At 32.9% G+C, this 72,089-nt stretch overlaps 3 protein-coding genes across 10 annotated transcripts in view; 2 read left to right on the top strand and 1 right to left on the bottom strand.

Annotated features, from left to right (window-relative positions):
• The window catches only part of LOC132037866 (protein NUCLEAR FUSION DEFECTIVE 6, mitochondrial-like), a 6,548-nt gene extending 2,960 nt beyond the window's left edge, over positions 1-3,588 (top strand). Inside the window, exons 3-4 of one of the 7 annotated variants that reach the window (XR_009410063.1) lie at positions 180-284; positions 3,269-3,588. Coding sequence is in view for 6 of the 7 variants with exons in the window: in XM_059428502.1 (XP_059284485.1) it covers positions 1,310-1,329 (20 nt within the window). In the remaining variant the exon portion in view is untranslated. The other 6 variants (XM_059428502.1, XM_059428503.1, XM_059428501.1 and 3 more) reach the window with 6 other exon arrangements.
• A 27,369-nt stretch (positions 3,589-30,957) lies between these two features.
• On the top strand, positions 30,958-32,523 carry LOC132037865 (ethylene-responsive transcription factor 8-like). Its single transcript, XM_059428499.1, has 2 exons — positions 30,958-31,240; positions 31,904-32,523. Exons 1-2 carry the CDS (start codon positions 30,958-30,960, stop codon positions 32,302-32,304), a joined length of 684 nt encoding a protein of 227 aa, XP_059284482.1. The 3' UTR covers positions 32,305-32,523.
• A 10,618-nt stretch (positions 32,524-43,141) lies between these two features.
• Positions 43,142-51,477, bottom strand: LOC132037864 (receptor-like protein 4). 2 transcript variants are annotated; one of them, XM_059428496.1, is made up of 9 exons: positions 51,229-51,476; positions 47,813-48,871; positions 46,248-46,395; positions 45,643-45,714; positions 45,231-45,302; positions 44,565-44,636; positions 44,407-44,484; positions 43,561-43,742; positions 43,142-43,360 (listed from the first exon to the last, which is right to left on the bottom strand). In XM_059428496.1, the coding sequence occupies exons 1-9, from the start codon at positions 51,302-51,304 to the stop codon at positions 43,230-43,232; spliced, it is 1,890 nt and encodes a 629-aa protein (XP_059284479.1). In that variant the 5' UTR covers positions 51,305-51,476; the 3' UTR covers positions 43,142-43,229. The 2 variants fall into 2 exon arrangements, with proteins under 2 accessions (XP_059284479.1, XP_059284481.1); XM_059428498.1 differs by lacking the exon at positions 45,643-45,714 and having other exon boundaries at positions 51,229-51,477.
• Positions 51,478-72,089: the final 20,612 nt, after the last annotated feature.

Genomic DNA, 72,089 nt, shown 5'->3' with positions numbered 1-72,089 from the left:
ATACTCTAGGAATCAATTATGTTGCTTTTCCATATTGTGTTATTCAAGAAGGACATTATTCCTTGATGAAAAGTAAGATCCTGTTTTGATTCTAACTTCTGCAATTTTGATACTCCAGTCTATCGGTACTTCCTCTTTCTGCAGTAAAAGTAAAAGACACATATTCTTGAGTATTGTAGGGCAAGAGAGGACTAGATGAACATCATGAAATGGAGTTCAGGATATACAAAAATCTTTACTCTGCCAATTCAAGTAATTGATAAAAGCTCTCCTTCTTAGGTCTGGTGAGGAGCCTTTCTCCCAAGATGTAACTAATAAAAGAATGATTTTTGACAAATTTGTATAGATTTTGGCAAAGGAAAAAACGATTGCATGTGGAAAGGATCATCATAATTTATACCACCTCTCTTTTTCTTTCTTCATTGTCAATATACAACTTAACTGTCGCTTGAGTTTCACATACGTAGCTAAACTTGTTGATGTGATATTTGGTATTAAATTAATGTCCGTTCAACTTCCACATCATATGAGTAATGCTAACACATAATACATTCTTCAGACTCGAGTTAGGCGACAATGTTTCTTGATTCATGATTTTCTTAGGAGTACGTTAGAGTTGGATTTTTTTTTTTTTGGGAGACTGTTGTATTGTATGCTTGTTCCCATTTATTCTTTTTGGCCCTCCAAAGTCCAATCTACAAAGAAAACTTTATATGGTCATGATTCTAGTATATTAACTCCCAAATGGAAACTTTTAATTGCTTGACTTCAATTTCTAAAGGAATTACTCCCTGCGTCTCAATTTATGTGATGGTGTTTGACTTAGCACGGAGTTTAAGAAAGAAAGACTTTTGAAATTTATGGTCTAAAGTAAGCCATAGATATTGGTGTGGCTGTAAATAATCTCTTTATGGGTAAATTGAGCATTTTAAAGTTAAATTGTTACTAAATCTAGAAAGGTGTCATGCTGTTTTGGACTGACTAAAAAGTAAAGAATGTCACATAAAATTGGGACAGAGGGAGTAAATACTACTCTCCTTTGAATGTCATTGTATTATGTCATGATGCTGACATTTGAAATGAGCATTTGATGTTATTTGCTGTGGTCGTCTGTTGCAGATTGAAATTATCAGATTTTGTGAATCATGCTGCTGTATTTGATTGTTGATGATTTAATTCTATTAACAAGCCTCAAGAAAATTGAGTCAGATTGACTGTTGGACCTAAAGTTGTTTAGCATACGTATGTTGTGTTTCTAGTTGTAGTTGTGAAGATGCAAGCTTAATTCTAATATTTGGCATTTAATCAGATTGCAATGATGATGCATGATGAATGTCAGAGAGTACAAGCAAAGTGAAATATCCATGCGATGTAAGAACATGAGAAGTAGATAGTGAATGAGAACATGAGATGCTTTCCTTTTTCTAAACTTTGGCTTCTTTTGTAGTTTATTACCGATGTTGAAACTCTTTTCAAGAAAAGCTTGAATTTGTCTTGAAAGCATTTTTAACACTAGTGCTTAATCTATTGGCTTTGGATGATGTTAGAAAAAAACAAGTTCTTTAGCATCTACCAGATTTTAAGTTACTTGGGACTCTGCTGTTCTTGAAAGTATCTAATGTCTTCCTTGTACTGTTTGTTTATGCCAAGGTGCTTTTGGAAAATTCTGAGTATACCCCCCTAGTGTTTCATGAGCGTCTATGAACAATTAGTAGCATTCATATTTTGAAATATCATAGATTAGTCTTAGGCTAGCCTTACGAACATGATGAAGAAAATATGTTTGCTAGGCTAGATCTTTGATTTGTTAACTACGGTCTGTGAGTTACAGGCTAAAATTTCGGTTTTCTACATTATCACTACTAGGAACAGTACAAAATCTGAATCTAGCTATTGAAAAGGAAAGTGGAATTAGTAGGCTTAACTTGTATTTATACCTAACTATGTAAATACCTGTGTTCTAGTACTCATGAGCTACTGAGTTGTTACACTTTAGTTACTTGTAACCAGATAAAACTCAGTATATTGAACTTGAATACATGATTAAGTGACATTAACTGATTAGATGGTCCCCGGAATCATAAAGTTTTCCTATAACCATTGTAACCTTTTTTAGTGAGGGTGGGAGGGGTTGTGATTTAATTCGGTATTGTCTTGAAATTGTGTTCTTGTTCTCTTATATGACTTCGACCTGTCGAAGTTATAATGAAAAGTTTGAAGTAATAATTGAACTGCTAGTATATCTGATAGCAATGACCATCCAAATAGGGCAAGTAAACTTAAGATTTTTCAACCTGTTGAAATAGGAAGAACTTCACCTTTAATAACTTGCGGTTTCATTTCATTTAACATGAAACGCATTAGTTCTTAACCAAACTATCTTTACATTTTCAAAAAGTGTGGAGTTTTTTGATGATGCGCCTGTGCTGATTTGCAGTAATTGTCTGATAATTAGATTCATTAGCAAGTACTGTTTGTTGCAGGTTTGTGATGCGGCTGTCATTATTTGCCTATCAGATAAAAACTTAAATAGGCCTTGAGATAATTGAATCTGCTTAGCATATAATCTTTTCTTTCTCAATGTAGTTCATCTAATTTAATAATGTTTAGGGTTATTCTAATACTTGGTATTCAATCAGATTGCAATGATGATTTATGATGTCGGAGGGTTCAACCGAAGTATTATGTCCATGCAGTCTAAGAGAATGTCTGTATGAGCTCTGAAGAAGAAATATTTGCTTTCTTCTGTGACTGTCAATTTGATTTCCGTTCTAATCTTCCCATTTGTGAAACTGGGATTTTATCCCCTTTCAGTGAATTTAGCTTATTCTGAAGCATTTATTTAGTAGTATTTACTCGTCGAATTCTTCTGATGTTCATTGTATTTATAGATTATGTGAGAGCAAATATAGGTAAACAACATGGCTCAAATGCATCAACTTTATCAAGAATTATCCTCTAAGAACTTACTTGCGTGATATTTCGGGTTAATTTTGAACATCTTTTTTTAATATAGTAGTTTGACAATGACTTTTCCTTGTTTAGGGCTGTGATTACATGCTCATTGGCTTCCTTTCGGCTTCAAGATTTTGTTAACTATTTCCAGTTTTGGAACTATGAACTTCAATAAGACTTCGTTGAACAAAGCGTTTAGAATCTTGTTGATGCCTTTTGCTTCTCCCTTTTAGCCAACTTCGAATACTTGTTTTTATGAGTAATTTGTGTATTTCTGTTGCCTCCCATAAGAGTTTCTTTTCTTGCATTGTAGATGGATGATTGTTATGCGGTGCATGTCCTCATAGTTCAATGGATATCGATGGACAATGTAACATTAGAACCCCAGACATCATCTTCATTTTTTGAATTTTGGAGCTAAACTTTTTTGTATTCTTTGCCATTATAGAGTAGGATTACATCCTCTTGGAAATTGGAATTAGCTTTATTCGTGCAGAAATCTGTTTCCGAGCTATCTGTAGATGGAAAGTACTAGTTTTCATAATTCCTTACATCTTGAATGAAAGCAATCAAGTTTTAGTCAAACAGTCTAATAAAGCATTTGAGTTGTGGAATTACAAAGTATCCATTTATGGTGATGCAATGAAAATTTTCCAATTCAGATGCTTTATATCACAATTTCATTAGCATATGAAAAGTTATCTCCTGCCCCTATTTGGTTTTAATAGTGTATCTACTAATGAGAATGAGCATTTATCATATCATATAAGTAGCTCTTATGCTCTACAAGCTACTTTCAAAAAGTCTGTCTGTACAATCGATCGATCTAGGCTAGCACTCAGGAGTTTTCTAGAGGTTGGTTTGGCAAAATAGGGCGATCTAGCCTATTGAGTGCTCTACCTCGACTTCTGCTTATGGGGAAAAAGTTTATTTGTACAATTGACCTAGGCCAGTACTTGGAACTTTCTAGAGGTTGGTTTGCGAAATGGGGTGATTTAGCTTATTGAGTGCTCTACCCTGAGTCTCTCTGAAAGTGCCAAAAGAAGTTTGTTTGTACAAACGATCTAGGCCAGTAATCAAGAGTTTTCTAGAGGTTGATTTGCGAAATTGGGTGATCTAGCCTGCTTTTACCTTGAGTTATCTACTCGGAGTTTCCTAGAGGTTGGTAAGGCAAAATAGGGCAATCTAGGTCTATTGAGTGCTCTACTGCGAGTCCTTCAGACAAAGGGGAAAAACCCTAAATTAAGCCAAAGCTAGTGACAAAGACCAACCCCATTTGTTTTTTTTACCAGAACGTAGTCCTAGCTCGTGATAAAATTAGTCATCTTCAAAGTACATTTGAACGCCTTGTGAAAATGGATTAATAGGATGATAAGCTATGCTTCTGGTTGAAACTGTATTTATTAATGCTTTTTCTCAGTGAATAACATTGCCCTTATTATTTTCGGGGAGATTTCACGAATAGGGTTTCACTTGTGGAAATTGAAATTTCAGAACAGTGAATATTTTTCATAGACGGGCGCTATCTCTACTTATTTGTCTATACCTTTGGCCTACCTAACAATACAATGCATATGCAATTTTTTCTTCGATTTGTCTCAACGTGTTCATTTCTAGTCAATGCTTCGTGCATATATCTTTCATGATATCATGCTTCAAATTTTTTTTTCGTGCCGCGAGTCTATCAGAAACAGCCTCCCTACTCCACAAAGGTGGAGGTAAGGTCTGCGTACATCCTACCCTCCCTAGACCCCACTTGTGGAATTACACAGGGTATGTTGTTGTTGTTGTTGCTGCTTCGTGCATATATCTATTAACTTCAGTTCATCCTTCTTAAGTCCCCTCCATAAATACCCCACTGCATCTTTCTCTACTCTCATGTAGCCTGACCCTCAGAATAATAGATTAACATAATTAATAATTGTATCTCAATCCCGAACAAGTTGGGATCGACAATATATCTCTTTGTTAACCATGTTTCTCTATTAGAGTAATTTCTTTTTCCTGAATACATAAATCGAGTGGAAAATATGAATTCAGTTATACTCAAAACATCCATTCCAAATTCGCCTCTATACCCCAAATCAGTGGCTCGTTGTTTGTGCTTTCCTCTCGTTATCACCACTTTCATCAATGAGACGTTTAAAGTTAAATTGTTTTCAAATATAAAAATACGCTCTTTGTTTTTCAGAACAGACTAATAAAGAAATAGTATCACATAAAATGAACGCAAGGATATAACAGTAAAAATTTATTCTGAACACTGTTTGTCTGGTGTTGTAGTACATAGTACTAACCACTAAAGAAGATTGGAGTTCACATGGTTTTACATGGGTCTCCTTGTCGCCCACAATGACAATGCCCTTGGTCTTTGGGCACCAGAATTCATTGGGAAACAAGCACTGAGTAAATAACACCACAAGAATGGGAAATGTTACTAAACCTTAGTTTCCGACCATAAATCGCACTCTTCAGGTACATTTAATATGAAGAAAAATATTTTGGTCAAAATTTTTAGAAAACATGTTCTCTAGAAAAATAAATTTTTTAAAAAATGAGAAAAATGACTTTCGTAGTGAAATTAGGGAAAACAAATTTTACAAGATGCATTCCACACTGACTGTGTCCTCGTGACCCTTTAATACACCTCATCTTCACCTCCACTCCTGTAGCCCCTATCTCTACCACTCCACACTCGTATGCCTCCCCACCCCCGCCTTCTATAGTATTTGTCTAGATTATATACAAATGCTTTTAGAATAATATTTTTGCTTACGTATCAAACACAAGAAAAGAAGTAAGAAACCCACTTATTTTTCTGAAAAATATTTTTTAAGCGAACATTGTTCAAGGAAAATATTTTCAAATACACCCTATGTCTGAACACAACTTTTTAATAACTTAGGCTACCTACCTAACAATCCACTTCATCTTCACCTCCATCCCCATATAGCCATCATCTCCACCATCGCGCACTTGTACCTTCCCACTCTCACCTCACATAGTATTTGTCTAGTTTATATATAAATATTCTTAAAATAATACTTTTTGCTTATGTATCGAACACAAAAATATAAGTAAGAATCCCACTTATTTTCCTTGGAAAACTCATTCATTCATACCATACCCACGCCAAGTCTGAACATAATCTTTTAATAACTTAGGCTACATAACAATCCAGCGTATCTGCAAATATCTCCTGTACTTTTCTAACAAACTGTTATTGCTTCAACGTGTTGATTTTCCAGTAAGCATGATGTTGTTTTCAAATTGACAAAGGAATTTGTCAATTTAAATCTAATAATTCTAGTTCATTCTTCTCAAGTCCCCTCCTTGTTAGTCCCTACAGCTTCTTTCTCTATCTCTCATGTAACTCTGACCCTGAGAATAATAGATTAAAATAATTGACAATTTGACAATAATTATACCTCAATCTCAAACAAGTTGGAGTTGACGATGTGTATATATTTTTTTAAAAAGAAAATCTTGCATATATATATATATATATATATAAATATATATATAGATCCTTGGTGACTCGTTGTTCGTGTTTCCCTCTTATTATCACCGCTCTCCTAAATGGAATTTAAAGTTAAATTATTCTCAAACATATAATCGTGCCTTTTTTCTGGGACCGGATTAATAAGACAGTAGTGTCAAATAAAATAAACCGAAGCGTGATGACTTTGGTAATGATACTCAAATTTTATACTGAACAGTCTCTGTCTAGTGTTGTAGTACATATATTGCTACTGAATATGATTGGAGTTTTTAACATATTTTATATGTGTCTCGTTGCAGCCCACCCATAACAATTCCCTTGGTCTTGGGCACGAGAATGGGAAAACAAGTAAAATTTTGTCAATAAAAATGATACTTTAATCTTGACTTAGTTTCTGAACATACTAAAGTCTGAACACAATTACACAAATTTGTGTTCATTTCTAGGGCACGTCATTTTCAACTTCTTGACATTCTTAGTGTGAAATCTTATAGTATTGAAAATGATAGTAAAAATATATAGTCCATGCACATGATTTTGATTACAAAACAAAAGGCTATGTTCAATCAGTTCTAAATCATGAAAACTGTAAAATACACGGTTTCTTCGGCGTTCGGGAAAGGGCATATCGATTGTAGCATATCTAGTGGGGGAGTTAATGTGCTATCAACATCAACAGATTCAGACTTTTTCTTAAAATGGTGCAGTCTTTAACATTTTTAACACTGCATTGATTGTATATTTGAAAGAAGTTTATATTTATTGTAATATTTTACTAGTAGTTTTTACATATATTATGTTTCTTGCTAAAAATACTGAATTTAGTTTTAACCCATAAAAATATGTGCTACAACCACATGAATATAAACGAATACGTTTAAACTGTTTAAATTACATATATAAACATGTGTGTCAACTTGATATGAGTGTGTTCACACATTCACAGCAGCGTAGCCAAGAGTTTTATTTAAAAAATTCAATATATAGTATTTAACATTGAAAGAACTCGACCTATTCTCCCGAATGGGTATTAATTGACTTCTCTTTAACAAAAGTGGCTCGACCACATGCTTTTTGAATCACTTTAGGCAGTATCTTAAACGTGATCTAGCAATTAATGAAGTAGGTAAAAATTGTAGCAGATTAAAGTTCAAATTGTAGCAGAGGCGAAATAAGATTTTATGTGATTTGTTTTCATTTGCTTAAAATTAAATGGGCAGAGTTATTTGGTACACGTACTGGCCGGTAGAGGCGGAGCCAGAATTCAAAACTTGTGGGTTCGAGATTCTAATTTGTTTAAGTTACTGTGTTCTAAATTAACAGCAGAGTTATTTGGTACACTTGGCGAGAAAAGGGCAAAATTCAAAACTTGTGGGTTCGAGATTCTAATTTGTTTAAGTTACTGTGTTCTAACTTAACAATTTATATATATTCAATGAATTTTTCAAGACAAATATAGGGTTTAGACCAAAGTTGTTAGGTTCGGCCGAACCCCCGAATATTATGCTAGCTCCGCCTCCACTGGCCGGTGAAACGTTACTAGTACACAGTATAGTCATTCGTGTGCAAATTAATCCGAACACTATATATCATTACAAGAAAGGAAAGAAAAATTGTTGTAAAGAGTCATTCGCGCGTCAATTAAATTACAAGTAACTAAATGTCAAAGTTAGTTCGTTTTCGTAAACTTCACTGGGAAACGTGAAAAATATGTTTTGGTCATATTGAACTGGCTAATTACGGAGTACTTTGAAAATTATTCGACTAGACTGATGGGAAAAGTTTATGTACCAAAAAAAAAATATTATTGTCAAAAATATTTTTTGCAACAATAGTCTATCTATAGTAACAAAAATATTTTTGTTAGCAAATGTCTTCTTTCTTGCATTGTCGATTGCAACATATGTAGTGGGGAAATTAATGTGCTATCAACATCAACAGATTCAAACTTTAAATTTAATGTGTGCAGTCTTTAATATTTTTAACAATGAATTGATTGTATATTTGAAAGATGTTTATATTTATTGTAATATTTTACTATTAGTTTTCACATATATTATGTTTCTTGTTAAAAATAGTGAATTTAGTTTAACCCATAAAATCTGAGCTACATCCACATGAATATAAACGAATACGTTTAAACTGTTTAAATTACACATATATACATGTTTCAACTTGATATGAGTGTGTCCACACATTCACATTAGCGTAGCCAGGAGTTTTATATAAAAAATTCAATATTTAACATTGAAAGAACTCGACCTATTCTGAGAAATGGGTATTAATTGACTCCTCTTTGATAAAAGTGGCTCGACCACGTGCTTTTTGAATCACTTCAGGCAATATTTTAAACGTGGTCTAGCAATTAATGAAGTAGATAAAAATTATAGGAGATTAAAGTTCAAATTTTGGCACAGGCGAAATAAGATTTTATGTGATTTGTTTTCATTTGCTTAAACTTCAATGAGCAATGTTATTTGGTACACATACTAGCAGGTAAAATGTTACAAGTACATAATTAAATAGTCGAGATGGTTGCAAATTAATCCAAACACTATATATCATTACAAGAAAGGAAAAAAAAAATTGTTGTAAACAGTCATTCGTCAATTAAATTACAAGTAACTAAATGTCAAAGTTAGTTTGTTTTCGTAAACTTCACTGGGAAACGTGAAAAATATGTTTTGATTATATTGAACTGTCTAGTTACGGAGTACTTTGAAAATTATTCGACTAGACTGAATAGACTGACCGAGTGTAATCTTCCTGTAAGAGACATTTCATTGACGAAAATAGCCACACTGGTCGAATCACGTGAATACTCTATACCAACTAAACGTGTCAACCGGTTCGAATCGGACCGGACCGGTAATCGATTACGGAACCGACGGGTTTCCGGTTAAAAAATTGGAACCGGCCACCGATTCCGGTTTACCGGTTTCAAATCCAAAACCAGAACCGATCCGGTTCAAACAGTCCAAAACCCCTTTTTATTTTTATTTTTTGTATAGTATATATATATTATAGTATTTATGAGTATATTGTAGGTATATTTACATATGTTATATAAGTTTATAAGTAAAGTTTAAATATTCTTGTAACGATTAAAGAAGTCAATACGATATACGTGTATATATATATATATATATATATATATATATTATAAGTATATTCTTAGTATATTTTAGTTATTTTTCAAGTATATATACTTTCTAGTTTTTAATTTAAGTAGATGTATATTATAAGTATATTTTAGGTATATTTCTAACTTAATATAAGTAAAAATATGAACACAAGTAAATAGAAGAAAGCTCAATGAGCCATATATTTTATTCATTCTTGGATAACATTTATTTGCAAGTTGTAATTTTTTTTTAACTTGCAAATAATACATGAGTTGTAAAGAAATAGTAGAATAATAAAATCACCAATTGTGAATCATTTCATTAATTTCCCCCGTATCATATTCGGTCATGGAGATATCTTCAAAGTCTTCCATTTGATCCGGTCCACTTGCTATCAAATCTTCAATTTCTTCCTCTTCGCCTTCCTCCGGTTCTAAGGTTTGGTTGCGTCGCTCCGATCTAATCCAATCGCGAATGCATACTAGTACTTGCAAGCTAAAGCCGGATAATGAGTGTCTATGGTCTCCAATTTCTTTGTCTTCCTTGGCTAAATGCGCTCTCCGAAGCCACGGTTGATACTTGAACCGTAAGGATATCTCGAGCCATTCTTGAGAGTATCGGATGACTTGCCTTATACTTCTTCCACCATGCTAAGACGTCAAATTCATCCAGTTGGTTAATATTCACATTTGGCTGCATCAAATAAAAGTTATATTCATCAAAGTTTGCACTAGAAGAAGAAGTTGGCTGTGAATGTAAAACTTTTAAATGCGATAAACCCGACAAGCCCTTTTTGCTACTTTGAGAAGTAGTAGGGCGTGGAGCAACGGGTGTAGCACGTTCTTCCAAATTAGAATAATGAGTAAAAACTTTTCTAAACTCGTCATCAATAGCGAGTTCGAACTTCAGCTAAAGATGGTCGAACTCCCTCTTCAATTTCTAAAAATGTATAAATTTGACTAACCAATGCTTTAGTATAAGACACTTTTAAACAAGGATTTAATACAGAACCCAATATAAATAAAGTTGGGATGGGAAAAAAATACTTCTTAAATTTGATTATCATTTTAAAAATAGCCGCTTGATAACCGGATTTATATTTATACTCTTGTAAAACTCTAGCTATTTTCGCTAAGTAGGCTAAAATTCCGGTTACCGTGGGATAGAATTGTTTAGAAAAAGCAAGAGTTGCATTATAAAAAATTTCTAAGAGTTCAATACATTCTTTAACATCTTCCCAATGCGTAAAATTTAACCAATCATCACTATTAATATTATATTTGTTGTGAACTTGTTGTATGGGAATCCTATACTCATATGCTTGTTGTAGCATAATGTAAGTGTAGTTCCACCTAGTCTCAATTTCTACTTGAATTTTTCTAAGTCTAAGGTTATTTTTCACACAAGCATTCTTAAAATCTCTAAGTCTTCCCCTATTAGCATTACAAAAAAGAAACGCAACCGCATCTCTAACTTTTTGAATAGAATCGTCAAAACACTCAAGACCATCTTTAACAATTAAATTTAAAATGTGACAACTACATCTCACATGAAAAATATTTTTTAGCGGAGGGTTTAATTCTCTTTTTAAAAGACCAATCGCCTTTGTATTGTTAGAAGCATTATCTAAAGCAATACAAAGTGTTTTTCTATAAATATTAAAAAATCTCATAATAGTAGACATTGAATCCGCTAAAAATTTTCCATCGTGACGACCTTTTCCTTCATCATATAAAAAAGTTATAATTCTTTTTTTGCATAATCAATTGTCATCAACCTAATGACATGTAATAGCAAAAAATCTAACTTGTTAAGATTAAGACCTAAATCGGCGGTAAGAGAAACATTACAATTTAAAGAATTAAATACATGGCGCAAATAAAATCTATATTTTTTATACAAATCTATAACATCCGTTCTACAAGTACTTCTAGAATACCCTCAAATAACGGATTATAACAACGTTGAAACGTAAGTAACAAACCCCAAAACCGAAGGAAAGAAAAATGGTAAACAATCATAGGCTACCATTTTAGCTATTTCTACACGCTCTTTTTTCTTGTCATACTTAAAATTTCTACCGGTTCGTGGGTCTATCGTCATTTGAATACCCCCCACATTTGAACCCGTTTGCTCTCCCCAAATATCCATATGTTTCTTTCTCATATGACCATTTAGTGTATCCGTTCCACCATCCTTACTAGTTTCTTGCCTAAAAGTAAATATTTGTCCACATAGGGTACATTTAGCTGTTTGGTTTTCCCTATCCTTAGTCATAAATTTCCAAATTTTAGCGGTTGGCTTTCGAGTTCTAGGCGGTTTGTCTTGTGTATGTGATTGTGCGGGACATGTATCTTACATGGGATTTTCGGGGCTTGTGTTTCATCATCATCATCGTCATCAATTTCATTAAAAGTGTCGATAAAATGTTGTTGCATTGCCTCATGACCTAAAAGTGGATTATTTCCACCAACATCAATACCTAAATTAGGCGTTTCTTCTACAAATGTTTCCTCATTAAGCCCACCCCTAACAATACCACTACTACTACCGACACCACGTCTAAATCTCGTTGCCATTATTAAATAGAATTAATTTAAATAACACTCAAATAAATCACAAGAAAATAAATTGCAACAAATTAAATTGCGAAAAATAAAGATAGAGTTGGAACGAAGGTACCAAATTGCCGGATTAATTTTCAACAAAGTGAAGGCGGCTAGAATTGCAAATTCACCAAAGGTACTTCGGATTGTTGCAAAATCACTAACTCCACCAACAATATTATAATTGCAAAATTAATAATTGAAACTATAATAAGACTTTATAATATTTATTTGAGAGAAATTTAAAGTGGCTAATTGTTGCAAAGTAACTATAATTGAGAGATTGAGATTTGAGAGAAAGAGAAGAGTGAATTGGTATGGATTAAAATGAAAATGAAGAAGGGTTTATATAGGGGTGAGGGATGGGTTAAAGTGTTAAAAAAAAAGTTTGGGGGGCTAGGGGGGCAAAAAAAGAGTAAATGGCCGTTTGGCAACGGTCATTTTTGCAAATGGACCGTTGCCAACGGTCCAATAACGTCCACTCACGCCCGGCCATCTGCTTATCAAAAAAAAAAAAAAAAAATCAAAATCACCGGTTTTACCGGTTTCGGTTTCAAAAAAATCGAAACCGGACCGGTAAAAAATATACGGTTAACCGGAGCCGGTTAACCTGTTCAACCGGTTCCGGTTCTGGTTCCGATTTTACCGGTCCGGTTACCGGTTTGAACCGGTTAAACCGGACCGGTTGACACGTTTAATACCGACCCAAAGAAATGCTAAGATGACAACATAAAGTTTAAAACAGTAAACTATATACCTTGATAGTATAAAAAGTAACATGTGCGCGATGAAGTAATTTTAAGGTAATTATAGGTGAATATCTATAATAATAATAATTAGTTAGTAAAAATGATAAAGGACAAACTACATTGATCTAGCGGCAGAATAAGGAATTTCTAGATTTAATATGTACGTATAAAAAGTAATAGTATTTGACATTAGTGGAGTTAGGATTTTTATCAAGGATTTCAGAATATAAAAAATTGGAGTAAACATACGAAGAAGTAAAGTGGATTAAAAAAAATGTTCTTGTATATACAGTATAAATTTGAGCAAATTAAAGAATATCTGATGAACCCTTTGCGCCCCTAACACCCTTCTATATACACGTTATAACTCCGCTCTACATTGATCGTGTAAAAATATTTACCTTGTCGCTGCATAGAGCATACAATCTAGTAAAAACGCGTAGACAGTGTCACAATCAGACCATTAACAATGGTTTTCACGTTTCCATCAAATTAGTATTATAGGAAAGTTTCTGTCATCAAATTATTTTGTGTTCTTTCTGGTGGTCCCATGGAGACTTTCTTTAATCTGAATTTATTAATTAAAGAGAATATACATACTTAAAGAGAGAAGAAATGTTTTTTTTCAAAAGAAAAAAGAAATCGTTACTTCAACTAATGTTTTGCTCTCTTATTTTCCACCATTGTTTTGTAGGAAAATGTTGATAACGTATCTGCAAAGTCAATCTTGCTAAACTATCCTAATAGATACAATTATTTGTTGGGACTTTTTCAAGAAAATAAAAGGATGAAGAATATATAGTCATAGTAATACACATGAGTGATTATCAGTATCTTCTATGGTGGTTGAATCTCAGTTTTTTATCCTTTCAACTAAGATTAATAAATGTGGTATAATAAAGCTAATGTAAGTTGGGGACTGAGGTGTGTTGGTGTTGTTGTTGTTGTGTTGTTTGATTGTGCACAAAAATTTAAGAACACAAAAAGTTAAATTTTATTATCTAAAACGAATTATAATATTTATGTTACTGTAAATTATTTATTTTATTAAGAGTAAAACTAAAAGTTGAAGTTCTATTATTTTAAAATATAAAAAGATTTTTTTTGATAGACTTAAACGAAAAAAATACTACTACTACAATAAACTAATACAGATGGAGGAACAAAATGCATAGAGCTGGGAAAATTCAAGATGGGACAATGAGATGTCTGCACAATAATTGGAATATTAAGATAATAATGCATTAGTCAAAAAGAAAAAAGAAGATAAAAAACACGTTTAGTAGCCACCATTAAGAGGCCCACGTATGGCTGCTGCAAAATGGAAATACATTAGTTTTGTGGAAAAGCAGCAACTGCGTGATATAAAGGTTTTATTACTTAAAAACATTTTGATTAGCAGCAATAATGTAGGAAGTGCTTTGCTTCATCCAATGATGAAAATGATAGCTCTTTTAATTTATTATAGTATTTCAGAAAATGGTTAATTGACATTATTAAAAAAAATCACAAGCTAAGAAAATCTCGCTAAAAGTAAAATTTAGATTATGACAATTATTTTCAAGACCGACTAATCAAACAGAGATGAAAATTAACCGTCAATAGTAGTTCGAAAGTACGAAAGAATTCTCGCAAAATGGATCAAATTTTATGTCCCTTCTCTTATTAATATTTTGGGTCACGTCACAACGTTGTCTTAATTAAGGTTTTGAATTGGATGTTCATATTCTTTCACGTGGTATAAGAGCCAAATTTGTGCAAGTCGTTCGTATTACTTTCTCTATTTGTATTCTATCTCTCTGGGGAATGAAGTTTGCTTTCGCAATTCAATTCACTAAGCCGCTCTGAACTTCTCTCTCTCAAATCAACCAATCACTCACTGAAATTGCTCGTATTGAGCCCCTATATCTAAAAGAATATTAGAAGAATCTTCACTCCAAAAAAAAAAAAAAAACTAAAATTTCAAGAATTACATTATACGTGCAGGAGAGTATATATTCGAGAATACTTATCCCTTACTTTTTGTGTAAAGATTTACAAAGGTATTTATAATGATGTGCCACTTCATCCATTGACTTAAAATTTAAAATTGGATGTTCAGAATTTGTCACAAAAGATTGACAAACTTAACAAACAAGGTGTTCAAAGGGGATAAAAATATCCAAAAGGAACCTTATACAAGAAGTGATGCCTGCACAATAATTGGAATATTAAGATAATGCATTACTGAAAAGAACAAAAGATGAAACACGTTTACGAACTACCATGTGGAGGCCTACATATGGCTGCTGAAAAAATAGGAATATATTATGTTTGAGAATATTGGTAACTAAAAACTATTTCATAAATAGCATAGTGTGAGTGCTATGGTCTTGTAATAATGAAAATGACATCTGAGAAAATGGTTTGACATTATTATAGCAGCAACATCAAGCTCTGGGCTAAAGCAAGACCAAAGCATAATTACACTCATTTTATACATGTATCTGAATTATACTTTAATTTTAATAAAACAATATGCAATCGGCCAACTGATATAGGTTGAACATTAATTTTTCGTATTATAAGCTTTAGAATCCCACATATCCGACCAAAATTTATGCGAACCCCCGCTTATGATAATAAAGAAATAATTGTAGATTGTATCTCAAAATTGTAGATTGTATTAGTAAGAATTCTCTGTTTAATTTTATTAACAATTGTCCTTATAGCGAGTTAATAATGAGCACACAAAAATGGAATATAAACCCGCACACACAAATGTTTTGCAGCAAGGCAAAATAGGTCGATTCCCGCCTTAGCGGTAAAAGATGTAGGAAGAGAATATGCAGTTTTGTGTGCATTTAAAATTGAACTGTCCTAATAACCGTGAAAATTCTCTAATTATGTGACATTTACATACCTACAATATACTGCACCAAATTAACAAGGAGTACGTAATATGAAGTTCAACAAACAACAACATATATACATGAAGAATTTGATTCTCCACTTAAAGTACTTTTGCATTATTGGGACAATAAGAATAACAACCTGCCAATATGTAGTTACCTTTTCTCTTAATAAAAATCAAAGAAGGCAATAGGCATCCATGGAAATCTTTAAAATCTTTATAACCTTAAATTTTTCACGTCCCACCTTACATGGACCACACAAAAATAAATGGAGCTTCCTAAAACGTACCGAAATACTCCCACTGTAAACCTCCAGTCAAACATATTAAATTGTGAAAAAAAAAAAATGCATTAACTCACCAGACAAGTACCAATAAAACAGGACATTACTCTTAAATATAGCTGTCCACAATTATAAATCAACTAAAACGGAATATTTGTAAGGATAAAAAAAAAAATAAAAAAAAAATAATAATAAAAAAAAGAATAAAGGGAAAATAGAATTTACATTGTACGTGAGGCCAGGCGCTACTATGTCGCGTGAATACATAAGACCGTGAGAAGGAATAAATTGGTGTTGTCATGAAAAGGAAAACAATCCTGCTGGTTTTGGACAGAACCTTGGGCGGACATGCCGGCTTTCACCGGTTAAGTAACAGGAAGTGAAAAAATTAGTGTTCTTCTAATTCTTGGTTTGGAAGTTATGTTTTTTTATTTATTTTTTTAATCTTTTTCAACTCTCAATCCACAAATAAAGAAGAAAAGGTATTTACCTCATGAACTTAAGAACAGAAAAAATAGTGATTTTTTACTTAGATATCGACCAGCAAAATTATTAGATTAATTAAGTTTTTCTTACTTTACTCTTAACATTAATTATTTTTTAAAATAATTAATATTAATTAGGGTGCAATTAATCGGAGAGAGAGAGATAAAGGTAATACGGTAAAAATATACTTTTATTTATAAATTCTTAAAGAGCGTGTAAAGGGAAAAGCGGACAAATAATATGAAACTTAGAGAGTAGCATGTTAGTGGCCCACATTATACTTTAGTTCCGCGTTTTAAAAAGTCTTATTTTTAAAGATCCAATCACAAAGGCCATCCATTTTAAAGAAAATCCAAAACATTTAGGTGTAAGTATGGAGATATAATTTATCACCTAGTACAAAGTTTGGTGATTGGTAAGCCATTAATATTATGATATCAAAGGTTTTAAGGCAAACACGCGTACATAAACGTGTCTAATCTTTAATGGCCCACCGAATGGGGCGGCGAACCGATCAAACATTGGCCCCACACATATATAAAATTATAAACGGCAATTTACCTTAGCTTTTAGTTCTCCAACTACCACGTGTATACTTTTTTTTTTTTATTTAAATTAAGAGTTGTTTCGGTAGCTAGCTAGGAGCTAAGTTATTCGTGTATTTAAATTTATATAATTAATACTCCTCCGTTTTATTTTATATGAGGGTGTTTGACTCGACATTGAGTTTAGAAAATAAAGAAAGAATTTTAAATTTTTGATCTAAAATCAACAGTAGAAATTTGTGTGGTTATAAATTATTTCATTAAAAGTAAATTTAAAGTTTGAATTGTTACTAAATATAAACATGTACTCCATCCGTTCCATAATAAGTGTCACTTTAGCCAAAAAAATTATTCCATAATAAGTGTCATCTTATGAAATTAAGACATAAATTGGCTAGTTTTTTTCACTTCTACCCTTAGTCAAAAACTTACAAGTTAAAGTAACATCTAAATGATGATTGGAAAAATTACATAGTAACTTGATTGTTGGATTCGCAATATCAAATGAGCATGCTCTACTCAAAAGGAAAAAATAATTTATTTTTATTATATAGGGGTAATTTAGTAAACTTCACATTGCATTATTGATTTCTTAATATGCGTGTTTTCTGCTAAAGTGACACTTATTATGGAATGGAGGGAGTATCATTCTTTTTGGAATAGATTAAAATAAAAGTGTATCACATAAATTGAGACAGAGGGAGTACCGTGTTTGATAATATATTTTTTTTGTTATGTATAAAATTCAACAAATCTAGTATGATGTTTGCTTGATTTGCAAATTAAAAACTCGCATAATGAATAATATATTTATAAATTTTGACTCATGAGGAAATTTATGCATTATTGTATTAATTATATAATACTCCCTCCGTCCCAAAAGATTATCTTCATTTTCTTTTTAGTTGTCCTAAAAAGATTGACATCTTTTTATATTTAGAAATAACTTAACTTTATAAGATCATAATCACATAAATATCTAAGATTTATTTTGGATCATATATTTTAAAAGTTTTTCTTTATTTCTTAAATTTTATGCCAAGTCAAATTAAGATAATCTTTTTAGGATGGAGGGAGAATAAAAATGAAATAACTAAACGTATATATAGACGTGTTATATTGGGCCCACCTAAAAAAGAAAGTGCATTGCATTGCCTTGTGGAAGCAAATGCCAAAAAGGTAAACCGCCGCCAACGTCACTATTACCCATTTATCGGACTACCGCCGACAACTCTTCTTTTCCCATATCCTTTACCTTCGGTCACAAATGATGCAAATATACCTCTGCCGTTACAGAAATGGTGCAAAGTTTTCTTTTATTATTTCCTATTACATTCCAAATTATTTTTGTCATTTACTCAGATAAATTTAGCGCATTTATATCCTACAAGTCTTGTTTTATTTATTGCATAAAAGTTACGATATAATCTTTTACGAGAACACGTAATTAAAGTTAATTTTACATGACAGCATTCACATGATACGTACTCTGTTGTCGCGTAACGTAAAGAATAATATTATTTATGACATCTCGAATTCAAACAAATTTATTATTTTCATCACTTAAATCTACGATAGGTGTCTTTCTGTATTACATTCCAGATCATTTGAAAGTCCAACATGCTCAAGAAATTTACGACGCCTAATAACAAAAATTAAGTTTTTGTCACTACTTAATTATATTTCGAATGCATTTATACCGTACAAGTCATGTTTTATTTATTGAAGAATCAAAAACGTTTCCAATATAAGGACACGTAATCATAGTTCATTTTACATGACGTTATTTACCTGATACATGACCGGTTTGTGCGTAATGTAAAGGACAGTATTATTTATTATATCTTGAGCTCATAACGAATTTATTCTTTTTGTCACTTAATTCAACGATAGGCGTCTTCTAAATGCATTTGTACGAAACAAGCCATGTTTTATTTAGGATTTGGCTAAAAGAATTTTAAGCTTGCTTGCATGGTGTTTTTCCTCGAAATCATTTTTTTCTCTCCACATTTCTTGTGCTGCAAAACAACAAAAAGATCATATTATACGGCGATTTATTGGACCACCGCCGACAACTCTTTTTTTACCGGTTATCTCCGGTTTTTCATATCACTTCCTTTTTAGTTCCCTAGCTTACAAGTGTAGACTTATTTTTATTGTTTTATACTCCCTACGGTTTAAAATAAGTGTCCATTTTAGCATTTCTATTTCAATCCAAAATAAATGTCCACTTACATACTCGAGAAGAAATTAACTTGATTTTTCAGATTTGTCCTTATTTACTCAAGGCAATAAATAGGTAAGAGTATTATTAATTAAGGGTAGTTTAGTCCAAATATCTTTTTTATTCTAGGAGCTAGTGTTTTATAGGATTAATGTTTTCTTAAGGAGTTTGAAAAAGATTAAAATAGACACTTATTTTGAACCAAAGGTAGTAAGCACTATTATTATTATTATTATTATTATTATTATTATTATTATTATTAAAAATTTATTGTCAGAAATAATGAAAATTAAGCTTTTCTTTCATAAATATCTTAATAATACTAAGTTTTTTTAATTGAATTATAACTGGTTAGTTTAATATGATTTTGTAAACTTCCAAGTAATTATCTTGCATTTCACTTAGGACCTCTTTTTTTCTTCTTCTTTATGATAGATTTCATCACAAACCAGTTTTCACTTAAGACCTCTAATTGTGTTGTAAGAATTTTCTTTTATAGTCCCCTAAATTATATTCTTATTTTCAAGATCAACATATTTAGGAAAATAATGTTTTCTAGCTATCAAAATTGAGTTTTTGTTATTTAATTATTCCTCAATGCATTTATATCTTACAAGTCATTCTTTATTTATTGCAGAACCGTTACAATATATTCTTTTATGAGAACATGTAATCAAAGTGAATTTTACATGAAAGCATTTACGTTATGCGTAATCTGTTGTCGCGTAACGTAAAGGACAATAATAGTTATGACATCTCGAGCTCAAACAAATTTATTCTTTTCGTCATTTAATCCTACGATAAGCATCTTCTGAATTACATTTCAGATCATTTGAAAGTCTAACATGCTCAAGAAATTTATGATATTCAATAACTAAATTGAAATTTGTCATTTACTCAGTAGATTCTAAATACATTTATACTTTACAAGTTATGTTTTATTTATTGCAGAATAGAAAATGTTACGATATTCACGTGACACATAATTTGTTGTTGCGTAGCGTAAAAGACAATTGAGTTCAATGTATTTAGGAAAAATAATGTTTTCTAGCTATCATAATTGAGTTTATTTTTTGTGGTAATCGTCTTTTTTTCATTAACCATCAAATGAAGAGTTACAAAGCCATAGCTAGTTACAACACAGTTTGCCTATCTCAAAGGATACAAATAGAACAAAAGACCAAACAATACAATTAGAATCACACAGCACTAGCAAACTCAGAAAGAAAATCTAAGAAGGTGTTTTTGCATAACTGGTACAACTCTCACATAACAGTAGGCAATGTCTTTAGCAATGCCATCATGGGCAGTTGACCTTCCTTCAAAGATACTGACATTTCTTTTAGTCCAAATAGAGTTTAAACATTCAGCAAGAATGATGTTAAAAGAGCTGGTATGAAGAGATGATTTTAAAGGAGCTGGTATGAAGAGACTTTCATTTAGCAGGTGAAATAGCCCAGTTCATATATTGATCCCATGTAGTGACAACCACCATTGGTCTTTGAAGCCAATCTAGCAATCTTTTCCACAAGGTCCTGACAAAGGGACACTTCACAAATCACAAACATATGTTCTAGGTTTTCATCATGATTGTGACACAAAGCACATTTTGGATCAGCTTGTACACCGTAGTTGAGCAATCTCTCCACAGTTAGGAGCCTGCTAGGGACAAAATTGAGTTTTTGTTAGTTAATTGTTCCTCAATGCATTTATACCTTACAAATCATCCTTTATTTATTGCAGAATCGAAAATGTTATTGTTACACCTCACACTTTTCAGAGCATGAGCACGCCATGTATTTCACCGTATTAATGGAGTATCGGAGACGTCCTATGAAGTGTTGAAAGGTACAAGCCATGGGAAGTACGTAACAATGAAGTAAAGGATGAATTATGATCTCGTAAGTCGTAACCAGGAAGGACAACCTTGGAACCAAAGGACATGACCCTTATCAAGTATAATTAATGATAAATATCATGTATGGAAAGTTTCGGAAGATTCCGGGATAAAGCAAATCGAAAAAAATAAGTTTATCGAAAATTTGGAAAAAAATTTGGCAGAATTTTGGGTCAACTTCAGAGAGGTATATCTCGTGGCTTATCAGGAGTTTTGAGGTGTTTCAAGAGCCTAAAATGAAGTTCGTCGAGTGTAGTTTCCAACACAACAAACCATTTGTCAATACGACATCGGAATAGGGAGTTATGGGCATTTTAAAATGGACTGCCAGAAGCCCGCAATCTTACGCGGAAATTCTAGAAGCCACTTAAAAAGGCCCACCAATTTCGGCCTATCAGCCCAAACCGAATTGGACTATTATATATACCCTCTTAAGTCATCTAAATCACCTCATTTTTCACCATTTCTCATCTCCACACTTCTCTAGAAGCTCCCACAACATTCATCCAACATTCTTACACCAAGATATAGCAAATTTAGGAGTTCCTACATCAAATTAATCTCAAGTTTGTAAAATTAACAACGAATCTTGACGAATCAAAGAAGGGCCACAACTTTGGGGCTCATATTTTCACAAAAACCGAACCTTCTAGACCTTATGAGCTCTCTCCAACACTCCAAACCATTCCAAATCAAATCAAGAGAAGATCAAGCCATAAAATCCTTAACTAGTTCATGCAAGGAGCTTGTTCGTACTTCTAATTGAAGTTGTGGTGGATAAGCTTTAGGGTGAATAGTGTGAGGTGAAGATCTTCAAGTTATAAGGTATGTTTTTCATCTTGAGTTTGATATTAAGTCGTTTCTTTTGAGGATTTTAATGGTTTAAAGTAAGGGAAAACATGGCATAAAGGTCGTAGATAGACATGTTGATATCGTTGGCCTATGGATTGATTTTCGAAGGAAGTTTCAGACAGATTTGTATACATTTGTCATGTAGTATCTTGATTACGTTATGGTTGATGTTGTTAATGATGTTTGGGAGTTGTTTTGGAATTTGGAGGAAGTAAATAATACAGGAGAAATGTTGCCCGAATTTTGACAGATTCTACTAGGATTTAATTTGAAGGCTTAAGACAAGCATGTGACGATAAGCCTAATAATAGTATGAATTCTTTTGAATGAAGATTTACGAGCTTGGGAGGATAAGCGTTAAGTAGTTAAAGTTAAGGCGACTGAAAAGGTATGTTAAGGTTGTTCCTTCTTTTCTTGGCATGATTCCATAAATGGTAAGAGTGTAATGAACCTTATGACTAGAGATTTGTCAAAGTAGAGCTTGTCATATTATTGCATAGTTTCCGAGTGTTATATTCTTCTTTCCGAGGGGCCATATCCCCTCTTTATGTCCTTGAGTTTATAGAGAGACAGAAGAGACATGTTACAATATCAGTATTTTTCAGCATATGCATGATATACGTATATATTTTTCTTTAGCCTGACCACTTGGTCAGTGAGACATTTTCTTTAACACGCCACTTGGTCGGTGGGCAGCATTGCCGGCCTATGGGTCGGTGGGAGAGACAGTTTGCTTGGCCGACGGGTCGGTGAGATTTTCGGTTGCTTCGGCCCCTTGGTCGCAAGATATATAATAGCATTATACTTGCGTTTCATATGAGACGAGGTCATGTGAGATATTCGTGGCATTCTTTGGCCTCCAGTGTATTGTTTTCGCCCGGTTCGATTTCGGTTATCCTTTGCCTTACATACTCAGTACATTATTTCGTACTGACGTCCCTTTTGCTGGGGGGCGCTGCATTCATGCCCGCAGGTTCAGGTAGCCACACAGGCGATCTATCTTAGTAGGCCTTCCGCTCAGCTACAGACGGTGCGCTCCATTTGGCTCGAAGCTGCAGTCCCTTTTTGTATGCCATTTTGACATGTATATATGGGTATGACGGGGTCTTGTCCTGTCCTTTCTACAGCTCGTACTCCATAGAGGTCTGTAGACAGTTGTGTGTTGCAAAAAAATGTCGGTCCATATTTTTTTGTATAGCATATGTAGCGGCCTAGTCGGCTTGCACTGTTATCCTCAGCAGGTATGTATACGTATATATATACTGGTTGTGAGTTCTTGATGCATACAGAAGTTAATATAGCTCAGTTATAAATTATATAGGTCACCATGTTGCTCAGCGAGATGCAAGTATGAGTTTAGGGGTGCTTGGTCAAAGAGGGTAGGGTACTCGTCACAGCTCATCGGCTCAGGTCGTGACAGTTATGCTATAATCTGCTATGAGAACACGTAATCAGAGTTAATTTTACACGACGTCATTCACGTGATACGTAATCTGTTGTCATGTAACGTAATATTATTTATGGCATCTCGAGCTCAAACAATTTGTTTTCTGTCACCTAATTCTACGATAAGCGTCTTCTGAATTACATTTCAGATCATTCGAAAGTCTATCATGCTCAAGAAATTTATGATTTCCATTAACTAAATTGAATTTTTTTCATTTACTCAATAGTTTCTAAATGCATTTATACTTTACAAGCCATGTTTTATTTATTGAAGAATCTAAACCGCTACGATATAAGGACACGTAATCAAAGTTAATTTTACATGACGATATTCACGTGATACATAATCCATCATTGTGTAACGTACGGACAATATTATTTATTACATCTCGAGCTCAAACAATTTATTCTTTTTTATCACTTAATTCTACGAGGGGATAATAGAATTTTGAGTTCGCTTGCACGACTGGTGTTACCCTCAAAATCAATTTTTTCTCTCCACATTTCTTGTGCTGCAAAAGAACAAAAAGACCATATCATGCGGCGATTTATCGGACCACCACCAACAGCTTTACTTTTACCCGTTATCTCCGGTTTCCCATATCTTTTCATTTTAGTTCCCTAGCTTCCATGTGTAGACTTATTTTTTTGATGTGACGACATTCACATGATAAAAAATCTATTGTCGAGCAGGGAGGCTCAATGGAATTGGTAGCCTAAAGGCCAAATCTTAATAAGAGATCTCAAGTATATTCAATAAAACTAGCTTTTGCGTGCGTCACGCCTGCATCTCATGCGCTGCACATGCATCTCATGCGCAGCATGTACATCTCGTGTGTCTCACGTGCGTCCCACGTGCATCTCATGTCAATTAGTAATAAGATTATTAAATCACATACGTATTGTTGTTAAACACGTGTGTGAAGTATACAGCTAAAAAAAAAATTGTGCAAGCTAAAAATGATGAAGGATGATCATATTTCAACAGACCTGGTAATTAAACTCAAAATTATTAGATTACCACTGAACTATTTTCTAGCTTAATTCAATACTTTTAAAGAAAAAAAATCTATACACCTAAATCTATACACATAATTTTCCTTTTAATAACTTTTGAAAAATGGACCCCTAAAATTTAAAGGGCCTAAAGCACTTGCCTCAGTGGCTTGTGTATTGAGTAGGACCGGTTGTCGCGTAATGTAACGGACAATATTATTTATTACATATCGTGCTCAAACAATTTTATTCTTTTTGCCACTTAATTCTACGATCGACGTCTTGTGTGTTACATTTCAGATCATTTAAAAGTCCAAAATGCTCAAGAAATTTATGGTATTCAATAACTAAATTAAATCTTTTCCATTTAATCAATAGTGTCTAAATGCATTAATACTATATAAGTCATGTTTTATTTATTGCAGAATTAGAAACGTTACGCTATGATCTCTTATAATAGCACGCAATTAGAGTTAATTTTACATGAGGACATTCACGTGATACGTAATCCGCCATTCGCTTATAATTGCTAGTTTATTTTATGTTTCTCAATTTTATCTTCTTAAAATTTAATATTTCTTGTAAGCTTTCAAGTGATTATATTGCATTTCACTTGGGACCTCTAATTGTAGCATAAATTTTCTTCTATTGTCTTCCTAGTTGCGTTCAAGATCGTTTGACATTTTTGTTATCAAAATTGAGCCTTGTCATTCATTTAATTAGTTCTTAATGCATTTATAACCCTACAAGAGTACGAGTCATGTTTCATTTAATGCAGGATTGAAACGTTACGACAAACTTTTCAATTGATACATGATCTGTTGTCGCGTAACGTAAAGGACAATATTATTTATTACATATCGAGTTCAAACAAATTTATTCTTTCGTCACTTAATTCTACAATAGGCGTCTTTTGTATTACATTTCAGATCATTTCAAAGTCCAACATGCTCAAGAAATTTATGATATTTAATAACTAAAATTGAAATTTTGTCATTGCATTTATACTTTACAGGCCATGTTTTATTTACTGCAGAATCGTAACCGTCACGATAAAAGAGCATTTAATCAAAGTAAATTTTACATGACGACATTCACATGATACGTAAATCGTCATTGCGTAACATAAAGGACAATAATATTTATTACGTCTCGAGCTCAAACAAATTTATTCTTTTTGTCACTTAATTCTACAATTGGATAAAAGAACTTTGAGTTTGTATGCAAGATTGGTGCTCCCTCCTCAGAATCAATTTTTTTCTCCACATTTCTTGTGATGCAAAAGAATAAGAAAACCATATCATGCGGTGATTTATCGGACCAACGCCGACAGCTCCCCGTTACAGTTATCTCTGGTTCCCCGTAGCTTTTCGTTTTAGTTTCAGTTCCACGTGCATTTTTTTGAATATTTAAACTAAATGTATTTTGTAGTCCAACATGCTCAAGAAATTTATGATATTCAATACCTAAATTGAAATTTTTCCATTTAGTCAATGGTGTCTAAATGCATTTATACTTTGCAAGTCATGTTTTATTTATTGCAGAATCGAAAAAGTTACGCTATGATCTTTTATAAGAGCACGTCATCAGAGTTAATTTTAAATGACGACATTCAGATGATATGTAATATGTTATTTGCAACGTAAAGGACAATATTATTTTATTTATTTTATTACTATCTCGAGTGATGTTCGACCAAAAATGCATATATTTAATCATTGTTTGCCTCACATTTTAGTACTTTTAATATTCGTTTGAGTATTAATTATAATGAGTTATGCTTAATATTATATTTTCACTATATAGGAATAAAGGGGTGTGAATATGGAGAGATCGGACAAAAGCTGAAAATATAGAGTTGGGCGTGCCACCCAACATACCACAACGGGTGGCACAACCAGCTCGCAAAAACTTCAGAGACACACTTTGGGCGTGCCACATTAGTGCCATGCCCACGACGTCAGAATTTCCCAATCTTTTTAGAAATCAATTTTTAAAAGCTCAAGTCTTTTGGTAACCTATAAATAGACCATTTGCACGATTTTTACATAACTTTTAACCTGGAGAGCTAGGAGCATCGTGGAGGACAGAGTAATTGGGTTTTACCTTTTCTTCTCTGTAATACTCGTTTTTACGTGTTTATTCGGATGATTGATTGTTTAACCCCCCCTCCCCCCCCCCCCACCACACCCCATGTCTATGTGAAGCTAAACTCTTTAGTTCTAGGGTTTTGGCTCAAACATGAAAGTTGCAGTTTGATTATCATTTATATCTATTGGGTTTTCATCTTTGGGTTATTAATTTATTCTTGGTCTTAATTATTTGGTTATTTTACCAAATGGTTGAACACGATATGTGGCTCGTTAATTGGACTTGAGAAAGGAAATTGTGTGCGTAATACAAATAAGTAGAGCTTGTTTGTGAATCTCCAGATAAGAAATCGTTCAGCTAATGAGGATAGAAATATACCCTTTTCGCCTCGCTTAGTTGAATACGCAGATTTAAATGTGTTCTTGCTATTTTATGATGACCATAGAAAGATAGGCATTAGAGTAGTTTGAATAGACTTGTGAGCAATTCGAGAGATACTCATAAAGTTAAAATCAACCCGTCAACTAGTAACCCAGGAAATCAATAGATGTACGATTGGAATGCTCAACTGGATTGTTAGTGGTCCTAGCCATAGATCTTTCTCTTCTCTGATAAAAATCTGCTCTTTCTTGCTTGAAGTTTATTATTTGTTTTTATCTTTTTAGTAAGTTTAGACTCACAATTTTCGGGTTTACTTCCTGTATAGAAAACTAGGATCATTTAATTTAATAAATAGTTAATCATAGGTCTCTATGGGTTCGATAATTAATTCTCAATCACTTTATTACTTGTACGACTATGTATACTTGCGTGTGTGTTTAAGACCAACTAGTTTTTGCTCTTAAACAAGGTTTTATTTAAAAATTGTTGCTCTGTTTAGAAGATGATAATAGACTTTCTTTGATATCTATTATAAATTTTAGCCTTTTCAGATGTCGCATCACTAGTTAGCCCTTTGAGCCTATAGCCTTTCGTTTGTTAGCCGTATTTTTGCCTTAATCTTTTTGTTGAATCCCTAGTTATTTGCACCCTCCTTTTGAGCACTGTAGCTTAGACTGTGATATAATTGATAAATTTAAAAAAGGGATGTCAAGTGAAGAATGGGGATCAATGACAGTCGTAAAGGAATGAAAAGGCCTTCTTAAAAAGAATGTGACATGAAAAAAAAAAAAAAAAAAAAAAAAAAAAAAACAAAAAGAATTTCTGTTTCTTGCATGATTGGTGTTTTCCCTCAAAATCAATTTTTTTTCCCTCCATATTTCTTGAGCTGCAAAAGTATATACTCATTAAAAAAAAAAATAGCATTTTGCCATTTTTTGTTTCTTTTTCTGGAGCTTGCACGTGGCCTCTCGAATGAAATACAGACAAATACCGCATGCAAATCTCAATAACGTACTGCATTCTGATATGAATAGTGATGCATCCTATATCCAGATTATGAAAAGAGATAATTGTACTTTTAGTCCTTAGTTATATATAAATTTTGGGGTTAGATCCTTTGTAATTTGTCATACATAACCTATTTTTAGAGCTATTTTAAAATCAAAAACTAGAACAATGATACAAAAATACAGTGATATTTAAATGGTTTAGCATATAATAAATCGTTAATTTGTGAGTATAAAACCAGACCTTTTATAATAGTCATCATTTATAACATTTCATTATTATGGCCAAATCTTTCACAGGTCGACTTTTATGTTATGTTATATTATATATCTTTTATAACAATATCTTAATGTATCAGTCAAAAAATATTCGAAAAAATACCATGTTATAGAGAGGCTACGGAATCAAAGGTGCACAATCACATTTTATTTTTAACTATATAGAAGCATGGGTTTGGACCCATGCTTCGTCGTCCGCCCCATTAAAAAAAAGTGTGGCCCTATACTAAACACCAACCAATATTTAAAAAAAAAAAAAAAAAAAAAAAAAAGTGGAGCCCACCATTTCCAATTTGACCGAAAAAAAAAATGGACCCCATATTAACAAAATCAAGCAATATCAAAAAAAAAGTGAATCCCATATTAAAAAAACAAACAATGTCAAAAAAAAAAAGTGCATCCCATATTAAAAAATCAAACAATATTCATGTAATTTTCAAAGTATCTCATTAAATCAATAATGATGGATCCGTTGTCGCATGCAGTATCAACTCATTAGTGAGGGCAAATGAAATTATTATGCAGTACAACGTATACTTAAAATACTTATATATTAAAATAAGATGGAATTTAATTACTTTTTCATTTTTTTCTTACTCTAATAAATGTGAAAAGAGATTAATGTCATAAAATAAAAAATAATATTAAATGCAGATCAAATAATTAATAAGGTAAATTAGTGAAATTATAATTTTAATTGACGTTTCCTTAAAAAACCGTGCAAAAGACAACATGACAAGTAAAATGAGTTACACCAAAAATATTTACCAAAAATTGAAAAATAGTAGTTCTTCATTTAAATAGAAAATTAAATTTCTACTTTGTTTCATTTTAAACATGTAAAATTAATATAATAATTTGAATTAGAATTATCCAAATCAAAATTTAATAAAAAATAATCGATATTGTTTAGGTCTAATCTACATACATTAACAATAGAATATTTTACACCTTTAAATTAATCGAATTAAAATTCAAAGTATCATTTGATCTTAAATATTCTTATTGTTTTTATACCGAGGAGAGGAAAATAGTTTCCTTTTAAATAAGTCTTCTCTTTTAAAAAGTATTAATAAATTTTTGCCAACTTTTTATATTCATGTAAAATTTAATATAATAAAGTTTTGAATATAGAAAGACAGCTATCCGATATTATAGTATATTGTGTTTTGAAACATAATATATATATATATATATATATATATATATATATATATTATCCAAATATAATTACGTATATATAGATACATTATAATTAAAGTGTTGTAAAGTCTTCGCACAGACGCCATCTAGTTAGCTGACTAGAGATCACAAGGACCAATAACATTTATCTATATCGAGGCACTCTTGTAAGAAATAATAAGCCACGTAATATGTGGTCCCCACATTTCATCAGTCAAACACTCCATTGACTGTACTATACACCTTTCCTATTTAAGCAACACTTTCCCCCCTATATTTTATCTCAACCGTGCCCTAATTCTCTAATGACTTGTTCAAATTCCATGTACAATAATATTTCCATATCCACAAATCATTAACAAATAACAAACATATTTATTAAACACATACAAAATCGTTGATTTACATAAAGTGGCGGAGTGTAACTGTGTAAGTAAATGGCGCCGAAGGAAAATGTACGGCGGCGGCCTAACAGTTGAACAGTTGAGTTTAAATATAGGTCTTGGTAAGAACAGCTAACCTATTAACCAAAAACAAATATCTTGATTTGACCATCAATATAATATATTTACCAACCAAATAAATCGAATTCATAATATATAAAAACGAACCGAGCAGATTGATAATCAGCTCTTAAAAAGGCCGGGACCCACAGGTCGCACTAAATAAAAGGCTTAATGCATATACAGTCTCTTAAATTTGTCTCTTTTTATCATTTTGGCATCTCAACTAAGTGTTGTTCTTATTGAACCCTTGAACTCATCCTGAAATGTGTCTATCAAATTCCTCAAATTTGATTTTTATTAGAAGCAGAAATTAAATCGGAGAAATGAAGGTCGAGTAATATTTTAGACGTGTATTAGTATTCATTAGTCATAGAATGTCGGTTTACGTTTAGTTATATTTTTTTAAACTACGTGCTTAATTAAGAACTACTCTCTTTTTCCCCCCTCTCAATTGTTGCTAATCTTAGCTAAAATATGACATAATTAAATTAAAATATATATTAGCATGTTACTACATTGAATATGAAATAATATATAAGTTGAGCTGTATTTGATAGACACATTTCAAGATGAGTTCGGGGGTAGAAATAACACTTAATTAAGGTATTAAAACAAAATAAAAAACAAGTTTAGGAGGCTACATATGCATTAAGCCATAAAAATGTGTCTAATTAAGAAATCCCAAGGACCAATATACAGTCCATACTTATCCACATTTGAGGCACTAATAAAACATACACTATTTGTTTTATAGTAAGAAAATAAAATGCCACGTAATATATGGTGGTCCCAATAATTCCATCAGTCAAACACTCCATTGACTGTGCTGTACCTCTTTCCTATTTAAACAGCACTCTCTCCACCTACACTTTCTCTCAACCATACCCTAAAATTCTCTAACAAATTCTATGTACAAAACAATAATATTCCCATACAACACAAATCATCTAAATGGCACCGACTCAAAAAAAATGTGCTGCTGCAGCGATGACTGCCGCTGCGGTCGGAAAAGTGATAGCAAAAGATGTGCATTATAGAGGTGTGAGAAAGCGGCCATGGGGTCGTTACGCGGCTGAAATTAGAGATCCTGGAAAAAAAAGTAGAGTTTGGTTAGGCACATTTGACACCGCGGAAGACGCCGCAAAAGCATATGATGCTGCCGCCCGTGAATTCCGCGGTGCCAAAGCCAAAACTAATTTTCCACATCCATCATTGACAGAGGATGTGAAAATAGGTAATAATAATCTCTCCGTTTCAATTTGTTTGTCTTATTTTTATTTTCACATGACATGTTTTAATTTGTTTTTTCTTTCAAAAAGAAACGATTAGACAACTTTCATCTTGATTTCGGTTTTTTATTTTCTTACTTTGAGGTGATTGACCCTGATCGGCTTGAAACTTGATTTGATTATCTTAGTCTCTTTTTTTAAAGAAAAAAATTGTTGTCTTACTTTTTCTTTGTTGTCCTTTTCTGTTTTTGACTAACTTTTTAATTTTAATTTTCATTTGATATGTTTAAGACGACTAGATCAAAAGATATTAAGTACATTCTATGCATCTTTAATTTAGGAATGCAGGTCCTGGATGGGAAACTTTAAAAAAAAAAAAAAAGACAAGATTTAAGGGTTTTTTTTTGTAATTTTTTAAACTCCGTTTCAAGTCAAAATCTGACAAATAAATTGAAACGGAAGGAGTAATATTTATTTGTAGTTTTTTTTAATTTTTGTATGAATGTTATATGAAAGTTGTAAATAAGTTGTATAGGGTATGGCACCGGTCCTGATTGAGTGTTTAGATGTCTTTTTTTTCTTGCTCAGATTTGGTTTTCTATAATTGTATCATGTATACCCTAATTTTGTATATTGATTCTGAATAATGGTTTATTTTTTTATTGCAGAAAATTGTATCAAACCAAATAACGGGGACGGTAATCGGAGTCCTAGTCAGAGCAGTACTGTTGAGTCATCACCAGCAACGGCGGCGATGATAGAATCATCGCCGCCTTTAGATCTAACCCTCGGAGCTATAAATAGCTCCGGGGGTATATTTAACAATGGTGTAGGTAAGTTTTTGTTACAAAATCATCAATTTCATGTTTCTCCAATGAATCATATGTACTATTTTGATGCTTTGCAACGAGCTGGAGCAATTCATCACGAAAAAAATAGCCCCAAAACAGTGAAGAGCGAATCGGAATCATCATCTTCAGTGATTGATTTTTTTGGTAACGATCGTAAAGTAAACGCTAAGGGTGTCGATATCGACTTAAATTTTCCTCCAGCACCAGAGAATATGTGAAGATTGATGGCATTGTTGATGGGAGATTTTGGTTTTAATTAGTTTAGTTGTAATGTTGTTTAAGTTTGTAATGTTCCCCCTTTTACTTTTGAGAAATTAGTGAAGAGTTAAAGAAAATAGTATATGATAGGGAAATGTAGTTTAATATGGGGGATTGGTGATCACCGTTTTATGTGAATATTGAAAGATCTGATCTTTATAAAAGTTAGTTGGAATTAATATTTTTTTTGAGGCAGTTTGTTCAAAGTGTTCTCTGATTTGAGACACAAGACGGATCTAGAATTTAAGCTCTTCAACAATTGATGATTTAGAGTATTTATGAGTTTAGACTTATATTTTGTATTGAAAGTACGTTTTAAATTTATGTGAACTCGAAATTGTAACGCTGTATCTGCTTGGAGATCATGTTATCTTATGTCATAGCTGAAATTGCAAAACAAATATTGCAGTTTTTATTAGCTACAATTTTTGGCATGCTCATATCATTTTTGCTGTTTTTGCAGAATCAAGACATAAATAAAGTTGTTATAAGAAGCCAAACATTAGCAATTCTTTTGTAACCAAACAAACTCCAACACTAAGCTAATTATAATTGTTACGAAAGCAACACATTATCCATTTTACCACAAAACAACGTTAATCTAAGCTAAAACTATATAAGCAATGCTTAAGCCAAGTCTTGCCCAGTTCGTTTAAGTAAAGCATTGAAAGAGTACATTAGAAAAGATACTATTCATCTGTAACATTTTTTATATGATAGCAAGGGGTTGTTTGGTTGCTGGTTAAGGAGGTGATTTCTTTGCTTTGTTATCTATAAAATTCAACACACTGAATAAGGTCTTTGGTTATCAATTTAAAATTTCACATAATTAAGACATGTACAAGTTATAAGATAATCTATATATTATTTAATACAGTATAGGAGATGAAATAACTAATAGGGGTAACATATAAATAACTAAATTTTGCATAACTGATTCTGACATAACTAATCCCTACCGTACTAATACTGTATAACTCTAACGAGTATGCGCCAAGCAACAACCAATCGACCCCTACCTACACTAGAAATCAAACCTTTTTTTTTTTTTTTTTTAATTCACATCTTGTATTTTATTTTTATTTTTTATTATAGCGCATAGCGTCCACGCGCCAAACCAAGTGAACAATATTGAGCGTGGTAGTCAGTAATTACTAATTAGCAGTACTGCAGTATGAATAGACGGAAGGTATTAAGTAAAGTGTTCATTGCAGAATCAAGCGCGTCGCCACGTGTTGTTCCCTCCGCTCTTTAAGAACTCATAAATAAAAATGTATTTTTATTACATTATTCTTATCTCTTTCTAATTAATGTAAGGATAAAATAGGAAAAAATTAATTAATTCTGTCTTGATTTTGTAAATAGATAAATATTTTGGGACATATATTTTTAGTAATGTGGTCAATTAATATGGATGGAGGGAGTATTGATTACTTTAAAATACAATTAAAGTTAAGGGTAAAGTAGGTAAAATTTAATTAATTTTATTTTGATTTTATAAATGAATAAATATTTTGAGAAGGATATTTATAATAATGTGGCCAATTAATATGGGACTGAGGGAGTATTTATTTACGAAAAATAGCAGTTTAGGAGACAAGGAAAGGGCCCACGTGGACTATTAGTGGAAACGCGGCTGCCGCTTTTTGTGGGTTCCCCATATTTTTGGTCCTCCAATTTTAGGGACAGGTACATTAGAAGTCTATAATTTCTTATTGGTCTCGTGTCATTACATTAACTTTTTTTGACTTCCTATTCAGTATTTGATCTGCATTAAAGCTCTCATTAATTTAGATTCAATCTGTATTACCCATTTAGGGGGAAAATAATTCCTAACAAGTTTTTTTCTATATTCAAAAATTAAATCCGAAATTTTTAATTAAACCTAGGGGGATTCTATAAATATTTATCTCACTACTATTCTTGTAATTGGCGTGTCATTATATTATACACCAACGACATAAGAGGGTGAATGTGTTTTTGAATCAAACTTTTTAGGAGGAAATGACGAATATTATATCGGTTACAATAAGAATTAAGAAAAGAGATACAGTCAAACTTCGTTATAACGGTATCGTTGGTACCAAAATGCTATTATAAATAACATATAATATAATATAAAAATTAATCTCAAGAATACTTGATTGTTATAATGAAATGTTGTTATAGATGATGACGGTTATAGAGAGATCTGACTATAATAGCTAAAAGGTCCTCTAAACTATTACATTTTTGTTGTAATTAAGTAATTATTTTAATTTGTTACTCCCAATCCCAGTACTATAATTATCCCGGGATATAATCCCGGGACTAATTTATTCCATCTCTTGGGGTTATTTTATACCATCTAGTGCTGGGGTATCTCAGCCTATACCATGCACCAAACGACCCCTAATATTTAAAGATTAAAACCTTCCGACTTGAAGATGACCTACAATATGTACTAGTTAAAGGTATACCCCTAACTCAATGGCTATCAAAACCGGATAATCCAAGATTTTAATTTTATAAGCTCTAAATATTCTGATCCTACATTTTTTTTTCAGTCGCGGCGAACATATTATTTGTGTAATCTTTTAGCACATATATATTGTGTCTGAGTCTATGCACGGACAGAGGTACACCTTTAGCTATAAATTCAACAGAATCAATAACTTGTTTTGGGGAGTGGTTGGCATAATGTTTTCAAACAGAATTAAGTAGTCATTTTCAGAAAATGAAAGGAGTATTAACAGGGGGAAGCATCTCTGTCCTATTTACACATTTGCAGATTCATTTAATGCCTTCCTCATTTAGGTTGAATTCATTGATACTATATTCTCGGTTTTATTTTATGTGATACGTTTTTTCTCTTTAATTATTCTTAAACTATGTAATCTTGACATTCTCATAACGATATGACTTCTTGGAACTTACTTATACAAAAGCTCATCACATTAATTGAAAGAAAAGATAAAAAGACATGTCAAACTATAACACACAACTCTTCTAAAAGAATAATATTCTTATTACATTTATATATATTTGACTTACATCTTAAGCATTTTCTCTAATTTGAATTTCATACTCAATCAAATACTTCCATATAAAATGAGACAGGGAGAATAGAGAAGGAAAGATTAATTTTGTTGAAACTTGTCGTTATTTTCCACGATGTTTATGTAACTAAACATATTTTTCTGAAAAGTAATATTCCATCCGTTTCAATTTATTTGAACTTTTTTGGATGAAGATCAAACTTTATAACTTAATTTGACCGCAAATTTTGACGTAGATTTTTAAGTTTGTAAATGTTAAATGTATATATTTAGAAACTACATAAAAATTACTATAAGTCATAATAATTTATAATTCAAACAATTTAGAAAAAATGTAAGGAAAACTTGGTCAAAGAACTACCTCGTAGACTCCCCAAATAGTACTATATTTATATCTTTTTTATTTTTCCATTATAGACTTGAACTATAGCAGCACAATAGTTTGTACCTTATTTTAGATAATAGTCTAAATTATTTTTGAAAAATTATGTTCTGTCTTAAAAATCGTCACATATAATAAGACGGACAAAATAAAAAAGCATATCGGCGTGAATAGAGATGACGTGTCGGTGTGAGACAGACAGTTTATACCATAGGTTAGTACTAAAACAATTCAGACAAAAGGAGAAAAATAAGGGTGTGTGTTTGTAATGGGCGGCTGTCTATGTTAATAATTTTCCTTAAAGTTTAGGATTCCATCCTAGTATGATTATTTTATTTGGTAAAGTATTTGATACTCCTTTATTATCCAACAATAGACATGAGATATAATAATAATAATAATAATAATATAAGAAATAACTGTACATTAATAAAGTTATCAAAATGACTATATTAGTCTCACAAAAGCAGTTTCTATTATTGTCACGATCCAAACCGAAGGGCCACGACAGGCATCCGGGCCTTACTTACCGAATACCAACATGACATCCTTTCATAATATTGTAGACATCGAAATTTTGGGGGACTCTACAAGTTGAGCCCAATATGTGTTAGGGTTTCTTGGAGACTATTTCAACCTAAACCCTAGATTAAGCCTATATAAAGGACACATATTCAAGAAGAGGTCAAGATCTCAAATATCCCATAAACTCTTGGTATTTACAAAGAGATCAAGATCTCAGATATCCCATAAACTCATGGGTATTCAAAAAGGGGTCAATATGTGGCCGGATACTTCTTGACAACTAAATACTTCAACAAGATCCACAATATCCTTTCATGGATATCAAATACTACATCCCAAGAAAGTCCACATATCCAAATCCAAATCATCCTACGTTCGAGAAACAAGCTACTAACAGCCCTCAAATTACGGAGAAATATTAGGAGAGAAGAATCAAGGAGTAAACGATCTTGTACCCGCAATATTCATAAATAAAATCTCTGTTTCTTCATATTTTGTTTGTGGTTGTAATTTATTTCCGCATATTAAAATTTGTTGCAAACAAATATAATCATAAAGGTAGGTGGGCCTCAATGGCCATCGACGACAACCTACTAACTCATGGGAGAAATAAACTGAAAAGGGGCAAGCCCGAAAGGATCTACATACTGCCATCGACGACAACTTACTAACTCATGGGAGAAATAAACTGAAAAGGGGCAAGCCCGAAAGGATCTACATACATAAACATGACCGGACATAATAGTACAGGCCGACAAGGGTGTCATAAACATCTGTACAACAAAATGCAGGGCGGCAAGGCCATACAACAACTAACTACATCATAACTCTCTACAAGCCTCTATTAGAATACATGACATCATAAGGTCGGGACAGGACCCCGCCATATATACCCATATGTACATTAAAAATGTCATACCAAGACTAGATAGCAACTCCAAGTCAAGTGGAGCGCTCCAATATCAACGCCGAGTGGGCAACCTACTGATGCGGACCGTCACCCTATCTATCAGAACTGCAGGCATGAAACGCAATGTCCCCAGGCAAAGTGACGTCAATACGAATAAAGTACTTAGTATGTAAGGCAAGAATGTAACATAAGAAAGACATGAGTGTAACATGAGGTAAAGAGAATCAACCTGTACATCTGAGATGCCTCGAAGGGCTATGATATACATGAGTACTGTATATATACGTATATAACGTCGTTCATACATAGGGCTATGATATACAGTACTCATGTATATCATAGCCCTTCGAGGCATTTCAGACGTATATAATGCCATCGGCCTCTGTGGGCATCATTATCATAGTATCATATATGTATAAGTGCATAAGTATGATAAGAGTACATTCTGAGTTGGTCGAAGTGACGTAAGGTCGTTACCTCTCCAAACAATGTTATGAGACTAACATCATTATCATTACCTGACTCTATGGAGCATACGAATCATATGAATAGACTTGCTGAGCATAATACTATTAAGACATGAATCAACAGGAAAATTTCTAGCTACTAAGAGCGGAATCGTTCTGGCATGCTGTTTCGGTTATGTTTAATTAGTTTCATAAAGATCATGCCAAAAGAAGAAAGATTAGCCTTAACATACCTTAATCTCCTCATAGCTACAATACTCCCAACGCAGCACACAATAGAGCTTAATCTACACAAGTACAATATGGCATCTAGTTTTTTTTTGAGTTTCTAATTACTCCGTATATTATTATACTTATTTGTGTAATCTTTTAACACATATATATTGTGTTTGAGCCTAAGCAGGGACAGAGCTGCACTTTTACCTACGAATTCAATAAAATCATTAACTTGTTTTGGGAGTGGTTGGCGTAGTGTTTTCAAACAGAATTAAATAGTCATTTTCAGAAAGTGAAAGGAGAATATAGAGAATATCAAGAGGGGGAAGCATCTCTGTCCTATTTACACATTTGGTTCATGGTATAAGAGAAGTTATCAAAGTATTGCAATTTTTACACATAAGGTATAAAATACAGCACCAAACGTGGTATAAAAATTAGCGCTGGAATAGCCCACCTTATACCTTCTTAACCCACTTATCGGATTATTTTATACCATCTTTTAGATGGTATAAAATAATCCCAAATAAATTAGTCCCGGATTATAATCCCGGACTATTTCTCAAAGAACCAAACGACCACTTACAGAAAATTAGGACTCACAAAAAAAAGGATGACCTCATCCATTTGGTGCCATCCCCACTTTAGGTAATTAAATAAATTATATGAATATAAAAAAAGAAATTGAAATTTGATAAAATTTGAGCAATTTGGTCATAAAGTCATCATTTACTTATCATTTAGCTCATTTTTATCTAATTTATTTCAGCCCCAAAACCTTTTATATATGTTAATAATTCACTTATTTAGTATATGTTTAACCTTAGAATTTTTCACTTTTTTCGAAATAATTTTTTACTTTATTTAAAAATTGATATTTGACATAAAAATTCTAAACCCAACTTGAAGTTATATTTTGAATTTGGAAAGCAATTTATAACATATTTTTCAACTCACTTTTCTCTTTTAAAGTTATATTATTTAAGTACATTCAAACATTAACGTTATTTAAAATATTCCTTGCAAAAAGTATAACCAAACACAATCGCATCTTCAACTTCAATTTCAAATTTAAAAAGAAATGAAAAATATCTGAATCTATGACCAACAATCTACTTATTAACTCTACTCATTTTAACTCGCTCAAAATTAATTCAATCCATTCATTTAACACCCTCTAATAATATGGGCGTGAATAGAGGTGACGTGTCGGTATAAGACACACAGTTTATACTATAGGTTAGTCGGCTGCTTACGGATAAAACAATTCAGACAAATTAAAAGCAATCACTTTTAAAGGAGAAAAAAAAGTGTGTGTGTTTATTGTTGGTGGCTGTCTATGTTAAAAACAATAATTTTCTTTAAAGTTTAGGATTCTAATCCTAGTATAGGATTCCGTATTTTATTTATTACTTTATCCAACATTAGATATCTGATAATAATCATCACAATAACAATAATATATGAATTAACTGTACCTTAATAACGTTATCAAAATGACTATATTACTCTCTCAAAAGCATTTTTTATTATCATCTCAAAAGTTATAATTGTAAACAAGAATTTATTTAAGAGCCCGTTTGGATGAGCTGAAAGTTATTTTATAAATAAGCAGTTACGTGTTTAGATAAAAGTGCTAAAAGGGTTTTTAGAAGTAAGGATAGTATCGAAATTAACAGAAAATATGAGGGATAAAAGGATAAAGTTGTTAGTCAAACCAAAATGGCTTTTAAGCCCAAAAAAAATAAATTGGGGTTGAGCAACTTCTTAATTTTAGCTTATTTTAAGCACTTTTTAACTTAATTTAAGCTATTTTCTATTTTACCAAACATCCAAATAAATTAAAAATAACTTACAAGCTGATTTGACCAACTCATAAGTCAATCCAAACGGGCTCTAAGTCCATTAAGCTTCAAACCAAATGCATCACTTGGTCCATTATTTGATGCAAGCTTTTGTTGGAAACTGAGTACTCACTCTTAATTTATTTGTTTTAATTTGATTCGGCATTAAGTTTAAGAAAAATGAAAAGACTTTTCATTGCAAGATTTTGCTGAAAACTGAGTAAGTATAATATCAGACTAATTATTAATTAACTTACATTAAATGATTGTCATTAATCTATAATGCCTTGATTTTGGGGAAAGCTTAATACATACAGCAATCTGAGAGAGAAAACTGTTTGACTAGACTATGGTGGACAGCATCCCGAGGTCGTCTTTGCATAATGGGGTCATTTGGTTTAAAAATAAATTATAGTAACGTAGAAATTATTTTTTGGATTTTTTTAGAAAAGGAAAGATATAAGTTTATTATTTTAATTCATGTATTATTAATATCCTTATTTTTATTTTATTCTGTATAAAGTAACAAATAGCACTACTAAACCAACAGGAATTAGCAACAAATTCTGTAGCCAAACAACAAAATCTAATGCTAATTTTTGACGTAGCAACGCATTATCACAAAATTTTGCTAGTTATGAGCTAATTCAGTTTTATTGTAGTGTAGATTTTTCTAATAATTTATGCACGTGTCATTAAAATAAGGTAAAATACAAACCAAATAATACTTGTATAAATTTTTATGTATTGTTTCAATTTGGATACTAGTATTCAATTTAGACTAGAGGTACTAGTAATATGGAGGTGTTAGGTTTACGCAGGTGAAGTGGTCAGTGGTAAGGTGTCGACTGATGAATGGATAACAGTACAATATCCCTTTTTGAGTAATAAAGTGGTGACACCATGGGAAAAAAAAGAGTGTAAAAATAGGGTAAGTGTATCAGATGGCCACGTGGATGTATGTGTGAGTTAATGAAGACAAAAGAGTTGGATTTTTAGGGTAAAAGGGACATATAGTGAGGTCAAATCTGTTTCTGAGTAATATTTTACTCTGTTTTTGGTGTGTGATGGTGGACCATTTCTTAGACTGTAAAGACATGCAGGACACGAGGGCTGAGCTCACTGTTCTTTTTATCCTGTGTTATTAGTATGAGATTTCCTAGACTCGTTGGTGTGAAATGAGCTTAAACTATAAGTTAGCGTAACGATAGATTTAGAGTCTGTTTGGATGGGCTTAAAAAAGCAGCTTATAAGTTAAAAAAATTTTTTACGCGGATTGCCTTTCATTTGGGGTGGTCTTTAATTTTTGCCCTTCAAATTGGTGGTCTTTAAGTATTGCCCCTCGCCTAATACCCTGAGGTTGTGGGTTCGAACCCTAGCTCAATAAAAAAAAAAAATTGCAAGGCAAAATTTTTGCGAGGCAGAGGTTACAAAATCAGGCAGAATTTTGTAAATCTGCCATGCAAATTCTGCCTATTTAGGCCTTAAAGCAGAATTTGCATAGGCACAGGCAGAATTTAAAGACCACCATTTTGAGGGGTAAAATATAAAGACCACCTCCAGCGAAGGACAATTATTTAAGCTAAGCCAAATGGGCCCAATTATTTTTTGGGGCTTATTTTAAGACAAAAAATGCTTATAAAACGCACTAAAAACTCAAAAAAGCGAAAACGCTATAAGTTGTTTTCAGCAACTTATAAGCTAAGCCAAACGGGCTCTTAGTTGAAACTTGAAAAAATGGAGTTTTTGAAGTTGTAACAAAAAATAATTTTTGAAACTGAAATTGTGTTTGGACATATATTTTACTTGGAAAAAATTTAAAGTTTTGTGAGTGAAAGTGAAATTTCACCCAAAAATTGGTTTGGGCCAATTTTAAAAAACTGAGCAAATTTCATGAACAAATAGTAGCGGATCTAGGAATTTCACTGAGGGGTTCGAAAAAAATAACAAAAGCTAAATATAAAAAATAATGTTGTTTACGAATCGAGCGTAAGACCCTAGAGACAATTTTGAACACTGTGGACTACTTGAGCTAACCTTTTGCATTTTTTTAGGGTATTCAAAAGTATATATATGTACATAAGCACAAAAAACCTACCCTATGTATACACTGTAATTTTTTGCAAAGAATGTTCGGGTGAATCCTCACCGTCCTCTAAATCCGCCTCTCAACAAACAATAATTTTTTAACCTTTTTTTTTTTTTTTAAATCGTGCGGTTATTGTCCAAAATTTTCATCGAGAAATGGGGCTATTGTCTCTTATGCCCTCAGCAACCTGTCTATGGTCATTTGTGGTGCGCAAGGAAACAAAATTGCTGCCAATAGTAACAAACTCCATGACTTTTTATTTTTTTCGGTCATGTCAACTAAAAAGGCTTAGTCGTTGCAGCTAAAAATGAGTGACCTTTTCCTTATTTTGTAAGGCTATACCATAGTATATACCAACACTCCTTTTATTTCTTTAACTTTTTTTTTTATAATGGTGCTTGTTAAGGAAAAATACAAGGTCTATATTGCGTTTAAAGATAGAAGACCTGGTATATACGATTCTTGATATGAATGTTGTATATACGATTCTTGATATGAATGTTCAATGCAACACGGCTTTTGGCTTTCTCTTTGACTATAGGATATAATTGCCATACACTGTCTTGACAATTTCTCGACAAATGTCTATTAAGGAGCTACTATTGAAATACTCCATTCATTTCACGTTATTAGTCATAATGTGATTTGTCATAAAATTTAAGATGAAAGATAGACTTTTAAAATTCACTATAATCTTAGATATGTTATAACATTATAAGAGTTTTTGAAAGTTCTTATTTAAACACGTCACATCATTTGTATAACTGTTAAAAGCTGCTCGTTAAAGATAAAAGTAAATCATTCATTTTGATACAAACTAATAAGGAAATAGTGCAAACAAAAGGGGGCGGAGGGAGTAAGTACGCTCCTTGTCCAATTCCGGAAACTAGTAGTTTAAAATTAGCAATTTTTTTGTTGCTAAAATCAGTTACAGAAATGCAATTTGATCTCTTTCCACTAAAGTTTAGAGGGGTAAACTTATACAACACACATGCTAGTGAGAGACAACATGTACTGCTGAGATAATCGAGGTACTCGCAAGCTGGCTTGTATACCATTACACAGTTCACATGAGTGTCTTCAACCAAAACTGACGAGACGAATACATGTAATATACACCATTCTGTCTATTCCTCCACATTATCTGCAAGTATCTTTACAGTACTAAATTATATCTATGGCATTTGAACTTACTTCCCCTGTATAACCACTATACACATTTCTAGCCACAAAGCAGACTTCTCGCAGCATTATACGTGGCAATTTTCTCACTAGTTCAACCGATCTTCCTTGTTGAAAAATTATACTGTGCAAGTAGGGTATAAATTGTTTGCCTTTGGTATGTATAATAATTGTTGAATTCCAGTGACATTAGAGAAATTATCAAAACTTGCTTTATATAGCATGTTCGAACTCAAGTAAGCAAAGGAGGTCCATTCTCAGCAGCTGTCCGGGTATGTTCGTGATGATGATCATGGTGATGGTGTCTTGTCATTTGAATATGGTTCAAATGTGTTCTTTTCTTTGCATAAGGAGCATCTCGCGCTGTGCAAAAATGAAAAAAAAAACAGTGATTCATCTATGAGAAGCACGATACAGAGAAAAAGATCCAGTAAACTCGTTTAGGGATACATCTTCACTAGAAACTCATTTCTCGAAAGATACTCATTGACAAAAATACCGGAAAAGAGATGGGGAATACATTTGAATATGGATATAGAGCATGTTATGTTGAAAACTCTTACCAGCAATTCTTTTAGCGCGGAGGATATTTTGACGCCTTTTCCACCAACATGTTATGCAGGTGGTGATAACTACAACAGCCACACACGCCCCTAAGCCAATGCCGATTTTGGCACCAACAGTAAGATGCGGTCCACATGATGGTAATCCAGGAATACCGCAAAGGCCTGCATTATCAGTAAAACTGAAAGCATCCACAGTTAAGTATTTTGCATAAGCACCAGTGAACAAAAATTTCACAGCAGTTTCTTTATCTGATCCACAAGTTAATATACCCATGAATATCATATTACTTTCAGCACATGATGATAAGGTTTAGTTAGTATCTCGGCCTAGAGACATTACTCCATAGCCTCCTTTTCGTATGAAACTTCTTAGTTTTTACTCTTATTACATTCAGTTTGAGAGGAAACAGCAGCATATAGTTTCATTCAAACATAGAAAGATAGGTAATGTACTCTATCCAAGACTGAGACAGCATAGGCTAAAGAAAGGGGCATAGAGGACAGCTAGACGATCACAGATCAAGCAAGAGGATGCCACAAAGAACATCACAACGTTCTCCGTCTTAGACTTTTTTGACTATTTTTGTATGTCAATTAAGGAAAAATGCAAATGTTACCACCCACACAAAATGGTGACAAGTAGACCTTAGTCGAGGCATCTAGAAATTGAATGACGACCATAAGCAGTATGTATTTTTGACAACAAAAAGTTGGACAAAAGAAAAACTACATGAAATTAATAACGGCGAACAACTTCATATACTATAGTTATGATGCAATTTCTGAAGGATGCTTTACTAAGAACAAGCCTTGTGCCAAGAATGTGCAATTAGGAGAACATACTTGAAGCTAGCTCTGTGCAAGAGCCGTCCTCCTAATGCTGCAGGAATTTTTCCAGAGAGCAAGTTGCCATTGAGATTTCTGTAATAAATAAAGTAGTAAATAAGAGCTCTTTCTTGATTCATCTCATGTACTTAACTGAACTCGTTGAAGTATCTTACAGTGTCAGTACTGAGGTCAACTGCCCAAGGCTCTCAGGAATCGATCCGTTGAAAGAATTGTATGAAAGATCCCTGTTGTGCAACTTTTATTAGGTCATCACCAAGTGAGAATTTAATCACAAGAACAACTAAGGAACAGTATGCACATTCACTAATCTCGTGTATAGATGATAAAGAGCAATACAACTTAAAAATCTTGGTAATCGACACAATTATGAAAAGGTTTAGTGTTAATAGCACATGAAACAACTAAGAACAGATGATAAACAGTAATAAGACTTTAAGAAATTGTATGAAAGATCCCTGTTGTGCAACTTTTGTTAGGTCACAGAAACAACCAAGAACAATATTCACATTCCCACGTACAGATCATAAAGAATAATAAGACTTAATAATCTTTTCAATCTACATAGTTACAAAAATCACGAGCCTTCCAAGTTCCATCTTTGTGTCATAATTTCTTTTTAGAAAATGGAAATGAGATAGTACCAGTGATTCTTCATTCACTATTAGTCAAACTAGGATTATAATTAATCAAACTCTTTTCTAGATTAAGTCTTGTATGCCTATGAAGACCCCATTTCATTTTAATATTTCATAATATATTACTCTGCCAGCATAGAAATGTAGTACTGAAAAGCACGTGACTCAGCAAGCATTACTCACAGTTTCTCCAGACTAATTATTGTTCCAAGTGCTGAGGGAATAGGTCCATGAATGCTGTTTCCACTTAGATTTCTGTAAAATGCACACAAGCAAGCAAAGCACATGTTAGAATAGATCATATTTCAGAAGTGGACACCGATTGCAATATACATGCATGAAAGGACATTCTAAAAGATGCTCAAATATTTGAAAACCTCTTAAACTGATACTTAATAAAGAAATTTATTTAACCTCTTAGTAATTCCTTTAGACGAATTGTGTCAAAAATAATTTTAGAAAGTGTTATCTATTGGCTAAAACTCATATTGATCATCCACGCCATTTTAAGAAGTATAAGATCTTTGGCAGCTACATATCTTTCATCCAAATAGTATATATATTCCCAAAAACCAGCACTGCCATTTAAACTTACATGCTCTGAAGATGACGCAATTGAGAAACATCATCTGGTACGAAACCCCGTAAACCTTGATTGTCCAGGCTACTGTGCTTACAGGAAAAAACAGAAAGCCAATATTTGAGAAAGATAAAGTGAGGACACATATTAAGACAAAATATAGAGTCATATAACATAGAAAGAAAGCCGAGTATAGTCCAGCAAAACTTTAAGGACCCATTTGGCCATGAAGATTATTCAATTTTCCGGAATGATTTTTCTCTTTTATTTCAAAATCGGTGTTAGGCTATAAAATTTCCAAATCCAACTTGGAGTTGGATTCCAAATTTGGAAAAGTGCCCCCTGTTTTCGTACTCATCTTCGTAAATTCCAAATAAAGTGCTCCGTTCTCTCCTTCATAAAAAAGTATAATCAAACACAATTCCAACTTCATAAATTCCAAATAAAGTGAAAAATATTTGGAATCTATGGCCAAACACCTACTTAAATCGGGGGTCAGAAACATCAATAGAAGGATATATATATCAATGAGAATGTTATATTTACACGTGTGTACATGCTTGTGCGCATGCGTGAAATAGGAGGAACTTTTATATCTAAACTCAAGGTCAAGAACGTACAGCCCATTGATGACCCAATTATTGCTAGTTCTGTCAAACTGACAATCTACTCCACTCCATGGATGTTGTTGCGGAAAACATGGATCACCATTCCACCCAAGACGAAGGGGAAGTCCAAGTGCAAGTTTCAGTGACTGCAAAGCCTTTACTGAAAAAGAAAACAAGCAAAAAAAATATATAAGAGTAGATGTAACTTTTGTAAAACAGAGAAATAATATGAGAAAGGCACCAGCTGCACCAAGAAAAACATATTAGAACAACATGCTACATTTTGCCTCCTTTCAAGTGTCTAAGGAAGCTATAAAGTGTATCATGATGAAAAAATATGAGAAAATGACAAAAATGGTCCCTTATCTTTGGTAGTAGGTTCAAAATAGTCTATTAAGTATTACTTGAGTAGTTTTAGTCTTTTAAATTTGTCATAAGTGAACATTTTTGGTTTCTATCAGATATTTACCAAACTCTTATTGTTAAATTTAACTGAAATTGTGGAAAAAATACACTTAATCAGAAACACCAAAAATATTCCATCAAAATCCAAGAAACCACAACATAAAATATACACCAAGACACAAAAGGCAAAAAATAACGAAAATTGCACCTCAAAAAGTTGCACTAGACTTTTGGAATAGACAAAAAATAATATTAACTACAAAAACTGTACTTCTAAATGTGATTGCCCTTTAAATATTTTCTATTTCCACAATTCCATTAAATTTAACAATAAGAGTTTGGTAAATATCTGCCGGAAACCAACTTTTGACAAACTTAAAGGACCAAAATTGCTTAAGTGATACTTAAAGGACTATTTTGAATTTGTTGGAATCTTACGGAAAATACTCGATCACGAACACTTTTAACGAATTCACATAGCTTGAGACATGTCAATTAAGACACTGTCCTTAAGGATATTTCACCCGGTATGGGTGTATCCCCCAGGATTCAACAAGCTCTTCTAGTATAAAACTAGGAGCCAGAATCTAACAAAGATCTCACAAAGGTAGATAACCCAAAGAATATAACAAAGAGAAGAAAGTATTTCCTGGTATTGTTATGGTATATCTCTCACAAAGAATAGTAGAAAAATCTAATCACAAAAAGAAAAGAGATCTATATAAATAGGTGAGGATATGGACAAATGATAACCTCTGATTCTTTGTTATCAAACATCCAGCTATGATAATAGGTGTAAAAACCATTCAATTCTCTTAATGACTATTGAAGAATTAGATGGTCTATTATGATTTTGACCTTAACGTTATAATGTTATAAAGACTCATAAATGGCTAATGAAGAAGATGTCAATGATCTGTTACATGTACAAAAAGTTAGAAAAATAGATTAAAGACCATTAACAAGACTTTAATAGTATGAAACTGAACAAGATTTTTGAGTGCTTCTTTTTGAGATATCAATATTTTTTCAACAGAATCTACTACCAATGATAAGGGATCAGTTTTTCATTTTCTCAAAAAACATGTGTAACTTTTTAATTCTGTCGTTTCTTTCCCTGCTTAAGGTCAGAAAAGGAGCATCCAAGAGTATAAGTGAAACATCTAACTTACCTTCCTCTGGTAATGTTTTAGATTCAGCTGTTATAACCTCAAAAATCTCAATGGCATTAATAATGGCATGAGTCCCCGTTGTTGGATGTAATGTGATTGTTAAAAATCTTCCACTGACCGCAACGGTTTTGTTCAGTACAAGAGCGCTGTTAACGCCCCCAGCTATTCTCACAATGTCAACGTCATGAAACACCGTGTCACCATTTATCCATATGTCAATAACCCTCTGTCCGACACCTGTAATTGAAGGATCAATTTCTGCAAAGTGTAACCAAACAGAGTAGTTTTTGTTTGGATCGACGTCTATCGTGTAAGTTAAATCCGGATCGTTGTCTGTACTAACAAGAGCAGTTTGGTAAAGAGCTTGCGGATAGAAATTCGGCGCTACAGAAGCTGACTTTATGATGCTTTTAGTAGATATGGGATTATCGGAATTCCGACCGAAAGTCATAATTGAACTCCAGAACCGATCCCCGCCCCAAGGATCCCCGTCGTAGTCAATGTCAAATTTTGAATTCTGATGTCCACAGCTCAGTCTTTGGCTAGTCCGGAAGATTGTCTGTTGACCAAATACAGGACCGGAAAAAAAGTATGCTTTGTCATCTACTTGGAGAATCTCGATTGCGAGTATAGATGGATCTCCGTGACCAGTGCTGTGGAAGCAAAGCGAGGCAGTACCATTCTCGAGAAATACAAGAGTTTCAACAAACGCTCCATCATCGTGATTACTCCAACCGGACGGCAAAGAATAAACCAAGGTCCTATCGACAGAAACGTCAAATAGAGGTTCGTCATCCAAACTATGTTCCGCAACTAATCCGAAGTAGATCCTCACTGAGTAGCGGCCACGTGGCACTTTATTGATGTTGTAACAATTTTCAGGACCCTGTGATCGAGGGAAATACCGTAATGTACTGAGTGGAGGCGTTATGAAACTTGGGCGGGTTGCTTTCTTAGTTATGCCTCCTGTATATCCGAAATCTTTACGCCAGAGGGTACTTGTAGGGCCACTACGAACATCATTTTGAGCTCCACAGCTTATTCGCGTTACATATGGTGCTGCAGTTAATAAACAGGCTAGATAGTAAGCAAAGAGAAACTAAAACGAGCCTAATTAATAATTAATAAAAAAGGAGCAACACTTTTCTTCTCACATAACAACACTAACAATCAAAAGACCTGCAGAACAAGTTCATTTGGTGAAGCAATAACCACTAATAACAGAGGCAGAATAAAGTTATTCACTAATGTTACACCAATTTAGTGTACCTAAAAAATTTAATTCTTATGAAAAAGTAGACCTCGAGCTGCTCAATAAGTTTGTGAAGATGTTTCACTTATTTCTTCCCTCGTTACACAAGATTCAAGATAATTTTGCCAAATCATGAAATGAAGATATCAGAATATATGAGAATATACTGATGTTAAGGTCTCAGTTATTAGGAATTCTTTCGTCTTTCTACCGGGAAAAGCATAAGAAAAAATTCTACTCTTTCTAGTTGCTTTGGAAAATTTAGGAGGTTCTCTAGAAGAAATATGGGGTCCTCCTTCTGGTGGCAACATGCTTGATCATTCATTCGCTGACGGAGCTGGACATTATAATTTTTCATCATAATGACTCTGCCACCGAGTCAATTCCGTTCCACTTAATCCCTCCTTTGCCACTGAGTCAAGTGCGGGCTTCTTCGCAAGAAGAACTTATTTTATTCTGTAAAATCAAACTCAGACCCCTCATACGGAAATAACCTCCTCTCGACTGAAAAATCACCAGGCTTGATGCAGCCTAAAAATATAAAGATCCTTGCACCAGCTCAGAAAATTCAGAAAGTCTACCCCTTTCATGTTATTGCATTGTATTTGCACCTACCTGTAGCTTCTTTTAAGTATCACTATAGCTTAAAGAGGAAAACAGCTCACAAGTCATTCAAACATCCAAAAAACCAAGTATAGAATATGGAAAAGAAAAAGATAAAAAACAGCTCCTCTAGTTGCAGTTAGGGCATTCAAACTACTCCCTCTGTTTCAATTTGTTTGTCTTACTTTCTTTTTTAGTCCATTTCAAGAAGAACGTCTCTTTCCCTGTTTGGCAACTCGTTAATTCAAACTTTCCACATGGCATGTTTAAGACCACAAGATTAAAGGGCATTAGGAACATTCTACATATCTTCAATTTAAGACCATAAGATTTAAAAGTCTTCTTCTTTACTTTCTTGAATTCCGTGCCAATTCAAAACCAGACAAACAAATTGAAACGCAGGGAGTACAATTCATCAACTATGAAGTATCAAATTCAAAGCGAGTTCATTCCGAAATCAAAAAATTAGGCACCACAACATAATCATAGAATTAACCACAACCAGCTAAGTACTTGCAAGAAGCTAGCTCACGAGGTGAGGATTTCTCAAGACTGCATAAAGAGTCCAATTGCACCATCCCACACCGATGCGGGCTTTTTTTTTTTTTTGCAAAATATAAACTTATGGGTAAGTTTTAAATTTTAAAAATACTTTGAAATCACAAACTTGGAATTAAAATTCTACCTTTTAGGTGAATTTGGGATTTGAAATCAAAATTTCAAACTGAAATTGAAGTTTTGTTCAAATATCATAAACAAACACAAACTTCAAATTTAAAGTCCAATTTGCAAGGCCAAACAGGCCCTTAAGAGTAAAGAAGTAAAAGAAAGAACAACAAAATGTGGAAAAATGGAAAGATTAATCAATCAAACTAAAACAAAAAGAATATCCAAACAGCTAAATACTTGCAAGTTCACATTATAGTCAATCAAACTAAAACAATTTGAATATCCAAACACAATTACAACTACACAATTTAGCCATCATTTGAAGCCCTTCATCAAATTCACATTGTATAAGAGGAAAAAAAAAGAATAAAAGGAGCTAAATACTTGCAAGTTAACATTAATCAATCAAACTAAAACAAACTATATAAATCCTTGATTCACCTCTCTCTCTCTCTCTCTCTATATATATATAGCCCTTCATATATAGGCTGTTTCCGAGGCCTTTCGAAAACAGCCTCCCTATGTATCTGCTCCCTATCTATCTGCGGTAAGGTCGGCGCACATTTTACCCTCCCTAGACCCCACATTGTAGAATTTCACTAGGTATGTTGTTGTTGTTATATACTCCCTCATTTGACTGGACACGAGATTTAAGAAAGAGGAAAGATTTTTGAAACTTGTGATTCAAAATAAGCCTTAAAATTTTATGTGGCTGTAAATCATTCATAACGTCAATTTATTTTCAAATTGAAATCCATTTTTTATACGAATTAAAAAGAAAATAGGTTCCAATAAATTAAAATAGAGGGATTATATATATATATATATAAAGCCCTTCATCAAATTCACATTGTACAAAAAGAAAAAGAAAATAAAAACAAAAGGAACTAACCAGGCCGAGAAATAGCAATATTTAGAGCCAAACAGAAGTTAAAGAAGAAGAAGAACAAAACTTGAAGTTTGAGCATTTTTTTTGTTCAATAGCTGCTACGTCTTTTATTCAATTAACTTTAATTTCTTCTTCATTCTCCATATTCTGTATTGGAATTCAAAAACATTTCACTTTTGTCATTGTGGGCACCAACTATCATATTGTAAGAGAGAGAAAAAATGAATGTAAGAAGACTTGTATAGAGTATGGATGGGACGTGCTATATATTGTACTTGATTATTATTGTTATATCTTGTTTGATCGCACGATATTTAAAAAAGAAATAAGAAGATTTTTAAAACTTGGTTCAAAATAAGTCTTGAATATTTGTGTGACTGTAAATCATTTTATAAAGTGAATTTGTTTCCAAATTAGAAAAGAGATCATTCATTTTGACATAAATTAAAAAGAAAATAGATTTACATAAATTGAAATAGAGTGAGAGGGAGTACTAGATTTTTGTTACTTTTGTTCTTTAATAATGGCGCATGAAGAGGTAATGTTCGTGTGCTTATGAAGTCTACGGCTTCCCCTCAACCCTTGGCTAATTAACTGCCACGTGTTGATTTAATTTATAATTACACTATTAGAATTAAAATATAAGAATATATAACAGTTAACTATGATTAAATGATAAATACAATGTAATACAAAACACATGGAGTACTATTTTACATTCATTAATTTATAAATATTAACTTCTTACTTTTTTTTTCCCTCATAAGACAAATTTACAACTGTAGCGATTCTTTTAATATAAATATGTTTAGAGTTACGTTCATGATAGATTCGCTTTTATTTTTTTTATTTTGGCATGTTTTAAAGTGCTTGATATTATATTTTTGTATGTTTATAACGTTCAAACACTTCATTGATCATAAGAATCTTTATTCAATTAAATAACATCATATAAAATTAATGAAGTAAGAACTTGTGGAAACTTGAAATTGTTAGTAGAATATATAAATATACACACATAAACACGTGTGCATAAATTTCTTTAAGCTTTTGATCTACTAATTTAAATTAATTAAAACTTTAGTGGTATTCGATTTTCTCGCACAAATTGTGTGATTTTATTGCAAATGCAGGTACGCAAGAGAAATGAACTTTTAAGATAGTTTCTGAAATTTTTTGAGGAATAAATGCTTAACTTGTTCTGCTAAGCAATTAAAACTAAAAGGAAAAAGAAAAAGAAAAACTAAAAACGTGGACAACATTTAGCAGCTAAAAATGCGAGTGCATGGTAAGAGCATGTACATGCATACAACATAGTGAGTAGGTGATCCAAATATTTTCCTCCAGTATTTTCTAAAAGAAAAAAAGTGTGTTGGGTCCCTTATCTTTTTTAATTTACAAAAATACCCTCAAATTAGTGGGAAAAGTTTAAATTTGTTCATGCTTCATTGACTACTTGTATTGACTTTTGCACGATGAATTTGAATAAAATGGCCAAGCTGCCATTAATCATTGCGCCATTAACGGATGCCAAGGTAGGGGCTCGTCTATGGCTGTGGGTCCTCTCATCCACATTTTAGCATGTCCATCGAAATATAATGCTTAGCTTAGGTCTAATAAAAGTTTATGGGGTGATTTGCGAAAAATGGATACTTTCGGGTCAGTATTTAAATTTTGTCCCCGCTTTTGATATTCGTGTGGAACTTGTCGTTTTGAGTTTAATGAAAAATGCTTGATCAAAATACTATTAAGTTGATCAAAATCATCGGTTAACTGTTACATGCAAGTTATGACAGACTGGTATGACTTCATGTTGTTATTTAGCATATATGTCTTGTTGATATACTCACCAATCATGTCGAATTGTCATGATTTAAAAGCTACTAACAAAGAAGGTGAAAACAATATATTTCAAAAATGTAGCTTGTAAGTCATGATTGGCCGATATGGCTTTATATAGGCTTAAGCTATCGACAGACCCTCGAACTTGTCCAGGAATTCCATTTAGACCTCCAACCTAGACTTGTACCATCTGAATCCTCAAAGACCACTTTTACCGTACCATTTAGACACAAAGTTAATATGCAGCCAAACGACACAAGTGCGCGTGTAATTCACACGCCAAAATGACCAATAAAATAAAGACATGTGGATTTTAACTTTAAAAAATTAAAATAATACAAAAATGATCCCCCCCCCCCTTCCCCCCTCCTTCTACTCCACTAGCATGATTTTCTGCCTCGCCGGAGCTGACCACCGGCGACTAGCAGAGTTCAACCGTCGATGACCACCGACACTACCACCATCCAGATCTGTCGCCATCCACACTTCTCCTTCCCCTTCTTTCTCCAGCCATCATCTCCTCCACACACCACCTCGTTTTCTACCCTTGGCCTTTCAAACGACCAACCTTGCTCGCCGGAAAAAATGGAGCCGCCGCTGGCTCTCACCCTCCTCCGTCTCTTCTGCCATTAAAATCTAAACCAACATGAAATCTAAACCTAAGAATAAAATAGATCAAAAACAAGAAAAAGATAGAAAAACGGGAGGAGATTTTGGTTTGAAATAAGTAGTGGGGGAAGAAGATGAAATGGGGGACGGTGGCGGCGGGATTGAGGACGTTAGGGTTTAGGTTTAAAATATCTTTTCTAGCTTCTTTACTTACAATATTTCTAAAAAAAAATGGCATCTCACGCCCTTTGGGGCGGTGTACTTCATACGGTGGGCCAACTCAGCAAATTGTGTCTAAATGGCACAGTAAATGTGGTCTTTGAGGGTTCAGATGGTACAAATCTCGGTTGAAGGGTCTAAATGGAATTCCTGGACAAGTTTGAGGGTCCGTCGATGACTTAACTGTCATGTTGGACTAATCGCAAATCATGTCGGTTTGTCATGATTTTAAAGTTACAAACAAATTAAAGAAAGAAGTACATTTCAAAAATGTGACATGTAGTCATGATAGACAGGTATGACTTTATGTTCATCATAGATGGCTCGTTGGACCAGTCACAAATAATGTCGGACTGTCATGACAAACAAAAAAGAAGAAAATACATTTCACAATAATGACATGCAACTCACGACAGACCGATATGACATCATGATACATTTAACCTAATTGTCCCGTTAGATTACTCATATATCATGTTGGATCATCATAATTTCAAAGTTATAAACAAAAAGGAGAAAATATATACATTTCAGAATTGTAACATGAAGTCATGATAGATCGGTACGACGTCATGTTATATTAAACCTAAATGTCTTGTAGGATTACTTATAAAATTTCAAGGCATCAAATGACAAAAAAAGGAAACGTGCGTAAATACCCCAACTATAGCAGGATTTTCAACTATGCACCTATTTTTTGCAGGAGTCAAAGTTGTGGGATGCAAACCATGTCAGACCTGTACGATCTCATGTTATATTCAACCTAATTGTCTTTTTGGATCACTCACGAATTATGTTGATTCATGATATCAAATCTATAAACGAATAAGAGGAAAATGGATTTCAGAATGTTATATAATTTATAATATTAAAATAACATAATATTAAAAAACTACTTCCAAGTACCATGAGTAATACACAAAAAATATTTTCTCAGATATCATAAATGAAAAATATATATATATATATATATATATATATATATATATATATATATATATATATATATATATATATATAGGATTATTTTTTCGTGTATCATAACTGAAATAAATTTATTTAATGCATAATTTTTATATATATTATGAGTGAAATAGGTTATTTCTTGAATTATTTTCTCACGTATCATGAGTGAACTGGATTTATTTAAAGAATTATCTACTAAAGTACCACAAAAGTAGGTTTATTTAAAGAATTATTTTATGAGATACGGTGAGGAAAATATTATCAAAAGAGTAAAAATAAATACATCTTGAAGTTATGATAGATCAATATGACTTCATGTTAGCGATCAAATTGGGTAATTTGCAAATTATGTCGGATCGTCATTATTTCAAAGTTACAAACAAAAATAGAAAAATAGTGGAGGGCATAATAGAGAGGCATGACTCCATGCCATATGCAATATAATACTTTGTTGAAACACTCACAAATCATTTTGGGTCATCATAACTATATGCGCTTGTGAAATGAACCGGATAATATTGCAAGGAAAAATTATCATTTGTCTTGTCTGTAAAATAAAACATGCCTACTTTTATAAAATAGGCAAAAATAAAAGCAAATATTAAAGCAGGGGACTCCCCAAGTAATGTTGAAGTTTATTCGTGCTCAATCTAATATCACATTAAATAATTAAACTATAAGAGTTAAAATTTAATGTTAACTAATTAGGTGATAAAAATATACTTAAAATGTACATATTTATTTGCTAGATGTAAACCCCCATATGAATTATTTCTTCTAATTATATATCCCGATTTAGAATTGTTAAAAAATTAATTCGTTATGAAATATGGAATGAACTTGATCGAACATAGAAAAAACATAAGATTCATATTCTAGAACTTCGATCACATATAGTTGCAAGGAACTTGATTATTGATAGTATTATTTGCACCAATATTTGAATATGGACATGAACTAGAAGGTCTTGAGTGACAAAAGCCAAGTGTTAGCCTCAGGTAATTGATGTAGTATTTCAAAAAATTTCGTTTAATATTCTAAAACACTCTAATGAATGTAGAAATTATCCTTTTACGTGCTAAAAATGTTATGAATTAGTATGAGGCTGTAAGAACGTGTTATGAAGTATATAAAAATATTTAGAATTAAATCCCTCAGGTAAAAGGTCACAAAAAGAGAAAACGACGAAAGTTTCATATAAACATATAGCTTGCCGAATCGGGCTCCTCTCCATTTCTCTTCTCTCCGTTTTTCTCAAATTCTAGCTTACATTAAAGACACATGGCATAGGTTATAATTAATGACTAAAATTTAATTGACTAAAGATGAACTATAACCATAGTTCAAATAATTAATAAATTGTCCATAAATATACTAAAGTCTTTTCTCTCTCTTCCTGATAACTTATACTCTAGGAAGGATGAGGCTGCAACACGCATGAAAAGCGCAAGATAAGAGGGCCACAGGCGCAAGACATGTGTCTGCATATACCAAAAAGTCGGGCTATTTTGTCCAAAAATTTAACTAGTAAATTTTGAAGAGCTGTCTTCCAGAATCAGAGGCAGATCTAGGATTTGGAGTTTTCGGGTGTCACGCGTCATTAAATCAATTTGAGTTTCGGGTCAGGTTATTCGTCTTTTCAGGCTTTGATTCGGATTATTCGTCTTTTCTGATGAAATATTTGTTTATAGCATTACACCCCACATTTGGTTGAGATCATGAAGTGAAAAAAACATAAAACTTCCAATAATATTACTAATATCATCGACTGAGATCATGAAGTGAAAAAAACATAAAACTTCCAATAAGATTACTAATATATAAATATCCATTATTCATTTAAACTAAGTCAACTGGAAGCAAAAGAAAAAGACAGAGATAAGAAGCTCTTGCTGATGCTGTAGCCAGTAAGTTAAGGTTTTTGTTTTTTTTTTTTTTTTTTTTTTTTTTTTAAAGAAGTGTTGTTGATTGAATACAATGCTCACTTTGTGTTATTTTCTTAAGAAACACGTTATATAGTAGTAGTAGGCTTATTTGAAGTAGTCTTACTTTGTCCTAAGACTCTTCTTATGCCTTGATTAGATTTCAAAACCCTTTTTACACTCTTCATGTGTGGGTTCATTATACTCCCATCTTACACGTCAAACCTTAGCCCAAATGTGTGGGATGTTACAACTTTAGTACACACACATAATTGCTTACTACAACAACATGTAACTTCATGTCCATGTGATCTCAACTTTTAAAAAGTCTATATTTTTTTATACTTCATATAAAGATACAATCAGAATGCATCACAGTCAAATCCCTCTATTAACTCATGTCACTAAAAAACCATCTCTTCAGACACTTTTTACTAAATTTGCATATCAAGATTATTTTTCACACTATAAAACCTTAAAGAACTATTCCTACTTGTGCTACACTGAAGGGATTTGGAAATTCTGCACATAAAAAATCAAAAACTTGATTTGGAAATTCCGCACATAAAAAATCAAAAACTTTCTTTGTTTCTATGTCACGATAGCACGCCTACCAAAGAAACTTTATGCCAAACGTCATAATCATATCCACCAATTTACACTTTTTTTTTTTACAACGGAAGAAACTACATCTCACAATTTTCTTTATTGTAAACAACATTTAATCACTATAAATGGCACTCGATTTTAATCCAACAATCCCAAGACCTTTGACTAGATTATGTACCACTGTTGTACCAAATCCTAATCATTTATATACAATTACATTCTCTTAGATACCGTCATCCCTGTTGACACCTAATTTTTGACCTGCCGTAATTATGTTTAATTACTCCAAAATGATTTTATAAAATTGTTTAGGTCAATATTTTACCCCTTTTAATTGGAAAAATAATTTCTATAATATTATAAATCATTTAGGAATTAATTGTTACATTTTGTGACATTTATAGAATATTTATTAGATTTAATCAAAGTAAAACAATTTTGAAAAAAAACATTTATTTAATTGTTTAAATTGGCGAGTGGTTTATCCACTTTAATCCAAGAAATTTGAGTAATTAAAAGAATTGATCATCACACCTCTCCATTTTAATTATGTGTATTTGCGTAATTTGTTAAAATTAATCATAATAGTTTCTAGTTTTTAATTAGGATAATTAGTCAATTAGAGGGACATTATTGCAAATTGATTTTTAATTATTTAATTGTTTTAGTTATGGCCACAATTGAATTAATAAATTCATGGTTAAAACAATTGGGGTCATTCTTGCAAAATTAGCCTTTTAATGGCCTTAATTGAAATGGCCAAATCCATTCGGCTCAAATTAATTGAGGTCATTAATGTAATTGAGCTTTAATTGACTAATTAAGCTAAGTATGGCCACAATTGCAACAATCAATTAAGATTAAAAATCAATTAAGTTCGTATTTGCAAATTAAATCCATTTACATAATTAGCCGCCTTTTAAATTAATAAGTTGATTACGTCCTAAATTGGTTATAATTAGATTATCATTGTCAACAATCAATGTTTTAATTTTTACCCATCTTTTATTTTACCCATTTTACCCTCTATGTACGTATATACACTGAATATACATAAATATACATATATGGTATACGTACAAAAAGGCCCCTATTCATTTCTTTTAAAAATTGGACCGAGCCCAGTCCAAAGAGGACCAGGACTCGGCCCAAAACAACGACAGCATAAGGGGGTAAAACAAAATAATACTCCCTCATTTTCTCCCCACACCAAACAACCCCTACGCTCGTTCCTCTCTCCTCCCCTTTCCCTTTTCCCCTAAACCCTAGAGCGCCGCTTCGATCCTCTCTCTCTTTCATGCCAAAAATGGCAACGGTATAGAGATCTCGGACTTTGCGCAGACTTGGTATAGTTATTTACATGAAACAATCAATGTTTCAACTTCAAATCCACTTTTATCACCCCAAACGCGGTATTAATCTTCCCCTCTTTTACTTTTTCCTTTTATTTTTCTAAATCAAAACACGATTTTTGCATTTTTGTTGTTACGTTGGAATTGTACGAACTTAATTATCATTGGTTCACAAGGGTTTGGTGCGGATCGACCTAGAATAGGTCAGATCCAACCGCATACGTTTATCTTCTGTGAATCCTAGCCATTAGTTAAATTCATAGTATTACGTTTTGCATCTGAAAATTTGCTTTGTACCACATCAATGGTTTAAGTCTTTGAATGAATTTTGGGGTTCTATAACCCTCATCATTTCATAAGTTTTGACAACCAGAAAAAGCTTGAATATGAATATTGAGTAATAACTCGAAATTTAAGCTTGCTAGTATAATTTTAGGCTTAAACCCTTAAAAAGTTTGAGTCTCCCAGTTCTAAAATTTTATTTACTTTTGTTTTGTGGTTGAGTTCTGGGATTGGAAGCACTAAGGCTCCAAATTCAACTCTTGATATGGCTGCACACACAAAAGGTAACATTTTATCTTGTTATTGCTTTCTTGTTTATTTTTCTCTGCTTATGTGAGTTTAAGTAATGATCTGTTTGGTTTAGGGGTATTGCTATGTTTAGTTAATCCATCTTAATGTTTGTTTCCTTTAAGTTTCCCCCGATTAGCTTGGCTGCTGAGTATTATTAAGTTATGCTTAGTTTGAAGTTGTTTAGTGATCATCCTCCTGTAATCTTCCTAATTAGTTGAGTAATGATTGGTAGAAATTAATAATATGAGCATGCTTAGTTTGAGTTGATTAATCAATAATGCTTCACAAACTATGCTTGAGGGTAGTTCTATTTGGTTCAAGTCCATCAATGTAATCACTCATCTTTTGTCCTGATTATTTGTTTGAGTAAGACTAGGTTAGGAGAAAAATGGGAGAAGGGTTAGAGTGAGCTTTAGGTTCAGAAGGGTACTATTTGGGGTGAAGATTCAGGATTTGGTTATACTTGTTAAGAATAGACCTGGACTCATTTATCATTTAAAAAAAACAACAACATATAATGGTTGAAGTATAAATGGCATCTGTTGTTGGTTCAGTTCTAGTGTGAACACCTTGTCTGATCATTAACTAAAATTGCTTGCACTCACTGATTAGGAGTAGAATAATCCATGTAATCACTTGCTTAAGTTTGGATGACCCTTCTATGTGCTTTCTTTTTTTGGATTAGTAAGACTGAGTGTGCTGTGAAGACTTGATTGATCTTGAAATGATTATGTGTAATTCTCATAGAGAGAAGAATTGATTCAAGTTGTCTTTCATTTGATGTAAACCTAAAACTAGGGACCTCTACCTTGTCTTAACTGTGCCATGAAGAATAGTTCCTAAATTCTGAGAGATAGAATAGTGAGATGAAATAAAAAAAATGATAAATTGGTATTTCAATTTATTAAAGTCCTTTATGACAAGTTGCCTATGTTGTTGTCATGGTCATGGTCCTAATCCAGGGAAAGAAAACTCTAGTTAAGATGGGATTGATAGGAATTCTTATTCTTAGACTTGAATTGTTACCTTTAGACCTTATTATGCATTGTTCTATAACTTGAATATGGAAGAGGTATACTTTGTTTAACAAGACTTATCTCTATAATGCCAATGTTTATGAAGTCATATTCTGTTTAGAATTGTAGGATGAAACAACTGAACTTTGGTTATGTGTCAAATGATGAGTAAGTGCTAGCTAGAGTTGGTCTAACAGTGCTGTTTAAGGATGTTGTGAGTATTCTCAAGCAATTTATGAACCACTTGGCATAGAATGGCCTTTTTAAAGACACCTCAGGGAGAGGGTAGGGAAGGGCCAAGCTCAGCTTGGCTCATAATACTTTTCTTCCAAATGAGGGGTGTCATGGCACATTCTATGAATCCATGGGGGGCATCTCTGCTATGAGAGTGCATGCATTTCCTTAAACTTTACCATTTTACCAAAAAGTCTGAAATAGAGAGGGGAGTTAGCTTGTCTGGGTGACTAAAAGACCATGAAAGTCTCTTGAATGCCTCATGTTGTTTATTTCTGTTTTGAGATCCTCCCTAAACTTGAAAACATGTTTACTGTTCTTTTTCTTTTGCATTTCATAAGAATTTTAGCATGCCATAACTTTTGAATGCTTGTTCATGCATTTTCCTCCAATCACTCAACTTGACTATGTCTCAAAAACCATCCCTATGCCATTTCTGAACATTTGATTAGTTCCAATGTTGTATTATCTTGTTTGATGATTTGATTAGTTTTAATGTTCTTTGTCCTTCCATTCCAACCATAGGCTAAATGACTTTTCATCCCTGTTGTTGAATCGGTATGGCAAATCCCTCCCATGATTCTCATTTATTCCCTCTTGAAGCTTATTTCCTTGTGAGAATATGTCACCCCTACTCTCACTATGAAGTAGTTAATCTGTTAAATTGAATCTTTGTGTGAGCTATTACACTGACTGCTGATGCTTAAGGATCTGTTACTTGATCATGTAAAATTGATTACTCTCATGTGAAAAGGAAGAGCAAAATTTAAACAAAGAGTAGATATAAATCTTGAGTTCATGAAACTGAATCACTAGAGATCACTAGGCCCATGTGGATCCTTTCCTTAAAGATTCTGCCAAAGAAGCTTGTTTGTTTTTTCTTTGTGTTTTCTTCATTTTCTCTTGAGTTACATTTGTGTATGAATCTTGTATACTCTTGTCACATATTGTTGTAACTATGTTAAACTTAACTGGAATTTAAAAGATGCAATCTTATACCATCTTCATGTACTTAGACACACTTTTGAACTTGTTTTGCCTACATCATGTTTGCTTGTCCAAACTGCAACTGCTTTCTCTGTATACTACCATATCTTGCATATGATAATCCAAACTCAGAAAGGTTTTGGTTCTGCCTGTATAATGCCTGTTTGCTTATGCCATGAGTCTTATGACTAGTGTGCCTCATTTCTGATCAGCATGTTAACTGCTTCTCATGGCTCCCCATACTGTGTTTGGTACATTGCATGAAATACATATTCTTTCCATACTTGCATTATCTAGAACTATGAAGAAGTCCTTGTGTCTAAGTGAATCTGCAACGATGTAAGCATGCTAGAATTTGAGTACTGATGCCAATATAATATTGTATGACTTATCTGGTTTTGGGGGGTTTGTTTAATTAGCCTATATCTGAGTGTGATCTTTGTGTGAGGTAAGAATCATCTTGGGTATAAGTTAAGGATAATGACTTGGTTAACTGGATTGAAAAGCGAGCTCCAGGACTTGTCTTAGGCTAAATATACAAGAAGTATACATTAGGTCCTTAGAAAGAGGCACTTGATATACACCTGATATACATTCAATATACAAGTCATGTATATGCCCTTAGTACACTGTGTGAGAATAAGCCAAAATATACATAGGATATATACCTTAATAGAGTGAAAAAAGGCCCCATTAAGCTTAGTTCTCAAACTGGTTTTATTTGAAAATAGATGGGCTTAGCCCAATTCAATCTCACAACCAAGAATAAGTAGAAATTAGAGGTGTTCAGGTGCTTTCCCCTTATATCTGATATTGGGCCACTAAAGCCCAGTAACACATATGTGCGTATATATGCGTTGTTTTATTTGTAAACTATATGTATGTATGCCTGTGTATATTTATGAATGTGATAAGTGCAGTAAATCAAAAACTAATCGGGTCCCTCTTCTTTTTCCTCTCCCCTACCTCGGGGCGAGTCCACCAAAGTCATGTTGGGCCAAAGGCCCAATAGGCAAATTCTTTCAAAGATTATCGAGTCCGAGAAAAGAAAAAATGGAAGCTAATATTATATAAGCGTGTAGAAGGCCCAGCCATGGGTGAAAATGGCCAACTAGGGGCTTGGTACGCCCCTAGCCTTCCCTTCTCTTTTAATTTGTTTATCTTTTCTTTCATTTGTAAAATTTGTTGTATTTGAAATTCTTTGTAAAAACTCATAAACATTTATTGGAATCATAAACATTTATGTATGTATGAACTAGCCGTCTTAGGACAACGGTACTTATGCCGTTTAGTTGACTTTAGGTCCCCAAAACAAATTTTCAAAAACCCGCTTAGTATACATAGATTTTCAAGCTAAAAAATGGAAAAAAGTTGTTTCTTCACACGAGTTAAAAACGGACGAATAAAAATAGAATTCCTAGATTTTGAACACTTTAACAATTTTAAAGATCAGATTTTTGTAGACAAAAGTGACTCTTTTGTAAAATTTTAAACTAAGCATTGAATCTCAAAAACGAGAATGAATGTCTTGGGCCAAGCCCCAAATAATAAAGAAAAGATTTATGAGTTTTGGGCTGAAAAATCACTGACCGTGCTTTCAAATAGTTGAGATGGAAATGGGTCAAGCCCAATTGGATTTCAAAACAATAAGCAGAAATTGGGCTGAGTCCAGAAAAAAAAAAACGGAAATCCCTTTTGTTAAAAATTGTGTTGCTCTTAAAATTTAAATAAACCCCATATTTTCATCCATGAATCAGATAATAAATGGCACTATTTTACAATTACAAGCGTTTGTAGATAACAAAACATTCGTAAATACAAAGTTTTTATAAGCTGTTCTAAATGTATTAAACGAACTGACCCGAGCCAAGTATGAGACCAAGCATGAACTAAATCAAACTTATAAATCAAAACGATTTTTGATACATTATCCTTATACATAAAAGGAAATTACTTGCATCCGGATAGTATAAATCCGAACCTAAATACCCTATATATAAAGGGGATATATTCAATTCTTTCCAAAAAATGATATGCAAATGACATATTTTATAAATGCGGGAATAAACACTAAATAAACAGTTCATGCAAATACTCATACATTGGAATTCGAAGGTCAACCGTATAGTACGGAGCCTTAATACTACGGCGCTTAACACCTTCCCTAGGGGATCACCGAACCACCTAGAACTTTAGATTACGAAGGTTTTTTTCACGGTATATGAATAAACCCTTCAAAGCTGATTTTCCTAATTTCCTAAACATTAGGTGGCAACTCTTTTAAAATAAAGTCCGAAAGAGCACCAAACAAGTTCGTAGTAGCTTTCCGAGCACTAACCCCTCCCGCGAAATGCGAACCGTAACAATCCCTATTCCCCATGCATCTACCACATTTGGTTAGTCAGAATAATAATTACTTTATCTATAAAATTGATCACGTCATTCTAGCCACCACTCTACGTGAAGCAATAGAATTTGGTACCCTAGTCACCACCCCCTTTTCTGACTTGTCTGATCTCGCATGGTTCCACTACTAAATATTGAAAGCCATCATCATAACATGTCGACAAATTAAATGATGAGGTCTCTCACTAAAGCCAAAATTACCACGATGACATATAAGACATACTTCAAAACTATCAAGAGGACTGAATACTTGGATACTCCACAACACCTTTTTGGTACGAGATACTGGTCTTACTAGTTAGATTTCAGTTAGCAAAAGAAAGACACCTTTTACCATTGCAAATCAATGTCGACTTTCAGGTATCCTTACTATACGTAATATAACATTGTCGATCTATTGATATGTTTTTGCTAATTACAGGTTGTTATTGACTGAACTGAGCTATCTGAGACTTACATATGCTCTTCCAACGAGACATACGAGCTTGCTAACACCTTAGCCAAATATGCTACTTTTCATCATGATGCAATATAATGTACTTCTATTTTATCATATTGGAAAGATATTTTGTACTATAATACTTTCTTTGTTATTACTTACACAATTTGGAGAATGTATAAACTAATGCCCTCCAACATCAACCTTACAACTCTTGTAACTATCTCGTAACTACAAGTTAATATAAAATTTATTATCTATCTGCCTAACAACTTTTGTAACTATCTTGGAACTACAAATTAATACAAAATTTATTATCTATCAAGCTAACAACTTTTGTAACTATCTCGGAACTACAAATTAATACAAAATTTATTATCTATCAACCTAACAACTTTTGTAACTATCTCGTCACTACAAGTTAATATAAATTTTATTATCCTTTAAAGCAAAAAAAGAGTAGAACAAAAACACGAGCAAAAAAAAAAAGAATCATATAAAAACAACAAAACCACAAATTAAGAACCTGGTATTAGGAATAAAAACCACGTGTTGGTTTTAGCTTTGAAACTACTTTTTCCTTTTTTTTGTTTTTTGGCAAACAAAATTTAATTATCCACACAAATATTCAAGGCTTATTTTGGACCACACATTTCAAAATTCTTACTCCATCTGTCCTAATTTATGTGATACACTTTACTTTTTAGTATGTCCAAAAAACAATGATACATTTTTATATTTAGAAATAATTTAACTTAAAACATCCCCCTTTTACCCTTAGAAATGATTTACAGCCACATAAATATCTATGGCTTGTTTTAGACACAAGTTTCAAAATTCTTTCTTTCTTAAAGATCCATACCAAGTCAAATTATACCACATTAATTGGAAAAAATAGTAATATAAAGAGTAGAACAAAACCACGAGGAAAAGAAAATCATAAAAACAAACAAAACCACAATTTTAAGAACCTGGTATTAGGAATAAATAAACCCTAGTGTTGGTTTTAGCTTTGAAACTACTTTTTTCCTTTTTTGTTTTTTGGCGAACAAAATTTATCTTACCTGTTACCTAATAATATTAAGAAAATCTATTTCATGATCACAACAATCCCTAAAATCCATTCCTAAGACAAAACAAAACAATATATAAGAAAAATGTTTTTTAATAAAAAAATTTAAAAAAAAATCCCTAAAATCCATTCCTAGGACAAAACAAAACAATATATAAGAGAAAGAAGTAGCAACAATTTTGCAAGTTATCACATTACTATATTTTAGAAATAATTTAATTTCATGAGATGATTTATAGCCACAAAAATATTTAAGGCTTATTTTGGACCACACATTTCAAAAATCTTTCTCCCTCTGTCCCAATTTATGTGATACACTTTCTTTTTTAAGCTGTACCAAAAAGAATGATACATTTCTATATTTAAAAATAATTTAACTTAAAACTTCTCCTTTTACCTTAATGAAATGATTACAGCCACACAAATATCTATGACACAAATTTTAAAAATATTTATTTCTTAAAATCTATGCCAAGTCAAATTATATCACATAAATTGAAACGGAAAGTGTATTATAAAGAGTAGAACAAAAACACGAGTAAAAATAATTAAATCATAAAAACAAACAAAACCACAATTTAAGAACCTCGTATTATTAGGAATAAAAAACCCTGGTATTGGTTTAGCTTTAGAAATATTTTTTTCCTTTTTTTTTTTTTTTTTTTTTGTTTTCTTACCTGTACCTACAAATATTTAGAAAATGTATTTCATGATCATCACAATCCCTAAATCCATTCCATTCCATTCCAAAACAAAATAATTTATAAAAGAAAGAAAGAAACAACAGTTTTGCGGGCAAATATTAGAAATATGGGCCATTTTGAATAAATATTTTCTCCAAATAGGCATAGGAGTGTGATTTTCCCAACTAACTATTGCCCTCCAACATCAATCTTACCACCCTTGTAACTATCTCATAACTACAAGTTAATATAAAATTTTATTATAAAGAGTAGAACCAAAAAAAAAAATCATAAAAACAACAAAATCACAATTTAAGAACCTGGTATTAGGAATAAAAACCCTGGCGTTGATTTTAGCTTTAAAACTTTTCTCCTCTTTTATTTTGGCAAACAAATTTATTTCAAAGGTGAGAAAAATAACTTACATATTGAGAAAATCTTATTTCATGATCTTGCCAATTCCTAAATCCATTGAAGAACAAAATCATCGCTAAAAGCATGTAGAAACAAACAACACCTAATATATATATATATATAGGAGAAAGAAACAATAATTTTGCAGTGATGACAAACAAACTAATTATACTAAACCCATCAAACAACAATCACTCGGCGCTTCATTTTATAGCTGTCATCCACCACCGCAGCACCAATGCCGTCATCTTCCGGTATGGCGGTTGATCCATCTATACATCCACCTAAGGCAACAATCGAAGAGGATGATAACATGGAATACGAAGAAATTAAGGTTGAAGAATATGATGATGATGACGTGGAATACGAAGAAATTGAGTCGAAGAATACGAAGAAATCGAGGTAGGAGAAGAAGTAGAGGTAGAAGAAGGTTAGTTTTTTTTTTTTGTGTGTGTTATCAACTCTAGTATACCAAATTGCTGAAATTTAAGTGTGTTGAATTGAGATGTGTAAAATTTGTGCAAAAACTGTGTTGAAATGTACAGAAAGTGTTGGTGAAATTGTGCACAAAGTGTATGAAGTGTGTTGAATTGAGATGTGCAAAAATTGTGCAGAAACTGTGTTGAAATGTGCAAAAAGTGTTGGTGAAATTGTGCACAAAGTGTATGATGTGTGTTGAATTGAGATTTGCAGAAATTGTGCAGAAACTGTGTTGAAATGTGCAGAAAGTGTTGGTGAAATTATGCACAAAATGTATGAAGTGTGTTGAATTGAGATGTGCAGAAACTGTGTTGAAATGTGCAGAAAGTGTTGGTGAATTGTGCACAAAGTGTATGAAGTTTGTTGAATTGAGATGTGCCGAAATTATGCAAAACTGTGTTGAAAAATGGAGCCTAGTGTTGGTTAAATTGTGCAGAAACTCTGTAAATTGGGACTGCTAGTAGGAGGTATTGTGTGCAGTTGAAAAATGTGCAATTTTTTCAACTTATAACAGTGCATGATGGTACATAAGAGTTCAAATTGATATACTCAACCATAGTGTCATCAACTTGTACCATCTTGCATTAAGAAACACACACCATCTTGTACCGTCTTGCTAGTTTATGATGTGAAACAAACTATGTAAGAAACATAATACATTGCAAGTAATGAAACAAATTATGTAAGAAACAAATTCACATTGCAAGTATGCCATTAAAGTTCACAAAATAAGCAAGTTTACACATACAATAACAACAACAAACTAGCTTACAAACCAACACTTCTACTCGTAAGCATCATCATCTACCAAAATAAGCATCATCATCTACCTAAACAAGCCTTTCACTTCTACTACTAGAACAAGCATAATTCACCTCAAATTAGCGACAAAAAATCCAACTACTACAACCAATGAAATCATAAACAACATCTTCAACTTCAACATCTTCTCTTCCAATTACCTTGATTTGTTCACTTAAGAATTATTTATAGCTTCCAAATTATCCACCCTTTTCTTCAAGTTATCTCTTTCAAGCTTAACTGCATCCAAGGACTCTCTTAAATAGCCACTTTCAATTTAGCTTTCAAACCACTTATTTCCACCAAAGCATTATCCGGAGAATTATCTTGCCACACCTAAAAAACCATAGTTTTCAGCCTATCCAAACCAATAAAAATACGGAAAATGATCAACACTTGAATGAAACAACAAACTAAAACTCTAGACAAATGATTCAACACATCCAATTATAGCACTTAACTTAGGTTAGGACACATATAGAATTTTCTTCCAGGATTCGCAGGAGTTTTCGAAGTGAAACAATGAGCAATTTCACCACAATGACGGTTCCTCGTTGAATTACAACTAATTTTGGACATCACAAGCCTTCAATTATGTTACACCCCATATCTTAGAACTAAGGTTAGAGTCGTATCGTTAGAGTTTTAGTGGAAAAACTGAAGGTTTGAACATTTTGCGAAAAATGGTTAAAAGGCTTACTTCGGCAGCCGTAACTCCTTGATTAGTTGGAAATTTGGAAAAGTACCCTTAATAAAAGTTTTAGTACGTAGAAATACCTTTCTAACAATATATGGACCAGGCCAATTAGATATCGGAAAAGAGATATGATCGTGTCAAGTTAGCTAATAGTAAGGCGCTTAAAATTCGATAGATGGCTAAGTTTTCGATACGTCTTTCTTGACCCAATTTAGTGAAAATCGTTAATAATTTGAGAAAACTTAAAACATGAAAATTGTAGCCCTATGAAAGACCTTTCCAAGGTATATTGTGGAGCCTAAACATCCAAACATAGCTCTGTAGAAGAAGTTATGTCTATTTTACCGAACACTCCGTGTAGCAGAACGTATAAAACACCCGACCGTGGCCTACTGCCCGCGTTGGAGAATGCGCCCGCATCATGCGGATGGGTCGGGTTTCGAGTCAAAACCTCATATTATCGCGTTTTTCTTATATTTAAGCTTGGGGTTTATTTCCCTAACACCCCTAATCACGAAAAATCATCTTGAGGCAGGACAGAACAAGTCTCAAGCCTCAAGAACCCTCCAAGGTAAGTTTCATCATGATTCTAGGTTGAATTCAAGTCTCTAATCCTTTTCTAACTTGAGTAAACCCTTCTAATCAATAGAGTTGTGATTGGAACATTGTTGTTAGACGTGGAAACCCTAGAACTCGAATTCAAGAGGATTGAAATTCGAAAAAGGTAATGCTCGACTCTCTAATCATTCATAGTAGTGAATTGATGAGTTCTTGGGAGAATAGTAAATGGTTTTAGTAAAGAGAATTACACGAACTATAGTACGGTTTTGGATTGTTGACTTGAGATTATTGTAATCATGTGGGTGATGGGGAATGATGTTATTTACACCTAATTGAGATTGTAGAATCACCTAGAAGTAATAGATTGGGAATTGGGTCAAGGGAACACCATTAAAGAAGGTTGTGGAGCTTTATGCCCATCAAGTGTTTGATAAAATGCTTAGGTGACCAAAGCATGGATATTATTGTTAATATGAAATCCCTTTGAATTGTGTTGCTATAGATTAAAGTTGAAAGGGTTGACGAACGTTGTATCACGCTCAAAGGCCGGAATTAAGGTATGTGAGACTAACTCTCTATGCTTGGGAATGTTAATGATTCTCCCTACGTCACGTTCTTTTACAACGTTACAAATTGCTTCAGAAATAGAGTTAAGCTTAGTTCCTTGAGTAGTTGCAGAACTTTTATTCTCTAGTTTATAATTCATTCATGACTTTCATTAGAATGTTGTGAGCTCAGTACGTAATCAATATAGATTTGTGTTTGATATCCATGATGTCACGACCCGACTAGGGGCCATGAAGGGTACCCGAGGCTAACCACCGAGCACCGCTCATACCATTACCTATCATACTCATCAAGCGTTCATTCATTAATCTTATACTCAAATCATAGAAAAAACCATTTTTCACTTCGAAACATAATTACCTTTATATACATAAGCCCTTTGGCTATCAAAATAATGTACATACAATAAGGACATCGTGAGACCATACTACCCACACATGCGTATATATAGCCTCTACTAGAGTACTAGACATATGGACGGGACAGGACCCCGTCGTGCCCAAAATACATGTACATACACAAAAGAATAAGTCAATGGCACCTCCGGAACAATAGAGTGCCCTCAAGTCATTGATAGCTCTGATGCCGGATCACCTCCCGGTCTACACCTGGGGCACGAACACGGCGTTGAAAGAAAAGGACGTCAGTCACGAATATTGTACCGAGTATGTAAGGCATGAACAATAATAATACGTCACTGAAATAAGGAAGCATCAAATAAGGAAGCGACACAGAAACGACCGTCAATTATAAAAGAATTAATACATGCTGGCTTACTTACTAGGGTGTGATGGGCACCCGACCCCATATCTAGAGCCGAGCGAACCCGCTGACTCCTATTACATATATAAACTCTTGAATCTGTCAAGAAAAAAAAAATACATAGTGAGCTCTCACTTTTTTTTTTTGATAAGTAAAATCTATCATCATATGGGACCGTGACATAAAAACATAATAATATCTCGACGGCGAAACCGTCTACAAAATCGACACTCTATACCCACGACGGCTACGCAAGTCTCTAACATCAATCCACAACTCCTAGCATACAAGCTCTAACTCGCTACACTCACGCAGCAAATGGAGCTCGCCAACTCATTGGAACATCTTCTATAATAACCTTCAATCCGTACGTCCGAGTGTGCACGCGTGGCATGAAACGCGACCCCCGAAGAGGGGTCGGTACGAGCAATGTACCGAGTATGTAAGGCAAGAGTAATACCATAATATCATGATATAAAATTTAGAGCACAATATAGTGTAAGAAAATAACTTTTTGTACCTCCGATTACCTCTTGGCGTATATAAATGTATGTTAGCGGCTTGCGGAACGTGCGGCACTCGATCCATATGTTCATATCTTTTGTAACATTTCTTTGCGGAACGTGCGGCCGATCCATATGGGCATATAATACTTTACTTTCTTGAAAACCTCTCTTTTCGTATATATATAGAAAATAGAACATATCACGTATTCTTGGCGTCGGCTCCGTTCCATTTAGCCATATATCCCGCGTCCGGCATCCGCGTCCGGACGATATCATGTATCATACTCCAACCGATCGGTGGTTGTGCGTCTATAAACTTTCCCCTTTCCCCAATCTTCCCATATACATGTACATATACTTATAACATATAAACAAAGATATAGCTCAAAGAAAATCATGTCCGTATCGGAGTGACATAAGATCGGTAGCCTCCGATTATCTTATGGAATAACCACGGTCACTTTGTCTCGCCTTAGAGAACTAGTACTATAAGGCAAGACTATAAATGAAAAGTAGTATTAAGAGAAGACATATAATAAGATCACAAACCTCATAAGGTGTCAACTTGTATTCTTGAAATCTTTAGAAATGAGAGTCATGTTCAAAGAAATAAGATTGAGGATTAGGAACTAACTCTATTTTATCATGTTCATATTGAGTCCATAATTCGAGATTTTCAACTATGAAACCATGTTCGTCATAATCATCGCAAAAATATTCTCATTAAAATAGTTGCAAATACTTATTGTTCGATAAACGGAACAATTAAGAAAATGCCGGAATAACGGGCCCACCTCGGTCAAATGAGGTATGTACACGATTTGCGTACGTTACATTTCATGACGTTACTTGTGAGAGTTTTAGGGTATGATCGAGTCCTATTTGTGCAAGTTCTAGATGCTTAGGCAATTTTTCTAACATTTCATACAATATTTAATTCAATTCTATTGAATGAAAAAGGGTAAATTTTAAACTCGGATTTTTAGGAATAGGTTCATCCCCGAGACTCGTATCCAAACCTATTACGTCTAAGACATGCCAAGGAAGGAAGGGTAAAGCCTTACATACCTTTTCCGCTTCATACACGTCTCCAAAATCAAGTCTCAAGTTCGCCAAAATCTACAATTTGGTCACAATTACCAAATGT

The sequence above is a fragment of the Lycium ferocissimum genome, chromosome 11, assembly GCF_029784015.1.
Source record: "Lycium ferocissimum isolate CSIRO_LF1 chromosome 11, AGI_CSIRO_Lferr_CH_V1, whole genome shotgun sequence".
Taxonomy (NCBI): Eukaryota; Viridiplantae; Streptophyta; class Magnoliopsida; order Solanales; family Solanaceae; genus Lycium; species Lycium ferocissimum.
Note: the sequence above shows the minus strand (reverse complement) of the source record. Positions and strands in the feature narration are given on the sequence as shown.

Excerpts from the sequence above, each read along its gene's own strand:
- LOC132037865 (XM_059428499.1), top strand. The coding sequence starts at position 30,958 with ATGGCACCGACTCAAAAAAAATGTGCTGCTGCAGCGATGACTGCCGCT. Across the intron at positions 31,241-31,903 it reads GACAGAGGATGTGAAAATAG|AAAATTGTATCAAACCAAAT; the intron begins GTAATAATAATC and ends TTTTTATTGCAG.
- LOC132037864 (XM_059428496.1), bottom strand. The coding sequence starts at position 51,304 with ATGCTCAAACTTCAAGTTTTGTTCTTCTTCTTCTTTAACTTCTGTTTG. Across the intron at positions 46,396-47,812 it reads TAAAACATTACCAGAGGAAG|TAAAGGCTTTGCAGTCACTG; the intron begins GTAAGTTAGATG and ends TTTCTTTTTCAG. Across the intron at positions 45,303-45,642 it reads TTGCGTCATCTTCAGAGCAT|AAATCTAAGTGGAAACAGCA; the intron begins GTAAGTTTAAAT and ends TGCATTTTACAG.